Source organism: Planococcus citri, chromosome 4 (genome assembly GCF_950023065.1).
Source record: "Planococcus citri chromosome 4, ihPlaCitr1.1, whole genome shotgun sequence".
Lineage (NCBI taxonomy): Eukaryota > Metazoa > Arthropoda > Insecta > Hemiptera > Pseudococcidae > Planococcus > Planococcus citri.
In genome coordinates this window covers 21,281,860-21,345,194 of record NC_088680.1, presented here as the reverse complement: position 1 = coordinate 21,345,194, position 63,335 = coordinate 21,281,860, and the positions used below count along the sequence as shown (strand labels likewise).

General features: G+C 33.8%; 2 protein-coding genes and 2 long non-coding RNA genes across 8 annotated transcripts; 1 reads left to right on the top strand and 3 right to left on the bottom strand.

The window, feature by feature from the left end:
• Positions 1–5,718: 5,718 nt before the first annotated feature.
• On the top strand, positions 5,719–20,995 carry LOC135845553 (uncharacterized). The gene is made up of 2 exons (XR_010558774.1): positions 5,719–6,708; positions 16,903–20,995. It is a non-coding gene; the product is annotated as an uncharacterized LOC135845553 (long non-coding RNA).
• Positions 20,996–21,557: 562 nt separating this feature from the next.
• On the bottom strand, positions 21,558–46,308 carry LOC135845550 (probable phosphorylase b kinase regulatory subunit alpha). 4 transcript variants are annotated; one of them, XM_065364177.1, is made up of 25 exons: positions 46,225–46,308; positions 31,820–31,978; positions 31,522–31,738; positions 31,368–31,450; positions 31,111–31,302; positions 30,846–31,034; positions 30,625–30,777; positions 30,383–30,556; positions 30,101–30,314; positions 29,919–30,028; positions 29,122–29,269; positions 28,833–28,905; positions 28,650–28,741; positions 28,124–28,294; positions 27,961–28,054; positions 27,735–27,865; positions 27,486–27,658; positions 27,293–27,415; positions 27,120–27,209; positions 26,892–27,030; positions 26,587–26,639; positions 25,493–25,654; positions 25,344–25,397; positions 25,056–25,259; positions 21,558–22,069 (listed from the first exon to the last, which is right to left on the bottom strand). In XM_065364177.1, the coding sequence occupies exons 1-25, from the start codon at positions 46,291–46,293 to the stop codon at positions 21,839–21,841; spliced, it is 3,498 nt and encodes a 1,165-aa protein (XP_065220249.1). In that variant the 5' UTR covers positions 46,294–46,308; the 3' UTR covers positions 21,558–21,838. The 4 variants fall into 4 exon arrangements, 3 of the variants coding, with proteins under 3 accessions (XP_065220249.1, XP_065220248.1, XP_065220247.1); XM_065364176.1 differs by lacking the exons at positions 29,122–29,269; positions 46,225–46,308 and adding exons at positions 29,692–29,839; positions 32,043–32,358; XM_065364175.1 differs by lacking the exon at positions 46,225–46,308 and adding an exon at positions 32,043–32,356.
• On the bottom strand, positions 33,311–38,171 carry LOC135845552 (RNA-binding protein FUS-like). Of its 2 annotated transcripts, none has more exons than XM_065364178.1 (4): positions 38,111–38,171; positions 34,673–35,166; positions 34,408–34,597; positions 33,311–33,996 (listed from the first exon to the last, which is right to left on the bottom strand). In XM_065364178.1, the coding sequence occupies exons 2-4, from the start codon at positions 35,148–35,150 to the stop codon at positions 33,540–33,542; spliced, it is 1,125 nt and encodes a 374-aa protein (XP_065220250.1). In that variant the 5' UTR covers positions 35,151–35,166; positions 38,111–38,171; the 3' UTR covers positions 33,311–33,539. The 2 variants fall into 2 exon arrangements, with proteins under 2 accessions (XP_065220250.1, XP_065220252.1); XM_065364180.1 differs by lacking the exon at positions 38,111–38,171 and adding an exon at positions 37,825–38,078 and having other exon boundaries at positions 33,313–33,996.
• A 1,906-nt stretch (positions 46,309–48,214) lies between the features above and the next one.
• Positions 48,215–49,398, bottom strand: LOC135844294 (uncharacterized). The gene is made up of 2 exons (XR_010558490.1): positions 49,192–49,398; positions 48,215–48,749 (listed from the first exon to the last, which is right to left on the bottom strand). It is a non-coding gene; the product is annotated as an uncharacterized LOC135844294 (long non-coding RNA).
• Positions 49,399–63,335: the final 13,937 nt, after the last annotated feature.

Sequence of the window (63,335 nt, the reverse complement as noted above, 5' to 3'; positions counted from 1 at the left end):
TTTTCGATTTTTAGTGAATTTTGGAAAATGCAAATTTGGGTAAAAATTGAGAAAAAAATCAAAATTTCGTCAAATTGATCCAAAAACGTGAATTTTGATATGTGCTCTAATTTTAGCACCTGAATCGATTGGAAACGGATTCGAACCGTTTTGGGCAGATCTGGAGCCTCCAGTAGATTTCTGAAAGTCGAAATGAGTCCGTTGGAGGTTCTAGGCTTTTGAAAAATGCCACACTAAATATTGTGCAAATTATGGGGGTGAGGGGAGGGGGTTTGACTGAAAATTTACCGACTGATATGGGGGAGGGAAATGATATTACACGTCTTATTTGTACAACTTATAACAATTTTCATTTTCTGTTTTGGATTTTTGGAGGCTCAAATGTGATTTTTTAAATTTTAAAATAAGAAACAAATTGGCCCGAACGAAGCAAGGGCGACAGTGTATGAAAATTCTATATCTAGAGGCTTAAAAACAATGTTGTTTTTTTTAGTAAGTTGATTTTGAAAAAAAAATGTGGACAGACCCAAGCGAAACGAGGTCGAAAACTTTTGAAAACTTGTATTCTGGGAAAACTACATAAAAACAATGTTTTTTATGCAATGAGTTTTTGTTTTGGCTTTTAAAATTTTTCAAACATTTTTTTTAGAATGTTAATTTTGAAAAAGGAAAGAGAGCAGGCCCAAGTGAGGGCGAAAGCTCTTGAAAATGTTTAAACTTTTAAAAGTTAAATGATATTTTTTTAGAAATTTCAATTTTGAAAAAAAGAAAAGAAAAGAAGCCCATAAGCGAAGCAATAATAAGGCGAAAGCTTTCAAAAATTTGTTTTTTGAGAAGTAAAAAAACAGTTATTCCTTTCATCACAGGCTCTTGTTTTGCCGAGCTCGAGGCAAACTGCCCTTTTCACCCCCCCCCCCTCTCATCTCGACGGACCTGGAGTCAAAAATAAATAAATAGTTGCATGACAACGCACAGTGGTCCGAAATGAAGAAGTAGCGGCCAAAAATCAAATTTTAAAGCAAAATCCGTAAAATTTCGGATATGGGGGTTTTTTTGGTCGCTGAAGTCGATTTTGGCATTTATTTTACCCCTAATCTCAAAATGAGCCCTCAAAAGGGGGCCGGGGTGGTGCAAAATCGAATTTCAGAGCAAAATTCGTAAAATTTTGGATATGGGTTTTTTTTTAGGTCGCTGAAGTCGATTTTGGCATCTATTTTACCCCTTACCTCAAAATGAACCCTCAAAGGGGGGAGGGGGCAGTGCAAAACATGAAATTTCGATTAATTCGAGGTGGGCAATCGAAATAATGTATTTTTTTAGATCGTTGTAGGATATGGGGGTTTTTTAGGTCGCTGAAGTCAATTTTGGCATTTATTTTACCCCTAACCTCAAAACGAGCCCTCAAAGGAGGGAGGGGGTGGTCCAAAACATGCAATTTTGAAAAATTCGTGAGGGTATCGAAATATGTTTTTTTTGGGTCACTAAAGTCAATTTTAGTATTCATATTCGCGTAGTAATTTTTTACTTGAAAATGTTTTTAAAAAAATTAGAAAAACAGCATTTATGCAACTTTGCATAGCAATTTTTTCAAATGGGGCAGGTTGGGGCAGCAAATTTTTCAGGGATGTTTTTCTTTACATGCCATAGTACCCCAGGGATGTGATATTTCACCTTGAGCTAGCTTGAGTTGTTTTTTAAAAAAACTTTTACCTTGAAAATAGCAAAAAAAAAAGAGTTTTTTTGTGATGAGCATGCTAGAAACCAAAATATTTTTGAAAAAATGGAATCAACGATTTTTATACTCAAAACTGTCCATATTTTGATATAAACCCATAAAGTTTTGAAAAAAATTAAAATTGACATGTTTTACAGCATTTTGAAGTTAGCAGTTTTTTTTGACTATTTTGAGGTACCTCAATTCATTCATTTCTGTAGCAAGCAAAATAATGGAAAAGTGTTTGAAATCACAGGAGGGGACGTGGAATATAATGTAGAAAACTGCTACATATTCGTAATCAACTTTTGAGACTTCATCAATCTCAGGATTTTTTGAATTTTGGCCGCAACATCTTCATTTTGGACCACTGTGCAACGTGGGTAGTTTTCAATTTTTGAAAAAAAAATTGATGAAGCTCAGCAAAAAACGATGGTTTAATGACCGACGTAGTTTTAACCTCCTCAACGAGAGCTCAAAATTAAAAAAATTTTCATGTTTCAAAATTGAGATTTTTTGGTGCAAATGGTTTTAATAGTTTTTTCCTCCAATCAAAACTTATGAAACTTTTTCAAATTTTTCAAACTTTCAGCTCTCGAGGGGGGGGGGCTTACACATGAACCTAAAATTTTAAAATCTTTCCTACATATTTTTGCAGACGTCTGGCTATAATTTTTTGCCAAGCTTAATTTTTTAAAAAAATAAAAAACTATCCACCTTGACCTTATTATATCAGACTTCGAGTTTTACCTGATTTTTGAAATAAAATGTCTCTAACTCCGTGAAACTCCCAAAATTCTGACAAAAATTAAAAAAAAAAAGAAAACCCATTAACACGATTTTTATAATGTACCATAAAACAGAACATAACCAACGACAAACCACACAATTGTTTTGAATTATCACGATGTTCAAGGAGAGAAGTAGAGGAGGAAGGGTCGCCATAAAAGTACGAGAACGTTAACATAGATCATGTTACACGATCCACATTTTTTCAAAAAATGTTACCAAAATTGTGAGCCTTATAGGGTCGCAAAATCTTGGAACAAAAACTCTACTCGAAAGCCAAAACTTACTCTTTGTGAAAATATGAGAAATAGTATTTCAGAACTTTTGTTTTGACGCATAAAATCTGTAATCTTTCGCACAATACCATAAAAAAAATCAAAATTCAGGAAACACCGTTCTACTCTCATCTACTCCGTACACTCTTCGGTTTCACATACAAAATTCTCCTATTTTCTATATATTTTACTATTGTTAATACTCGTACCGCTTTAACGAGGATATACACTGTTGAGACACTGTTATTTTTTTCACGTTTTATACAATATAATTACTATAGCCATTGTTTTCACATATACACCGCCATCAGGCAAGGTTGTCCAATGATTATGAGGTGGCACTTTTCAGCCTTGGAGTCACATTTTGGTACGAAAGTGAAAAAAAAATACTAATTTGCCGATTATTCAATACCTACATATATGCTGCATGGAACAGTACCTTTTGATGGGTACTACATGGGTATATGGGTACAATATTGTAGCATTGGACTGAGAGCAGATACCACATTTGTATGAGTGACGAGAGTGTAAAAGACCACACGACGATGGCTGGAAAATTAACCCATTGTTAGAGAGCTGATGAAAGACCAGAATGCCGAAAGGTGTACCACAGGGAATGAGGAATGACACAGTTTGACTAATTGTTACCTATACGCACGAGTATACATATGCCTCTTCGTATAGACAGACAAGTAGACGTCGTCGATCGTTGTGTCATTTTTCTGGCCACACTTCTTCATATTAAATAGGCACCTAGTGAATAATCGCATAAGTATGAAATAAAAATGTCAAATTTTTAGAAAATTTAATAAAAAGAGCTCAAATGGAATTTTGGCACTTTGAATTGATCGACCAATTTAAACATGTACATATTACGCATTTCTCGAGAATTGAAGAATTCTGGTCTTCTGGAGGTTTCAAAACAGCTTGAATCAATCGATTCTGAGGGTTGAAATTTCAGCTTTGGGCCTCAACATGATCAAAGTGTTGGCTATTTCCATGAGAAATAGGAAAAGAGTAAAATAGGCGAAATGATCCCATTCCCAGATTTATAAAAATTATGATGGATTATTGTTGGGTACCTCCAAAAAAAATGCGAGCGGAATTTCCGCCCCTCAACCCCCCCCCACACAATATAGCCAAAAAATGCATTTTTTGCAGGAAAAAATCGATATCCACGAAAAGTGAGGAGAAAATTCTGATGCCACGTGGAATGTGTAGGGGAAGCATGGGCCTTTCAATACGAGTTTTTTCAACAATTTTTATCATAGTTTGGGGGGGGGGGGTAAAATTGACAAAAGAAAACTTTGAACCGCCACAGCTCCGGATTGAAGGGCTGGGCACAAAAACTGTTTTCGCCAAAATGATTCTTTCTACAAGTACTTTCTTCCTATCAATCCATAAAATTATTTTTTTTGCAACATTATGCAAAATATGCGAAATTTTACCTTGGCCGAAAACGTGTTCAAAAGGTTATCAAAACGCTCATAGTCATCTACTGAAGTTGGCAAGGATTGTAATCATCAAAAAAAATTCAATTTGAGGTCAGAAAAATTCGGTCACAATTCTCATATTCTTCTCAATTTAAACACGTTTCCACAATACTTGGTGAAAAAAATCCTTCAAAATGAAAATATCGCAAGTCAAACTTACAAAAAGTTAACAAGAATTAGGCAAATTACCTAAAAATTGTTCAGAAGTCTCAACTCAAAATCAGTAATTTATAGCAATAATTGCAGAAAATACCAATTTCAATTTTCGAAAATTTTAACAAAATCTTTTTCAAATCCAAAAAGTACCATACACACGTGTTCAACAAATCTCAAGTTATCAAAATTCAAAAACTTGAAAAAAAATCCCAAAAATTGTACATACTAAAAAGTCATCTGAAATTCGTTCTAGATCACGGATTGGTTCAAAATCAGATTATCGTCCCAAAATCAAGAGGTAACTTTACGCGAGTATAGAAAAATCAGGTCAACGACTCATGAAAGTGAATGAAAAAAAGTGATTCCAAAAATAGCCGAATGATAAATTATGCAATTCATATTTTTCAATGGAAATTGCAAACTATAAAAAAATTGACCAACTTGATCCAAATCTGGCTTGTTGACAGTGAGAGGAAAAAAATTTCCGACCAAAATTGACCCATCAGGGGGACAAATCGTTTGAAAAATCAATTTTTTAGCATTTTTGAAGGTCCTTATTTTCAGAAAATGTTTTGAATTTTCAAAAATTCTTCAAAAATTGGAAAATGAAATTTAGCATCTCCTTCCTTATTAAATGTATTTTTGAGGTTTCTTGGTTCTGTCTCAGTGACGCTTTGCACCTGAATCGTTTGATTTCATAGCAACTTTTTTTCGCCAAAAACTGTACTTTTTGTCATTTTTCAAGTTTAGTACATACCTTACACAATCGATAGATTTAATAAATATCTCCTAAGCTCTCCAATTTGAAAAAACAGGCAACTGGAAGACACTATAAATGATCGAATCCCAAAAATCAATCAATATCAAGAATCACTGGCCTCAAATCAGTAAGAATCGACATAACACGACACATTTTGTCAATTTTTCGAACATTTTCTCAAATTTTGCCCAAACATGCATAGAGAGGGTACGCCCAAAAACTGAAAAGATTTTCGGACTCATTCTTTCGAAAATAAAAATACCCAAGAACTGCTTCAAAATGCTCTAAAATGTGAACCAAAGTTGAAAACTATTTAGGACTTTTGTTTCAACGCGAAACTCAAACTTTTTAGCCCAAAAAATTCAAAAATCCTTTTGTACTCCATCTCAGTCATCGCCCTCAGAAAATTATTCATCAAAAGTTCGAACATGAAAAGCTTCTGGCTTCAGGTTAAGGAGGGTGGATCAGGACACTTTTGAGAGATAAAAAGACGCATGGGCAGAGACCCATGGAGGGGGGGGGGGTATTGAAGACTTACAGAATTGGCGAAACGAACGGATCGATGGTGATGAAATATTGAAAAATATAGCAGAAAAAATTACCGTTAATTATTCAAGGTTACGAGGTAATTTTTGCCATTAACGTCGAATGGTTCCTAAAATTTTCCAACCGTTTGGTACACCTCAGCCGTTTGATAAATTAACGAAGACTTACAAATACTAAAAACCAACAATGATGGATTTTTGTTGGGATGATTCGTCTCTCTTCATGTCGTTCGTCTAGATATAGGTACGTGCGTCGCGCAGCAGTCGTTCTTTATGGCAAGTTAGACTTGAAATTCGAGGGGGGCTCCAAACCTGTTGGTTCAAATCGGTCGCGAACGACTTGGCAGGTATACCGCGACAATACGAATACACCTAGAACTTAGAAGTGACGAAGAGAGGTGTATATTTTCTAAGGGTATGCCGGGTCTCCGCCGCTTGCCGGTATACCACCTGCCACGGTCTAACTCGACGATACTCCGACTCTCGGTTATACTATAAAGGCCTCACCTATTCCCATTTCGATTCTCTTCATGACATTATAGTTTGGCGGTGACAATTACATCAGCCGCCTTGTGCGTATACCGCGAGCGTACCTCTTCGCGTAGTACCCGGTGTTCATGACAGTTTTAATTTTCTAGCTTAACTCGATGGTGATGGTTCGGTCGTGGTCGTGGTCGTGTACCGTAACACGACCACGCTCAAATGATGTCTATTTGTAATCGTGTTCCGATGCATTGCGCAGTTTTTCCTCTTCCGTACGCCGATTTTTCACACGCGCCTAAATACAATGTCCCTGACTGCAGAGTGTGGAAATTTTCCATGATTTTGGAAACCGTTCGTTGCGTCGCGCCGTTGATCTGCGATTAACCCTTATACATACATATATGGCCAAGTTACCTACCTAGAGCCCGGATGCACGTAATTGGAGCTACAGCTGATGTCTGATGTCGTGGGTGGAAATCGATCGAATTAATGAGTAAGTGTTTTTAAAGAATTACTGAGTTGTTTATAGAATTTTTTTTGGTTCAATTTTATCATTTTTTTGGGGGGAGGGGGAGCCTTGAGCCTCGAAATTTTGGGAAAAATATGTTCATAGTGCGATCAATCGATCCTTATTAGTTTACATCATTTTTGACTGGTTAAAATTGATTTTAAAAAAATCAACGAAAATAGATTTTTATTCCTTTAGTGGTTTTTGTATGTAGAAGTACAAGAGTAATGTGCATTTTGAAAAATTCAAACGATTCGCGAAAGGTATCTCAATGTGGGAGGTAAACCTGATAATTTGGAGAACTTTCATCATGGGCAAAAAAATTTTGAAACCGGTTCAGCATCTCACAAAAAGTAAACCCCGGATAGAAATTGAAAATCACAGAAATCCTGAGTACATTTTTCATTTTACGACATTTTTAAACTTTATAATTTGGAGAACTTTCATCATGGGCCAAAAAAATTTGAAACCGGTTCAGCAGCTCACAAAAAATAAACCGAGAATAAACATTGAAAAGCACAGAAATCCTGCATTTTTCATCATGGGAAATTTTTTATCAATCTAATGAAGGAAAAGCATTCTGAATATTTTCTCATATTTTCATTTTTTTTGAATGGTCTATAATTTGTTGCAAACCACCGAACCGGTTTCAAAAATGACGTGAGGAAAATTCTAATTTGTATGTCATTTTTTGAAACACCCTATACCCACAATGCAAAAAATTTCAAGTTCACGAGAAGAGCTCGTGGTAAAAAAATCGAACACGTTGAATTCTCTTCACTATTTTTAACCGCACTCAAAAATGAAATGTGTCAACAGTCAACAAAAACCGATAAGTCAATACTTCATTTCATCAATTTTTTCTTATAGTAAAATGTATAAAATTCAAATTCTGATGTAAAATAAAAGCTAGATTAAGTGAGACTTTTCGGTACAAAAAATGAAAAGTTTCAGTTTTCTATAGAATAATGACATCTTATGATTTGATGTTCCCAGTGAAGAGGGGTAAAGAGGGCGATTTCCCTCAGTCCAGATTGTACGTATCAACAGGAGTGCAACTTTCAACATTTTTATTGAAAATTTTCAATGTTTAAAAATTTTTAAATAATGAGAAGACTTAATTTTCAAAGATTGTTCATAAATTGACGAATTACGAACTAATGGCTCACTACAACTGAGGGGTTCAATGAAAAAGGGGCCTTAGTCATTTTTTTTGTTTTTTTAATTTTTACAATTTTGAATAATTTATATTATTTATTTATTTTTTTTTTATTAATAATTTCATCATATTCAGTGATATTAAAGTGTTCTTCCATGAAAAAAAACGAATTGGAAAATATTTGCAGGTAGAAAAAAATTTCAAGTCTATTTGAACATGTAAAAATCAGTTTAAAAAATGACTAAGGCCCCTTTTCCATTCAACCCTTCCATTCAGGAATCCTTAAAGTTTATAATTCAATATTTTGTTTACGAGTAACATTTTTTAAGGGTGAGGGGGGGGGGTCACAACGACGACGTAGGTTCTTGGCTGTTTTCGGTCTTGACGGTTCTGCTGTCTATTAAAAAAAAAAAATTGTGAGCAGGTAAAATAATAATCATTCAAAGATTTCGAAATCAGCATAATTATTTTTTACATATTGATCATAGTTATTTCTGAAAATTTTTCAAACAGAACGTCGTGTTTCATTTCAACTTGAAATATAATTTTGGCAGATTTGAAGACTGAGGATCTCACACTTCCTCCTTCCCTATCTAATGTATCTCAGAGCTGAACAAAGAAATTTAGTTCAAAGGAAAAACACCAATTTTTTAATGATTTTTGAAAAAAAAAATCACGAATCGATTCGTTCAAAATTTGTAACTCCTTCAACAGAATATTTCTAAGCTCGCAAATTCAAAATTGAAAAAAATTGGTCCCATTTTCATTTTAAAATTCCACAAGTCAAAGTCTTGGAGAGAAAAAATTTGAAATTTTGATTCAAAGGTCACAAGGCATAGAGTGTGGTTTTTTTTGGGGGGGGGGGGGGTCTTATCATATCATTCATATGCCTCAAAAATATAAAAATATTCATTTTCTTCTTGAATTTTGGAATAAATCAGGATACCTACTCTTCAAGACATTTGATCAAATTCAGCATTCTCCGATGAAAATAAGATTTCTTGTTTATTTTTTCCATCATTTTGAAATGAATAAAAGTAGATATGTAGTTCGTACTACTAACGCGAGAGTTCTTTGCCATAAATCTCAATCTTTGTAATAAAAATGCACTTTTTTTTTCTAATTTTGGCTCCTAAAAAATCACACTTCAAATCAAAAATATCCCCTGGTTCGATAAAAGCTCTGAATACAGAGGTGGGTGGCTAAATTTTTTTCAGCTTTTCTAAACTTTCAGATTTTACTCGTATTTATTCGTAATGCCAAATTTTGGAAATTTTGAAATTTTAATAATGAAATAACTCGACGTTTTTTTATTCAGACAAAAAATTATGAATGACTGAAAATTGAGGAAAAAATGAATTACCAAACTAAAAACGTAGGTAGGCTATGTAAGCATTTTACTTCAATTTTTCGAATTTTATTCTCTTTTTCCCAAAACTTCAATTTCTGTTTGGGGATTTTATAATTTGTAATTTTCAATTAACGAAGACAAACGTAAAACTTCAGAAATGTTCAAAAAGGAAGATTAGCGGATCATTCTGAATCCGAGTGAGCTTGGAGGGGAGGGGAGGGGGGAAATCAAAAACTTGTAATAATAAAAATGAATAAATGGTTCGCTTAAATTTTTTCGTTAGGCTTTTTTGAAGAATTTGAATTATTTATTACATATATCTATTTTATCCATTGTAAAAAAAATTCTATAGGTAGGCTATGTAAGCATTTTACTTCAATTTTTCGAATTTTATTCTCTTTTTCCCAAAACTTCAATTTCTGTTTGGGGATTTTATAATTTGTAATTTTCAATTAACGAAGACAAACGTAAAACTTCAGAAATGTTCCAAAAGGAAGATTAGCGGATCATTCTGAATCCGAGTGAGCTTGGAGGGGAGGGGAGGGGGGGGGAATCAAAAACTTGTAATAATAAAAATGAATAAATGGTTCGCTTAAATTTTTTCGTTAGGCTTTTTTGAAGAATTTGAATTATTTATTATATCTATTTTATCCATTGTAAAAAAAAATTCTACCTCTGATAACTTCTGGCTTTGATTTAGATTTTTTAAATATATACTGTCGAATTCCATATCTTATTATGAGATTCCAATTTTCTCTAATACGAGTATTTCTATCAATGGAAAACCTCGTAATATCAATTCTGAATCGATTCAGTGTTATTTTTATCAATCGATCAATGATTATATAGAGGAATTCATCAATCCATCCATCGATACCAATTCTATGAATAGTCATTAATTTATTGTTATCAATTTTCGATTAAAAAAAAAATGTTTTATCATTTTTCATTCAACCTATACGATTCCATCATTAGATAATTATCTCATTGATAGAAACATCCACACGAATAATTATGTCAGTTTTCATTTTTCATCATGAGATCAAAATAATTATATAAAAATTGTCATTCTCAAAGGGCAAAAAAATTTGTTGAAAATTGTTCCCTAAAAGTATTCCAGATTGTGAAGGATGATTTTCAATACAGAAAACAACTCTGAAATAATACCCCCCCCCCCCCGCCCGCCATTTATGATATCAAATTCACTTTCAGCTGTTCTTCAACAGCATCATTTCCTCGTAATTCCACCAAAAAAAATGAACAATCTGGGAAAATCCTCAAAAATGACATTTTTGTTGAATAAAGTCAGCGAGAAAGTCAAACCAAAGCTACCTACATACATACTTTTAGCCACAGAAATACAAATCAGAATACTTGGAAAAATACACGACCTCAACTTCGCACTATCACTCATCCCGAGATCATTATTGTTTCGCACTCGTTCAATCATAAAATGACTCCCAACTCTAAAAGCACATTCCGATTTCTCCATCAAATATTTCCATACCATACATATAACTTGACCGAGATATGTAAGACTCAGTCAGCCATCACCTCATAGTCGTCCCATCTCTTCCTCATATGCAGAATCAATTAGCGAATGCCATTAAAAATTATGGGCGCGCCGTGGCTGTTGTCATGCAACCAATTAACACGAAGGCACGTTTTCATATGCAACTCGTCGTTTAATCAACGCAAAATCCCGCAATTACACAGTTTTTCCACGAACAGGGAAATTATACTTATATATTTTGCGAAGTCATACATAGAAGAATTAGTAACGATTTAAACCACACACTTCGATATGCGAATAAAAATCTAAAATTTCTCATAAATAATGCATGGTTGCCAAGTGGTGGGATCGGATTTTTTACGCAGAAAAACCATAAGAGAGTATTTTGATAAACCAGTAGCTATAATAATATACCTAAATACAAAATAAATTGAGAAAAAATTGGACGTATCAAACGAGTAATTTGATTTCGACTGTTGACGTTTCTGCGATGTTGCCAAATCTTCTGGTTAATCCTTTCATTATTATTTTTCAACAGGCTATAATCTCTTCTTATACTTTTCAATTTTTCGTGAATTGGAGAATTTTTTTGGAAGGAAATTTGACCAAATAATAAGTCATTTTTGCTGTTTTCAACATGAATGGATGAGGAACTCGATCACGTGGTTTTTAAAAAAAATTTTCACTCCTCGCACAAATTTTATAAAAAATTATTGACCCAATTTTTTCCAAATTTCGACGATTACATGGCAACCCTGCATCTAAAATACCATTAAGAAGCCACCATGACGTTGATCTGAAATTTATCAACGTTCGCTATGTAATTCACCCAAAACAGTGGATCATGAATCATGACGCAATCGTGATTCAATAATAAATCATAAGTCTCTCGCAATTTTTATCTTATCGTCCAATTTAATTATTCATAAAAGTGATATCTACGTGGTACGGTGACATAAAGATAAGACTGGTATTTGCAATTCAATGTGAAAATTTCGTCAATTTTCGCAAACATTACGATGATAAACCATATACGAAAGAAATTATGTACTTCAACTGTAAATGAAAAGGGGCTTCCGTTGGTAGATAATTTTCAAACAGGAGGTGGAACCTGGAAATGGAAAAAAAAGTTTTAAGAGGTCGAATTTTTTGCCCCAACTTTACGAGTATTTTTTTGGCTTTAGTGAACACGATAGTGAAAAAATTATTTTATCGAATGGATACACAGTTGAGATTTTATTCTATTATTCTGATGTATTCACGCGTGAACCGAACGCATTAATACTATAAAAATACCTCGAGAAATACGATTTAACGCTAAATTAATTTATTTGCGAAATACGAAACGTTATTTAATTTTTTTTTTCAATGGTAGAATTATTAATGCGTTTCTAAAATTGCGTATTATAGATGTGTTTTTCGCCAGGAGACTCTCACTTTATCTCTTTATTGTTTTTCTTTTCATGAATGATGAAATATGTTGGAAAAATATATTAATTTTTTACTATTTATTCGTGTTTTCCAATTGATTATTTCGTTTTATGATCTCGTTTGTTCATGAAATAGATATAGGTAGTTCGGTTACTCAATTCGGATAATTAATGTTTTTGAGGTTTTTTAAAATTCACTTTCTTTTTTTTCATTTTTCATCTTTATCGAATCATTCAATTAACAAAATCGAAAATATCTCGTATAAGCTTAATATTCTAATATGAATTTGTGTCAGGTGAGTAAAATGTCATTCACTTCGCCATTTCATTGTTTTTTTTTTTTTTTTTTTTGGTTGTGAAAACTTTGAACTCTTTAATTGTATTTAAAACCAACCCACAATCGTTTAAAATTAACATATTTAACAAGAAAAGTTCATTAGACCCGATAAATCCTCCGAAACGATAAGCTTTTAAAATCAAACACCAAACACCCCAGAGACCAAAGGATACGCACTCACAAATTATCCGAAACAACCACACAAATGGTCCCCCAAGAGTATTCGATGATTTCCCAACTCAAATCTCTACCCTCGTGAAACTCGCCTCGAAAAATGTACACTATATAAGGGGTGTCTGTCTATACTGTCTACGTCTACAGAAGTCTGGACAAGAGAACAGTTAAAACAATATAAATTGGGGTAAAATTCGAATAAAATATTTATAACAGTTTGGCTCATTTTAATCAAAATGACAGGATACGAAAGCATAAGATACTCGATTTGAGGAAATTTTTGCACATGTGATGCTCGTAAAAAGTCATTTCTCCAGATTATTATAATAGAATGACAACAGATTACCTAGCTTAAAAATAAAAAAAAATAAAAATATTGAATAAGTAGCTTTCTATGAAATTTGACACAGTTAATTTAAACATAAGTTACGATTCAAAAGTATAATCGTGCATTAGACGAAAATGGAAACCCTAAAAGTATACGTATTCTTGAGTGATATTCGTAAAATACTTTCTGTTTTACTGTGTCATTAATTCAGCATTTATGAGTAGGCCTGCAGTTAATATTTCATTGATTTTTGAAATGCTCGCGAACACGGTGAGGTACTTAAAGGTAAATTCTCCAAAACATGAAAAAGTACAATCACGATTTTTCAATCAAGAATCAATTTTTCAAAATTTTTCCATCTTGAATGGCAATTTTTATCAGCTTCTTTCAAAACATTCATCATTTTAGAAAATTTCAGAACTAGAACCCTTAATTCGAGATTCTTCTGTTTCAATCAGGCCAACCTCAATTTTTTCGGATTCTCGAAAAGAACATTGAAATATTAAGTATGCATTAAAAATTCATAATTGACGGGTAATAAGGTGAAGACGAAGAGGGTGAAGATAAAAGCATTTTTTTGTTTTCATTTTCGACGAATCTCTCAAGACAATTTGTGGGTGAAGGAAGAAGGGTCGGAAATGAGAAATCCAGAATATTTTCACCCAAAAACTGTGGATGAAATTCATGATTGAAGGGTAAGAGTGTGAGTTGGGTGAAAATAAAAAACTAGGTGGTGTCGTTATTTTTTTTCATTGTCAATTTTCTTTCCAAAAAATTATTTACACAATAGGAAGGGAGAGGGGAGTATGTGTGCCAGAAATCCTAAACATCTTAACTTCAAAATCAAAATCATGAATTTTTCAAATAAATTGACTGAAAAAATATTCTTTTTATAAAAAAAAATCACATAAATCGTACAAGAAATTAGATGACATTGCCTTCCTCTTTTACTCGCCCTCATTTCTCACTTCCAAAAATTACAAATTTCCAAGAATCGCGATAAGAATAAATTCAAACGAAAAAATTCTAAACCAATTAAAAATGAGATCAATGATTAGCAAATCAAGATGATTAGATTTTTTGTAAATTATCAACATTTTTCATTTTTATAATAAATGCTTTAATTTTACAAAATTTTGAGGAACAAAAAAAGTCAAAAATACGTTTTTTCTCCAAATTTAATTCTAAATGAGATTTTTTGAACCCCATGGCTTCAAATTATTCTCAAAAAAATTGAAACTAGGTTTTTGAAAGAGGCAAGCAGAGTCGTCGAAAGCTAAAGTAAGTCCAGAGCCAATAATTTCCCTCTCTCCCTTCTAAGAATGAATCAGTTTCTGTGGAAAATTATTGAATTTTATCCATTGTTTATTTAGAAAAAATCACTCGACTGAAATTATATTTGATGATTTGTCAATAATTCAACATCTGTATGATTGATAAAATAAAATAGATAAAATTCACCATTCATTTCAGGCCTTCTATTTTTTGGGCCGTCCAGAAAACCCCATCCCAAGGCAAATAGCCCCATTTTGTCCTCCTTTCCACAGCCTTGAGAACAAGTCAGTGGACAAATAAATGATCAAGTGGAGTTATTTTCTCGATTTTTGAAGAAATACTAAAAATTCAAAAAATTACTAATGCATGGGAAGTTTTCAAAATTTGAGATGGGGGGGGGGGGAGTTTTTCGAATGTACTTTAACCCCCTGCAGTAATATTTCAAAGTTCCAAGCTATTTTGGAACCTCCAACCAGATTATTCCTTCACTGTAATTTTTCGAATTTTTATGCAAATGTATAGAAATCAATTTTGACTGATAATTACCACATTTGGTCAGTGTTTGATTTGAAAAATCTGGCTTTTGTAGAAATTTCAACAGCCTCTCTGGTGGATACAGTAGATGAAAAAATAAAAACTAGTACGAATTTAGGAATATAAACTTGGTCACTGAGATCAGTTAGAGACAGCTCAAAATATCCTTTTGGCTGAAATTTCCGGAATACCACATTTTTTAGATTGATCAACATCAAATTTTCAATCATTCTGAAGAGATTGAGGATCAAAAAACTAAATGGAGAATGAAAATATCTTACAGCAGGCTTCAGAGTGGTTTGAAAGGTCAAATATCACAGCAGGAAATTGGAATTAGTCGTAAAGTATTTTTTGCATCAATTCCAGCAGAACAGTTATTTTAGAACCATCAAATTTCAGATATTTTTTTTTTTAGAAATCAGTAAATCACCTCGGACGGTCGAAAATTGGTTTCGAGAGTCACATAATTTTCTTTTAAATCTACGTTTTCTACATTTTAAAGCCAGAAAATTCAAAACATTCCCTTGAGAGCACTCAGTACCCATTCAAACTCCTCTCGAAAGTGTATTACCCCCCCCCCCGTCATTTTTTCAAAAAAGTTTCTCATCGGTGTTTTGGCATGATTTAAAAATAAACCCCAATCTTTCTGCAGAAAAAAAAATGAGATAACACGTAATGCTCACAAGTTACAAATCTTAAAAATTTCGCATTTTTAAAAATTTCGCATTTTTAAAAATTTCATTTAAATGATACATCTCAAAACGAGCAAACAAATTAGTCAGATTTCCTTCCAGCATGACTCAGATCGAAATCAACGAAGTCTGCATCCTCATATGTTAATCTTGGTTATCAGTATCTAATTTTACTCTTATTCTTTCATCGCAAAATTATCATAATTAAACATCTACTAATGGCATACCAAGTTCTGTTCGATAAGGAATCTTCAAATTATCTACATACCATATGATTTGGGAAAAATTAACGCAAAATCAGTCTAATTAAAATGGAAAGGCGATAAAGGGGAGAAAGCACCGCTCGAGTATACCCCTACATATATGTACCTACATATAACAGTTATTCCTGCAATCCTTTGATATCTGACGAGAGATTGAGTATCGTTAATAACAAATACTTGTACAGATGTACCTAAGTACCTAATTCGTGCACTCGAAATAATTTTGTATTTTTTTTCTTTTTGCTATTTATTTCTTATCGAATACGTATTACCCATGATACTCGTATGAGTCACCTTGAGGTATAGGTTAGGTACAGGTACCTCTCTATACTTCATCATTCCATTCAATACACATCAAACTAAGCACAATATTGTAACCATCGATTCAAATGCATAAAAAAATTCTACTTGAAAAAATTCCCCATAGACTAACAAGCGTTACTGACAAAACAGTAGGTATACAGGTAGAGGTACCTCTACAATATTTAACTGAACCGGAACTAAAATATAGAACATCAAAGCAGTGAACTTTAAAAAACACACAGGATCATTATATGACTGACGAAGTTAGCACACGTCCGTCGTTGGCGTCACAGACCGAATTTTCACCAATTTACATACACGTGCTAGTGTTACCTGTACCTACAACAGGTTTTCACAATTGGTCTTAACAACAAAGCTCTCAGATGGGGAACACTTTTCACTACATGGGTGAAGGTATAGGTTTTAGGTACCATACCATACCATAGGCATATACCTTTGCCATCCCATTAATTACCGAGTTAATACGTTCATTACGATGTATGTATTGCGTTTATTCGCCAAACCCATTAAAAATAGTTACAAGAGTAAATAAACCATCTACACCATATAGCAGCTCAGCGTTGTACGAGTATTATGAGTCGAGTTCACTTCATATTATACGTACTCTATACATTATACACGAATGTAATTTATATCGCGTTTCGTTATACCTAAATATGGCGGATTAAATGAACTGATAAACGTTTAAACGTTTAGTAATTATTAACGAGCGTATTTCGATAAACGTCGAACTCGAGCAGCGAAAACCGAACACACACACTGCGAGCTATTTCCTTATCTGCCTGTTTCTCTGTTTCAGGTGCCAGTGCCCCAAAACCTGGACGAAGCTGAACGTTTCAAGTTGCTTATGCAAATTTATCCTGTCGTATATAATGGTCGTTCGCGGTTGGTAACCTTTTGCTGTGCGTTTCGACTGATGCAGTTCGAGTTCGATATGGGGGCGATTTTGCCTTGTGCTCGGATATACCTATTATGGCGGATGTGACAGCAGCGACGAACCAGCTCAAAATTCAGCGTGGACGAATTTTAATTAGTGGTTTTGGTCGTTACACTGTAGAATAAATAATAAGAAGTACGTAGACTTGAAATATGTAACTTCGGTGATGGATTCCGGACTTCAGATGATTTTTTTGGTTGCTGAAACAGGGTGTGTTATTTATTCTATTTTGAATTATTTTACCAGCACAAGGTGAGTAACCTGATAGTGAGTATTTTGTGAGTTTTAAAGATGGACACTGAAATGACTCTAAATACTTGGACACATCTTCAAAAAATTGAAGCATATTGTTTCAGGCGATCAAAATTAAGAAAAGGAAAACTTGACGAAAGAGATGTGAGTCGATAAACTCCCAAAATAATTTTATTGAGAAGAAATCATCGAGAAAATTTTCGAAAAAAGAAAACCCCAACAAAGACAAATTTTTCCTCAAAACAATAAAACTTTATGATTTTGGATCTGAGACAAGAAAAATCATCAGTTTGCCAAAAAAAATATCAATTCAAACTGAATAATTCGAGGTGAATAACACATTCCGATAACTTCCTCGATGTTTCAATAGACATTTTACTGATCAAATTACAGATCAAAAGAATCTTTTTTATATGCAAACCTCAAAAAATCCAATACTCCAAGTATGTAAAACTGTAATCAAATTTTTCTCGATAAATGATACGAAATTCATTCTAATCATTTCCTTGATATTTTTTAACAAAATTCTTGAAATTAATTCTCTCCCTATCCCTTCTTCTAGCAACATTATAATTAGACTCTCAGGCTGACCAAATGTTTCAGAAATGCCTTTAAAATGAATATTTTTACTCATGAGAATCACTAGTAGCGATTTTTCATTCCAAAAAGTTTAGATGATTTTTTTCTCCAAAAATTACTTCTTTTTTAAAGCAATACTATACTTATTCCATGTAGTAGAGCTCCCTCGTTGTGCTTCGAACCCAAAAATACTCCATCCTGAAATTATTCCCAGATTCACAAACTAATCCTCCTCCCTCCCAAATGTCTAGATCATTTTGAGCAAAATGTGTTGACATTTTTTGGTGTCAAAAACATCAGTTGGTTCGACTTTTTTCCTCTCATTCACTTCCTCTTGGAATGGACATCCTTATCTCCTCTAAATTCCTCATCCAGGATGCTTAAAATAAAATTACAATAACAAAAATGTGACTTTCCAGATACTTTCGAAAAATGAGGGAGGGATGAAAATTTTTTTTGATAATTTTCATGGGTATAAGAACATCTACTCTGAGGACACCACAATAAAACAATATTATGCATCTCACGAGTAAAATTGTTGCCTCATTTTTCACGCTTTTTTTTCAACCTCCGAATAGAAAATCAACATTGTTGATACTTTCTGATTGCAAACAAAAAACATCGAGCCACCTGAAGGATTCGTATTTTAAAAATCCTGTTTTCTGAAATTCTAAATGATTGAAATTTTTTGAGAATTTTAAAGGTCAAGAACCTCATTTGGATAATGCAAAGTTTCAAGCTCTTAAATTATTATTTTTTTTTACAACAATCTTTCGATGTTATTTTTGCTTTTCGCAATTGTTCGTTACTTCTCACTTTCAACTCCCCTTCCCCTCCCTCTCGTAACAATAAAAACGGAATATCATGGTTATACATTCGAATTCTCGAAACGTTTAAAATGAATTTTCATCCCTAAATTAAAAACTGGAGTAAATGCATCAATTTCTTTAAATTTTTTCGGAAAAATGGGAAGAGAAAGACATCAATTTTGGTTCGTTACTAATTCTAAAAGAAGTTGAAAGAACAGAATTGCAACATTTTTTCAACAAATATTTTCCTATTGAAAAAGTTTGGATTTTTTTAGCTCTAAAATTTGTATGGAAACCTCTTTCATCTACCTCGATACTCACACTCTAAAATTACTCCACTCCTTATGTGTACAATAATTAACCAATTTTGCTCATTTCTTTTCTAGCAGAGCACAAGGAGGACCCATGGGGGTGCTTCCATTGGACGATCATTATTTCGAAAAATTTCTAATTTAGTCATATTGTATTTTGAATTAGAAATTTATAACCACGTTCAGAGGCTGAATATTTGCCATAAGTTGAGAAAATAGTATTTTTTTTAGAGCCCAACATTTTTCAAAAAAATTCTCCAAATTCAATTTCAACTCAGAGAATCTTTCAGGCCACATTTCGACTGCTAACGCATTTTGAGGACCACTTTTGATAAAAGAGAAAAAATGTGATGGTATTTTTTGGAGCCTACATTTGTCAAAATTGAGTAAAATCTCGAAATTTTTGATTGAACAGATACAAATCAAGGAATCTTCTTTCTAGAGCTATTTCTGAACCATCGCAACACGTTTTAAAAGCCATTTTAGAGATGGCAGAGAAAAAGTAAAATTTTAATTTCAAATTTTTTCAAAAAAAAAAAATGTCCTAAAATTTCAAAATACGCGACAATTGGACCGCTACAACACTAGAAACTTTCCACTATAAGGTCATATTTTGGCTATCATTGTTTTTTGAAAACTACTCTCGGAAAGAGTGAAAAAAGTGTATTTTTCGGCAGGTTACACTGTTTTTTGAAAATTTTCCAACACTCAAAAAATGATATTTTTCCGACTTACGCCATAACTGGGTCTTCAAACAACATTACCATTTAAATGTGATTATGAATAGGTAAGGTTTTCCACGATAAAAATTGTCCATTTGATTTTTTCATCACTTCATACGATTTCTGAGCAATTTTGGGTAATTCAGAACTCCTTAAAACCCTCAATTTTGCGTTCTGGCAGCTCAATAATATAAAATACGATAGGTACGTCGAGGTGTCTAATAAACAGGACAGTATTAAGTTAATACAAAATCCAGAACTTTGGATAAAACTTTTTCTCAGATATTTCGATTTTTCGAAGAAGGGAGGAGAAAAGAACCAAAATTTATCCAAGTCCACATTTCTTTTAAATCTATTTTTTTCAAATTTTTTCTCTCAACCCCAGAAAAAATAAAAATGAATAATTTAAAAATTCTGAAAAGAAGACGTTAAATAGAAATATGTAATATCAAATCCGCCTTCCCCCTCCCCCTCTAAAAAAAACTTTAAAAAACGAACCTTGAACCTCGAATTTCCTAATTTGCTTTGAACCAGATGATCACACCGCAACAATCCCAAATTTCAACTAATTCCATTTCCATTCACAGCAGACAATCCCCAATTAGCCACAGGTATATTTCATGATCAGCTTTGGAATATTTTAAAACCCGAGAATAAATTTCCAAAACGAATTCCTCGTCGTCGTATTCTGCGACTCACACGCGCATACGTTCGTTGAAAATATGTTCGTCCAATAGACCAATACCCGAATACGAGTAGGTATACTTTCCTCTATATTGTACTCGTATCTGCGTTTCCATATAGCATTCGTGTACGGTGCAGTGCAGAGAACAGAACACAGTATAGCACAGCACAGCACATTCGACGAATAATGTCAACGCGTCTCTCTAATTACATTCTTTTGTTTATAGCACACAGCAACCTGCAGTCGTTCAACGAAACAATACAGCTGTTCAAATTCAAAACGAGTATGGTGCTATGAAGAGAGCTATCCGTCGACAGTATAACTGATCATTACACTGTCATGGAGTTGCTCTCTTTACAGATCAGCTCATTATCAACGTAGAATCGATTACTCATCTTCCATAGAATAGAATAATATGTACTATAATGGAGCGCCTGCGTTATTTTTAATTATTACGAAATCTTTGTATAATAATAATTCTGTATATGTACATTATAAATTATAACGTGTATGATCTATTTAGAGGTTAACAAGTGTTAAGATGTAAACTATATAACCGATGATGAGTAGAATTTTTAAATAAAGTGTGGAACGAGAGAGGCTTATTTCAAAAGATCTGTGCTTAAAATAAAATTAAGAAAGGGGTCGATTCAAATCAAATAGGCCAACAAATGCCTGGCTGTAGATCGACTTTGAAAAAAAAATTAGTAGGCAAGATTATCTTTATTCGTATTACTGAATTTGAGGGGGAGGGGGTCGTCGACCTTCGTTCAATTTTTGGCCAATTTGACAAAAAAGGGACCCAATTGAATCACACTAAAATTAAATCAACTATCACAACCTACTTGAAAGTTTATCTGTTACATCTTATTCGTCCTTTAAAGTATCTCTAATTACAGAATTCTGATTTTTATCTCAATAGAATTTTTATACGATTTTTAAAAGGGCGAAGCAGGAATTATCGATTGGGAAAATTCATCAATAAAATTCTTTATCAATACACCGTCAAAATTGAAAATAAACACAAAAATTATATTTTCTTCCTTCAAGATCCATTCTTTTGATAATGATGAAAGAAACTTTCAAACCCCACATCCAGAATACCAAAAAATGGACGAACTCGAACAATTATCACTAAAAAGGCCACTCAAATCACGCATTAAAATTCAAAAAAATGTAATATTATTCCTCAACACAAACACACTTATGGGTAAAAGCCAACACAAAATAGCTAATCATACGCGATATCACAAAATGTAACATTTCGAACACATGATACTTGATACACCTTCCCAAAGGGAGGTAAAGGTAATCACTGAAAAAAATGGCACCGTCAATACTACACAAGAAGTAGGTACAATACTTAAAACTATAGATGAAAACACTACGGTATTATATTGATAAATACACAGAAACACACGCTTAAGTGATCTACGAGTATTACGAGACATTGCAAGCGATCTCCTCACTATCCGGTAAACAATTCAGAATCGAAGCTGTTCCTTTAATTAGGTAAGTCATCGTGCCATAACTGCCACTTGGCGCACTGTCGTAGAATAGTTGACAAATGTACGCAGCCCCACCGCAAATTAATCCACCTTCGGGGGAGGACAGGTCCCGTTCGTGGTCAGGTTTGGCACAACATAAGGTGGCATCCCCATTGATCTCCATCTGTAAAAAGGTGCCCTTGAATTAGAGATGAGTGGATAGTGGATTTGATATGAATAAGGGGGGAGCCGGGGGGATGAGAGATCTTATGGGAGACTAAAAACCAACGACAACGATTGATACCATTACCGAATTCGATAGGTAATTTTTCCAGAGGTCAGTTGAACGGTGGAGAGGGGGGGGGAGGTCTCAGCTTCGATAGTTGTGGTCAATGGGAGTTTTTTGACTCGAATTTTCGATTCAGAAATGTGGAGCAACGACGAAACACAACGTCAATATCGACGAAACTTTTCAGTACCGCACGACACATGTCACGTTCCGGACTTCGTGATCATTGACGAATGGCAATGAAACAATATCGAAAAATTCAAAAATATACGACGAAAACGAAACCGTCAAAAATGGCGACGACGATGTTTCGAAACGAGATCGAAATTTAAATTTCAAACACGGCCATAGTGATTAAAAGTATCAATCGAATCAAATAGGAAACCGATGAAAATGAACCACGATGAAAGAAAATAGAAAATTATTCAAAAATTTTCACTTTTTATATTAGAAGAGAAAATATTTTGAGATCTTATACCCAATTACTAACATTGAAAAAAATGATTGTCATAAGTTTGCTAAATTGTTTCCAATTTCAACTCTAATCAGACCGCAATATTTTACCTTTTCAACCTTCAAAGCCCCCCCCCCACCCCTTTAAAAATGATAAACTGTCGCCTAAAAATACAATGAGACAACTTATCGACAATGTAGTTGAGCTTTGAATGAACTGGGCAGATATTATCTCTAAAAGAAATGAAATATGTCACAATATAGCCCATAAATACATGTCTATTTAACGGAAATCGATTTTTTTCTGCTCGTAAAATCAAAACAGACATTGATAAGCATGAAGAAGAGATATCTGATTATTATAGTTCACGATAATGGTCTAAAAATCAACTAAATCGTCATTTTTTGGCCCCAAAGAATTACATTAAAGGCTCAAAATTAATCATTCAACCAAGAAACTACTACGATAACCCCCCGGCATTCAATCACAACTAATTTCTTGACTTACAAGATAATAAATGGTGAACTGACGCCCTGTGATTTCAATCTAGATCGAAAGAGCACAATCTGAAATCTCCAAAACCAAAATTTTAGACACCGAACTTCACTTTCGGTTTTTTGAAAAATTTTCGAAAATTTGACAAAAAAATTCATTATTCTAACCTCCCTCTCAAAGTTTGGAAACTACTAGTTTCATGGAAGCCTCCAGCAAGTTTTCAATTTTCTCCAAAAATTTCAAATTGCCAAAGTAGGGCCAAAAATGAACTTTCAGTTCGGTATCATAACAATAAATAAAAAAAAACTGCTTAAAATTTATACTGTTTTTGAATCACAAATTATTTTCGGACAGGAGGAGTTGCGATAAGGCCATTTTTTGGCCCCCAGACAGTTATCGACTCGACCACTCTTAAAATGTTGTAATGAATGTCCCAAAATACAATTCCGTGGTTAGTTAACACAAACTGACCATTTTTTGGGCTTGAGAGGTTCCCAAAGTTGTGAATAAAAAAATAATTTTGGGAACCACTGAACGTGAGAATTATTTACAAAAACTTTTTTAGCGCAAAATATCCGTTTGAACCCGATAAACGTTATTCGAGGTGATTTTTATATTTTCGACCCTCTGTGCAGAAATTGGGGAGGTTTTAATTTTTGGGCAATTTTGGAATCACCATTTTGAACAACATACCTCTTTGAACCCCTCTAAAAAGTTTTTTACAGTTTATTAGTACCTAAAAGACCTCCAGCCTACCAAATTTTGATCTTAATAAAATTTTGCACCGGTACTCAAAAATCTAATTTTACAATTTTTCGTAATTTCGATATTTTTGGAACCCCTGGAAAACTAGAAACCTGCAATTTGCGTCAAACGTAACGTTTTGAGGTATATATTCCATTATCTGGATGAAAATGTTTAATTAAGCTCCCTGTATATTCGTAATTTTGAACCATTTTTTTAGAGCCCCCCCCCCACTTTAGGCACCCCTAAAAAAGGCGTTTATGCATATTTTTTCAAATAAATTGAAGAATTTACATTTGAAACACACTAGCAAGTGCTCGATAATTTTTCATGTTATTTTTCCTGTAACTTTCAAAATCGAGTAATTTTGGGTCAAATCTGAGATTTTACTCTTCGGAAAAGCGATAAAGTCACGTTTTCACTATTTCAACGAAGCAAAATCTCAGAATTTGACCCGATGACCTTATCGCAACTTCTCCTTTACTCTAAAACGACCGAGAGACTGTTCAATGAGCACCAACCAAACTTATACTAGTAGGTGCTCGTAAGTTCATTTTTTGCCCTTCCAGAACAATTCGAAATTTCTAGAGAAAATTGAAAACTCGCTTTTGGCTCCTAGATGACCTAAAGCTGGAAATTTTATTTAAAAAAAAGGGACTTGGAAGGTAGAAATGAAATAATTAGTTTAAAAAAAAATTAAAAAGCTGAAAAATTGTCATTAAAAGGGTTGTCAACTACAACAACTTAACCGAGCACTCATAAATTCACTACTTCTCCGAAAACAATAAACTTGCAACATAATCGTCAATAAATCAAAGGTATTTTATGAAAATGCAACAAAAATAATCTTAGATACGAAACCTTTCACGTAAGTAATGTTTATTACTCGTAAATGGTATAAAACGACCGAGGGTTGAAACTTTACTCGATCATTGCTGTTTCTGAAACGCGTTCGTTTGGGAACTCCCAAGTACACATAAATCAACCAATAAATTTAACGTAGGCTCGACAGGTATGTCATTTCTGTTTCATTTCAATTCGAACGATCAAACTTATCAATCTCGATTTCAATCGCGACGATTCTTCTCCACGATTCGAGTATACACCGATTCGAAAACCTTAATTTTTACGTAACGTAACGTAACCTAACCTAACCTTATAAGTACTTATGTAGACGTGTTCATTTACCTGATCTTGAAGAAAAATCTTATTCGCATTATGGACAAGGTGTTCGACGGTGATCACGTCTCCAATATAGGAAATATTCGAATGCTCTGTGACGAGAGTAAGTACCATCAAAGCTTCCACAATCAACTGTCTGTATTCAGGTTGTGGTATGCAATTCAACACACTTTCTAAAGCCAGGGCGAATTTTAATTCGTTCGAGGTCATCTGAAACGCATTAAACGATTACTTTCTACATCGAATAATCCAAAGAGATGAAAGAACAATTTAGGTAAAAAAAAATCAGCTTACTTCTTGAGTAAGATTGTGGGACAGTAAACGACCTTCGATGGCTAATCCTCCACACTGAAAAAAAAAGTAAAAATTAGATATTTCAAATCGAAGTTTATTTTAACGAAGTAGGCTATCGAATTTTTAGTGATTTTTGATCGAACTCTTACTTTTTCTAATACGCCCCAAACTTGAGCATAAAAATCTCTCGGTACACGATTTAAGGCTCCGTCTAGTCTACGACGTCTCAACCATTGGCCTTGTTTATCGGAGTCTAGTTCGTTGGCACATTCTGCTGGAGTAGCAGCGAGCAGAGAACCGATTTGACTTTTCTGCAATTGAAAAAAAAATAAAAAAAATATTAATTAGGAATATTTCGAAGAAAAGTGCACAAAAACATTCATGAGGTTAGAAATGATAAGGGGTTGCCACAGATGACCATTTTTGCATCAAATTGCTATTCGTAAAAAAAATTCAAAAATATATCATACTTATTAAAAAAAAAAAATCGAAGATCGAAATTTTTAATTTAAAAACAGTTAATCTTGCAATCGTAATCTCAATTGTAATCAGTCAATATGGCAACCCTGCATGAAACAAGACAATAAAACATAACAATGTTAGTAATAAGTACACACAAATCGAAGGTGAAAAGGCAACAATGCAAATACAGAGCTTCACCATGCACCATTTCCATTCCCTTCTTCTCCTCAACCAACACATACCCTTCCCCATAAACAAAAACATTCTCCAATCCACCCAAATAATTCTTAATACCTCAATAGGTTAATACACACACACGACTGACCATCCATTACCAATACCACAAATCGAAATTATCCTCGCGACCGAATCGCACGCTTAATTAGCCAACTTTATGATCAACGAAAGATCCCAATAGGAAAAAAAAAAAATTCGCCACGACTGAATAAACCACCATCATCGTGAGAACTCATCGAGCATACGTAAACAAACCTTACAATCACCATTTGACCTAATGAGAAAAAAATTAACAAAAAACTGTTAACGAATGTGTTAAGCATTAATTAACCGCATAATGACACAGTAAATGAGAAAACACCAAGAGTTGATTTTTGTCAAACGTTTTCTTCTTGAATGTATAGAAACGTAACTACGCCGACAAAAAAAAAATCCGTAAAAAGCGAGCTTTTTAGTCAGGTTAAAGAAAAAAGATACACATATTCCATTCCGTTTCGCAGTTAGAACAATTATCGTCAATTAGCGCATTATGAATACAACAAACCTTACTGACGTGACTCGATTTGCAACTTATCACAGAGAAATTCCCTCGACCAACTAAAAAAAAAAATATCAAAAAAAATCATTCCAACGTCTTCACCATGTTTTCAATATTATACTCATAGGGAAGATATTCAATATTTCAATGAGCACGTTGCAGCTTCAAAAGCAAAGAAAATGCATTATAGGAGTATTTTACCTTCACCTCGTTTTATTTTGAAATTTTCCACAGTAAAATCTGCGCAGTATTTTCTAAAGCGTAGAGCGTAGAGAATTTTCTTAATATGGGTAACCAGTTGCTTAACTTACCACTACTGATGGCGAATTCTTTGCCGCTCATTATATGGTACAGAAGGTTTTTCATTTCGAATGGCGACAGGTTGAGAAGATGTTCGGATGCTTCGTCCGGAGAACAGACCAATGTTCGAGATAGTTCCGTTGCCATAACCTTTTTTTAAAAAATGGTAATTAAAATCCAAGGTGAAATAAAACTCATTTCAAAAGAACTACTTCGTTAACAAAGTAGTGAGTTCTCACTTGAATAATTAATCCTATTCTTAAACGTAACATTTCAAGAAACAGTTGAGGCTCGGTTCGAATAAACATCGCTAAATAAACCAGTAATTCCTGGCAAAGAAAAAAAAACACAAAATTAATAAAAATATCAATATTAATTATTTTTTTGAAATAAATAAGGAAATATTATTTACTTGAGTCAACATAGCGGTACTTTCATCATCACCATATGCTTCGTGTATCACTTGACGTAGCTCATTCTCAGGCAGAGGAGCTGTAATGGTATGTTCATTATTGGGAGGCATACCAACGGTAACCTGAAATAATCAAAATATTAATTAAATTTCAGAAATCATTTTTAAAAACACAAAACCGATGAAATCATACTTGTTTCTGTCGAACTAATAAATCAGTAACAGCTTTGGCAAGATCTTCGACGCGTTTACCAAGAATACCAGCAGTATGTCTCACCAAACCCCATAATTTCTGCTGACAGGCTTTTTCGTATAAAACTTTGAGTAAATCTTTAACGGTAACGGATTTGCCTTGCTCGACCATTCCTACGAGAAAAAAAGGAATACTCAATACAATAATTTGAAGATCAAAATTAATAAAAAAATTTCCAGTATAAGTTACCAGTATCGTAGTTTTGTCCTTTGGTGTCGATCAAATACTGAAGGATGTCGCCCTGCTCCTCGATATGTTCGGATTCTCGTAACATCGTTAGAAGTTCTTCAACTTCGGTTTTAGCGTAAGTCGAATCGATCCTAAAATATCAGAAATTGATATTCAAATAAAATATTCACTATTCAGTATGCATTTTCATTTACAGGTTGGAAGAAGAGATCGTGTTCAGATTTACTTTATTTTGGGCGGATTTTTATTCACCACTGGCCAATCTTCCGGTGAAGGACTACGATTTGGTTTTTGATCAGAACCTGGAGGTTGAGGTGGTCCTGAAAATAGCCACAGTTGTTAATAATTGCGATACACAGACTATCGAATTCATCTCAATATATTTTTACCATCGGCTGAAATAATTGATCGTGTTTTCTTAATGGCTCCTTTCACAGACATTCTTCTTTGCAAAGGTCGAATGCTCTTTGTACCACCAGATGGAGCTAAAAGGCTGGATGGCGGATGTAATGGTTTGGTAACATATTCATCGAGGTATTGCTCAACTTGGGCGTTCAATTCTGAAGAAATAAAAATTAATTGGAGAATTAGAGAATTATAACGATTTTCCTCAAAAAATATAATTTTTATAATAAAATTGATCAATCGATTGATTCCTTCAAAAAATTAAGCAATGAATTGCAATTTTTTTTAAATCGATTGATCCGTTTTTTTTTCAATTTTCTAAAAACGTAAATCTTTATTACAAGCCTCGTACTCAATTTTTTCGAAAAAAAAACAACCTTGAGTACCCAAAAAAGCTTAAAAAAAGTAACCCAGAAAGTGATGAAATTTTTTAAAAATTTTTTAGCGAAAAGGCGAAAATTTTCAGCAATAAATAAGGCTTAATCACAATTATGACAAAAGAAAGCTTACTATCAGGAACTCCTTCTTCTTGACTTCCAAGGAAACTCAGGTTCGTGATGCAGGATGTGCTCAAAAAATCGGTCAAATTACCCAAAGTTACTCTAAAACCATCAAATAAAATACAAAATTAAAATCAAAGTAAAAAAAAATGATCAAAAACGAAAAATTATGAAATTATTTTCAATTTCTCACCTCGTTCCATTGATATAACCGCTCTTCAACTTTTTAATAGTTGTAATCATCGACAATGGAATTTTTCCTTGATCTAAAAAAATGTTTCAAAAATTAAAAAAACATTCAATTTTTCTCTTAATGTTCAGAATAAAAATAAAAATAATTAAATTAGTTCGTTAATTGTCAAAAATCCACAAAAAAACACAATCACACAAAAGCCCGAAGACTTCACATCAACACACTTACCATATCACACGACTATATTTTCATTTTCACTTAAAGTAAATATCCAAATTAAAGCTAATACCTATCATTCGAGACGATGCGATAATTGTATAGGTAGGTCGACCCAGCATATGTTTCCAATTCATTGTTAAAAATGATAAATCCATCATGATGTTATTTGCTAGCAACGCTACATCATTACCCGAATAATATTGTTCCAAATCCAAAGTCTGTGGCAAATAACACAATTGTTTTGGATTTTAGGTAACATAAATGTTAGTACGAAATTGATAGCGTTATTAAAAATACGCCTCGAAAGCAATTAAAATTTGAAAAAAAATTCACTACGAGCATTTAAAATCTACATTGAACTGGCCTTACTCCAAAAACGGTTCCGGTTGGTTCGTACTCGTCATTAAAACAACTACGTATTCTACAACTCCGAGTAAATTATAGTAATAAGGATATGGGGAAAAAACTAAGTCACACGTTCTTATTAACTACAAAAAAAAAGGTGCTCTACGTATGAGTTTTTGGGCACTCGAATAACCAACATAAGTGTATTTACAAGACGATGGAAAAAAAAAGAAGCACTTCAATTATTTGCTGCATAAAAAGGCAAAGGACATCACGAATGTAAATGATAAAATACCTAAATGATAATTTCGTATTACGACTACGATGACCGGACGTCCTAGCATATGCTGCCAGCTCGACTTCAAAAAATTTATTTCACTCCTGAATATATCTAATAATAGGTCGTTATCAGATGCTATGTAGTATTGATTTCGATCCATCGACTAGGCATTGAAATTGAATTGAAATATATATTATAAAATGACGCAGTGAAAATTGTACAGTTATCGAAGTACAACTAACCTGAGGAGTAAATGCGAAGATTTTATCTTGAAGCGAGTATAATTTACTGGTGCTCAGGATACCGACGTGTCTCGATTTACGACCAGACAACCCGAGCTTTTCATTACGTCCTGAAATAGAATAATTCAATATTAATTTTCAAACACACCTCTCAGTTACCAAAGATCCACCGAGGTATTTACCCAAATACGTGTAAAGATGACTCAAGACTCTGGCAGATTGTACTTCAATCGGTGCTGCATCAGCGATTGTCTGAATATGGATATCGTACTGTTGCATTTTCTCTCTGATTTCATTATTTTCGGCGATAATCACCACTTGGACGACTACATCGGGTTTCTTTTCCGAACAAAGTCGACGATTCAACGGATCTAATTCTCCGGCAGCTACAAATCCCTGGACATAAGATGATTAATTATTAATCAAACGACAGTTTAACGATCAAACAACTGAGATTTCCTTACATCTTGTAATAATTTCCCCAAAATATACAGCGACTGAGCCCACATAAACGGACATCTCCCAACAATCATTCTTTCTTGGCTACCGGGATTTTCAAATTCGGCCTCAACCTTATCTGCAGGAACAGCGTATAATTCAGGGACTAATTTGATACCTTCTTCGCCTTCGACGGTAACCTAATAAATTAAATACACGATTAGATGAAAAATTTGTAAAGAAAAATAGAATTAAGAAATGGATTTACTTCTTCGAGTTTCTCAGCGTAATATTCAACTTCTCCGGTGTTGCCTTGAAAGAAATAATCGATGATAAGGTAACAAAAAAATAACGGCCATTCGCATTCGATACGTTCAAACATTCGTAGCTCGAATGGATCATAATGAAGTCGATTAGGATCCTGAAATATAATTGGATGTAGTATTACGAAAAAATCTAACGCATCGTTCGATCAAAACTCGTACGTACTTCTTTGGGTGTTTTGTATCCATCTCTCAAGAAACGTTTGCATCCGTACTTTCCCTCCAGTTTCGATAATATAGCGTTTCTAGTCAACTCGATCAAATTAGGATCATCGACCGAAAAAGCTGGAAAGCTAATGACCGAAAGTAATCCGCTGTCGAGTTCTTTCGAACTGGATTCTCGAGGAAGCATCGACTATAACCGAAAAAAACACGTATTACATTTTGAAAAACACACCGGTAATATAATATTAATCGAAAATGTTTCGTACTTGTAGCACAGCTTGACATTTCTGAGCTTCGTCTGATAATACATGGATAACCGAAGATGGTCCTCCACGAGCACCAAATAAATCTAATTCGTTGATCGCTTCTAAAGCTGCTTTAGCCATACCGATTGAGCTAGCGTTCAATTCAGGAAGTCCGTGATTCGATTTATCACCTCTTTCCCATACACCGTAATCCTTTACGGAAAAAAAATGATAATAAAATACTTTCAACTTAATCTACACATAAAAACACAACGTACCGGAATACAATACGCTGATTCGATATAAAACACTAGATTCTGAATAAACGCAACTTCATCCAAGCTAAAAATAATCTGCAAGCCTGTAAAAAAAAAGATATATCAGATGTCATTTCTACAAACGATATTACATTCAGTATTTTTCAAACTCTACCTGAAGCAGTCATCTGAGCTAAAATGAGCAAATATAAAGATATGGCGTCAATTTGTAAATGACCCCAGTCATGATCACCGACCACAGCTTGACCGGTAAGAGCACTATATTTAGCATGAAGTGCATCTAGAGGATTCTGCGTGACTTTAAACTTCTCAACTTTTTCTTTTTGATGCATCATCGACATCAATAATCCTCTCATTAGTTTCACACAAGTCTACAGAACAAAATCAAAGATTCAAAATTAAGTCTTCGAAGTAACGCTGACTACGATCAACGAGTAAACCAAATTGATTACCTGTTCAAGTTCGTATGTTTTGGCACGATCATCGTCGATATCGGCGACTTTCTTATAAGCCAAAGATAATCCCCAGACTGCCAAAACACTGTAAACATTGTCTCGAATCCAAGCATGATGATTTTCTTGACTAGCAGGAAACAAGCCGGTAACCGGATCCTGTGGAATACTCTGATTAGAATTCTGCGTACAAATCATTCATTATTATAATACAAGAATATACCTGATACTTGAGTATTATTTTATGGACAAATTTATGATAGAAGTCCAATTGAGGACTGGCATCTTTCAAAAGAGTAATGGGTTCCATGATTCTATCATAATATTATTAATCTATTCTATACATATTAACTGTATGACTAATTATTACTCTACAGAATACCAGCATTGATTCACTTTCACTAATAACCGAACAAAACAAACAATATTATTATTTTTCAACAGTGAACAGCGAAGTTAATTCTTTTATCAGTTTTCAGTCACACACACTTCTCAAATTGATACAATGTAGTTAAAATGGCGGTTCCAAAGTATCACTAAAACCATTCAATGTTATATTTTCTTTTTAAATTAGATAAAAGAGGCTGTTACGAAATTGATTGATTAGAATAAAATTTGATTACATGATTATAATAATAATAAAATGCAATTAATTCATTCTAAGACGAAAAATGTGTTCAAAAATCCCACTGTTGAACATTTTTGTTCAAATATTGATGGCAACATTGAACGTATCATTTACATGATTTTTGAAATCAGCTGATAGGTAAATGATTGTTACTGCAACTTCTAATTAATCTATTTATAAAATAAAATTGAACGTAAAAAGAACGAAAATTTTACGATTAATTGACACGGTTTGCTCTTTAAATAAACAACAAGATAAATGATACAATGAAACAGCTACGATTATCTGAACAGTGAAAAATATTGAGGCCATAACTAAACAAGGGGAACAGTAGATATTAGATAAGTATTCCAAAATTTATCTAATGGGTACTTAAATGGGATGAAAAATATCAGTGTTTTAAATAGTACGTACAATGAAAATTATTCAACTTCTACGTTTAATGATGATTTCAGAAGATGTGAAAAGATTCCATTTACTTCGGCTGAATTCGAGCTGAAATAGGCTTCAACAACTACAATTTGTTAACATAGAACCACCTTCAAGACACATGCAAAACACAACTCTAACATTGTTTTACACAGAGTTCGGATGTTTTAAACAACACGATGTTTAAAACGGTTTAAAATTACTTTTGAAACAACATCAAAAATTTGATCCAAGTTTTTAAAAAATCCTAAGTATAATACAAAACACCCTAGCCTATTTAAAAATTAAAACAGGTTTTTTCAGTTTTTGTATTAATGGAAAAAAAGTATAAAAATTGGGAAATTTTCAGCATTTTCATTTTAAACCAAAAAAAAAATGTTTTCAACAAAAAAATGTTTTTGTATTCTACTAAAAAAAAGTTATTTTTCCAAACTCTGGTTTCAGCAAACAGGTACCTGACACAGCTAACAGAACAAAGTCACTCAATTCAAGTCAAGATGATCAGTTGATCACTCTAGAAAAATACATATAAAACATTTTTCAAAAAATATACACTCCTGTTTTATACAAAATATTTAATCAATTTAATAAGCCAAAACTCAACAAAATTTACTATTCGAATTTTCTAAAACAGATAATTAAAAAGCTACCAATTCAATATTTCTAACCAGCAACTGCAACATTAGATCTATGTCTATCAACATACAATTTATTAGGTGTAGGTATCACATATGGAGCTGAAGACCCTTTGGCAGCTGATGGAGCTGCTGCTGGCAGTGCAATAGCCTGTGAGTGTGAAGCTAAAGGAATAGGTTGACCAACCGAGTATGGATGAGCTACAGGGATTGGTTGAGCAACAGGTATTGGTTGAGCTACAGGGACTGGTTGAGAAATATATACAGGTCTTGAGAGCACAGGTTGATAAACTCCACCACTGACTCCAGCTCCAGCTCGGGCTCCACCACCATAGACATCAGTACCTCCAGCAGTTCCACCTCGATTATCTGTAGTTCTGTACCCTCCAGCACCGCCATATTGGCCTTGGTTTCCTAAGGCGTTCAATTTCAGCGAAGAATCGTGAACTCCTCCGCCATAAGCGTTTCCAGCACCATCACGAATCCTATACAAAATACCCAGAGGTTTATATAAAGGTTTTTGATGTGTGTTATTGCAGTTTTGGTGGATCTCAAGTCTTAGGATTAATTTACTGATAGGAGGATTTTTTTTAAAATTTGAAATGGTTGCATTATCATTTTTATGACTGAAATGGAATTCCAAAAACATAAACTGAAGAAACTCCATATAAGCAAGGATTAATTTTTTCAATTTTTAATCCTTAGCAGCCAAGTAATTTTACAGTTGATAATACCACAAGTTTTTACTATTAGTTATAAGCAAAAATGGTAATTTTTAAATTCATTCTCAGAACTGTCATTCATATAATGTTGCTGCAAATACAAGACATTAGATACATGCTTTGTCAACTTGCAAAGTTAGTAAGTTACCAATTTTTTACATAATGTTTTATTACCTCTGATCACGAAGACCATATTGTGTAGCTCCACCATGGCCAAGACCATCATCATAATATGTTGATTTATTGCCATTTTCATTTTTAGAATACGATGTACTGAAGCCAGCCACCTGATGTCCTTTATTTCTACCATTCACATCACCATATGCATTACCCTGGACACTGGTGACACCATAGTCACGGCCACCTACACCATCATAATTTTTTAGCACAAATATCCTTCCTTATTTTTCATACAATGTCATACATGTTGCATACATACCACCGTAAGTTTTTCCAACATCGTATCCATTTTGCAAACCAGAATTATCATGGTAATACCCATTTGCATCCCGGTATGCATTTGCATCATAATTATTCCCTCCTATTGCCCCTCCTGTCCCAAGACGCCGGACATCTCTTCCATATCCTCCCTGATTATATCCTCCTTGAGCATATCCTCCGTATCCTGGTTGTACATATGGTTGTACATATGCTGGTTGTGCATATGCTGGTTGTGCATATCCTGGGTGTGCATATCCTGGTTGTCCATATCCCAATCTAGCCGGGGCACCATTTATATTCCAGATACTGCCAGGGTTGATCAGTGGAGGTCCTGCTGGTTGCAAGTTTACATATTCACCTCCCAGAGCTGAATCTAATGTTAGATTTATATAGAAAGCTTGCACAGCTAGACCAATACCAGTTAGATGTAATGTTTTATTGAGAGCATTCAAAATTTTTGATGTTCCCATTCTCATAGGTCTCGGTTTAAATCTGCAATATTTAATGAGAATAGATTTTTAGATCAGAGTAGTCAGGTTGATTTGACACACCTACACCTCCTACTTATAATCTTCAGGGAGCCTTTTTAGACACATTTGGCAATTTTTTCAACATTCGGGAGAAATTGAAATGGATGGTGAATTTCTTCAAAGATGAAAAATAGACATTTCTGAGAGCAAGCTGGTTGAGAACCAAACAAACTTGTTCTCTCAAGGAAAAAATAGTAAGAAGAATTCTTGAAAATAAAAATGTCGAACACCCAAATTATGATAATTAATGATCATAAATTTTAAAATTGAACAAGTAGGTAAGTTTCAAGACTGAAAAAGTCCACCTTAAACCTCTCCCATTCAAAAATTAAATGTGATTTTTAATGATTTACCCAAATCCAAATTTTACCATTTCCAGCCATTCTGGAGCTTCCAGCGCGATTTTTCAATTTCTCCAGAATTTTGAATTTGCTCCAGAAGGCGTGAATATGAAGTTGGGCAGCTAAAAATCGAGTTGTATAATACACTCGGCCTGTTTAAGGAGTTTATCTACATTTGAGCCGATTTTGAAAGTGACACCTCAAAAGTGGCTTTTTGACCAGCTTTTTCCAAAATTAAAAAATCAAAAAAATCAAAAATTTCCCGTTTGTATGAAAATTTTTGAAATTCGCGCGAATCGCTGTATTTTGTCCGTAACTAACTCCCCAAATCAAAATTTTACATTTTACAGCCATTCTGGAGCCTCCAGCGCAATTTTTAATTTCTCCAGAATTTTGAATTTGCTCCAGAAGGCGTGAATATGAAGTTGGGCAGCTAAGAATCGAGTTGTATAATACACTCGACCTGTTTAAGGAGTTTATCCACATTTGAGCCGATTTTTAGAGTGAGATCTCAAAAGTGGCTTTTTGACCAGCTTTTTCCAAAATTAAAAAATCAAAAAAATCAAAAGTTTCCCGTTTGTGTGGAAATTATTAAAATTCGCACGAATCGCTGTATTTTGTCCAAAACTAACCCACCAAATCCAAATTTCACAATTTCCCGCCATTTTGGAGCCTCCAGCGTGATTTTTCAATTTCTCCAGAATTTTGAATTTGCTCCAGAAGGCGTGAATATGCAGTTGGGCAGCTAAAAATCGAGTTGTGTATTATACTCGACCTGTTTTAACGAGTTCATCCACATTTGAGCTGATTTTGGGAATGACACCTCAAGAGTGGTTTTTTGAGGTGTCACTCTCGCAAAGCTTGTCAAAAAACCACTTTAAAGGTGTTACACTCAAAAGTGGCTCAAATGTGGATAAACTCGTTAAACCGGTAGAGTGTAATATACAACTCGATTTTTAGCTGCCCAACTTCATATTCACGCTTTCTGGAGCAAATTCAAAATTCTGGAGAAATTGAAAAATCGCGCTGGAAGCTCCAGAATGGCTGGAAATGGTAAAATTTGGATTTGGGTAATTAATATTAGTTTTGGGACTGATTTTGACTATTTTTACTGATCAAGTAAGTACTTTAAAAAAAAAGCATAATTCGCCAAAAACAGTCAATTTTGAATTTTTAAAAATTCGCCAAAAATCGAAAAATGAACTTGGGCAGCTGAAAATTTGGTTTTGGGGGTTTTAGACTATGCTCTTTCCAAAAATCGCGGTCCCGTTCAAATCGGAGTGTGACACCTCAAGAGGTTCCCTTGTTAGGTATAGGTATAACATGCATTGCATACTGAGTGAGTGTTTCAATTTTTTGAAGGGGTGGGGAATAGATCAATTAAATAGGTAGACGTTTTAGACGTTTTGAAAAACATTTTTCCCAAATTCCAACTCACAAATGTAGGTACTTGAAGTGACCTCCTCTAATTCAAGAATTCCATCAACCTTTTCGCCACTCATAATGTCAAAAAAACAACCAAATGCATCTATATAGAAGGCACGAACAAGTTCCATATCTTTAGTAAAAATAAGAAAACAAAAGTGCATAATCATTATTACTACTTTTTCTGCGTGAATATACAAGGCACAAGGTTCCAATTAAAAATGTAGATTACCAGCAGCGTGTTTGATTTATAATGACAATAATGTGCAGTGCTGTAGATCAGTTCAATGAACAATAAGCTTCACTATGTTTAGGTACAGTCAATCGAGTGTAAAATATTTTCAACGCCGAATTAATTACCCTTCCTGTTTTCAATTGAACTAGGACTCATGCATTTTTTTGAAACTATCCTTTTCCCCCCGATAAATTCTCTAGGTTAAATAACAGTTTATTGTTAACGGTATGTGACATTGTCGCGTGTAAAGAGCTAGTCGCATACGTAAATACACTACACAAACCACATACTACTCGTACTACAGGTATACAATATAATAGGCTATAATAAAATAAACTGTATAATTTACTCGTTCAATATTTCAATCAGTTTACGAGATAGGTTATGGTTAGGCAGATCATTAGCAGAGGTGCCAATAACGTGTAATAATTTTTACATATTAAACGAACCCACCTACGCGATTCTTATCACGTGTAATTCTACGAAGAAGTGGATCCTCGAGCACGTCTACGTGCAGTTTCATGCTACATATCAGGTGTTTAATAAAGGCATGTGCGATCTTATATTCTCATTAAAGAAGCAACCGGAGCATCTTATGAAAAAATTACCATACAGTTACCATACAAGCGCCAGCTCTTGGAAAGCCATAGACCTCGCAGTTCCACCGATCCATATACGAAATACACTCAACACAACACGAATAAATTTACTATACGAAAAGATTCTTCAGCACGTGAAGAAAAGTGCATTTCATCAGTTTAGCTGCGAGATCGACAGACACCATCGCATCGTGACACCAGAACCGAATTAAAAATGAAGTGCAAACGATAAAAATCGGTGACTAAATGATCGATCAAGTAGGTATAATTATAATAGTGCTGAATACGAAAAATTGGATCACTCACACTAGCGACGTTTGTCGCAGCAGCCGATACCACGTGAGTAAGTATATAATATTATACGACAATTTACAACTAACTGAAAAGATAAATCTGAACAAAAATTAAATAAATCGTTCGCATCTAGTCGATGGAGTAGTGTAAAATAGCATGAAATTAGCCTTCAATTAATAGGTACGTATTTATGTCATGGAACGCGTTTTAATTTATCATAAATGTCAGCAGCTCCTGTACCTGTAGAAGCAGGCGAAAGCGATATACTATAGTAAATACCTCTCTCTCTGTACCTTTTGTACAATATTATGAACTATGATTTTAAGGGCATTCGATGTCCTTTGAGGTACCAGCGGAAGCGATAGGTATTAAAATTCGGTACCAAATGTAGCGAAAAAATAATCCGAGTTATTTTAATCGACGACGCCGTATACAGAAGAGAATGTTGTACCGAGTCAACGATATCTCTATCGGTCTATGCACCTACCTGGTACGAATTGTAGGTAGAGAGGTACAGAGCCTAAGATCTTAAGATTTTCACACCAATTAAGTTAAATCGAATTATTAGTTTGGTTGCGTTCGATGGTCAGTGAAAATCCACTTCGTTCTAGTCGTTGAATTGATGGAATTCTCAGGCAGTGAGATTTATTGTATTTATTACAGGTAGTTACGCAGAATTTAAAAATTATCATTTGAAAAGTGTTCTCGAAGAAGATATCGATTATAGGCAGTGATTAGGGGATTTTGAAATCGAGAAATTCGATAATATGATTCAAATTAAAATGGAACACGAAAAGGGAAACAGGACAAAAACTGAAGCGAAATTTTAATATCATCGTAATCATTTTTTTATTAAAGAATATTTCATTTGTTTCAACATTTATTGATCCATTTAAAAATTGCCTCTATAAACTATTGGTAGGTAGGCTAAGCATAATTTATTACACGAGAAAACCGTTGGCAATAATTTTCTTAGATAATTTTCAAGATTTATTAGCCATGGAAGAATTACGTAAATCTATTCAAATTGAATAAATCCGAAGTTGATATTTTTTCTTCATTTTATGCACTTACTACATACATCTTGTCGCACTATTTTATGGAAATTTGAAAATTTGTTCTTTAAAAAAAAAGATTATCCATATCCATCTTCTGCTTCATTGTTTTTTTAAAAAAAGTGGAATTATTTTAAAAGTTTTTCGATGAGCACAAGACTAAAACTGATCCGAAATTGATAGAATGAAATCATAATCATAAATACTCGTAGCAAATTCGACGAAAGATGAAAAAATGGGGGGGGGACTAAGTAAAATATTCCAAGCAATTGAAATTTGATGACATAGGTATTTTTTGGAAATAAGGCTTTAATGTTGAGTTACTTCTGCGTTTTTGAACCATAAACTAATTTTTAATGTTTAAAATAAAAATTACTAAACCATGCTTGTTTTTCAATTTTTTGTAAAAAAAAAAAAAACAGTAGAATTATTTTTATAAAAAATTGAAATTTTATAGTCCTTCCTGTTTTTATTTCTCTCAAAATAAGCAGAAACTCATCATTATTAATTAATTTCTTCCTATTCTTAAGTAAAACCCACAAATGAAAATTTTTTTTTCTCTCACTGCCTCTCTCTCCCCTCTCTTCTCCTCCCCTCCCCAAAAAGTCATAAGTCATTAATTAATAATTATATTCAAAAAAAAAAAAAATCAGTCTAAGAGACTGAAAAAGGTACATTTAAAATCGACAATCTAGAATAGAATAAAATCAATTCATCTTTATAAAAAAAATCATCACTGTATTTTCAACGGAAAAAAATAAGCAACCGGAGGAGACGATACTGAAGGGTGGAATATTAAAATGAAAAAATGAATAGATATTCGAAATCAGTAACCTCAAATTAGCAGGAACTGGGAATGAACCACACACAACATTTTCAGAACTTTTTGATTTTTTTTTTTCAAAATTGGCTGGCAGTGTGAAGGAATATTTGAGGATTGAAGATCTTATTCAAAATAGTACAGTGAATATTTTAACTCAAAAACCTAACCAGCGTTGCATCATACGCCAATACGCCATCTTCTATTTTAATTTTGAGGCCATCGGTTGGAGGAGGGAGAGCATTTTGGAGATATGCCAATACTTGAACAACTCCTTTAAATTGTGTAATTTCAATCAATACGCCGCTTCACTTTTCAATTTTTTGAAATTTTGATCAGAATTTTGGAAGCAATGGGCTTTGTAGCCCTTTTTGTACATTCATCATGTTTATGAAAAATTGAGTTTTTACTCGGAAATTGAATTTTAAGCTGCTCAAATTTCAGTTGCTTGCCAACTTCGAATATTAATTCAGAATTGCTCCAAAATCAGCCAGTGTTGAGAAATATGAGCTTTCAGAACCTGATAATTTTGCAAAATATTGAAAATGTAGATATAAAAAGCAAAATATTGAAAATGTAGATACAAAAATTACAAAGTCGATTCAATTTTGTAGAAATTTTAAGTTTCAAAAATCTCCCGGAGGCTCCAGTACTTTCTAAAAAGTCGCTGGAAGTTCCAAAACGACTTAAAATCCATGTGCAGTCGACTTCATAGCGTATGAAATTAGTTTCCAGAATAAAGTTCGACCTTTTAACGACATTTGATAAAATTTCGTGGAAATTCAAGTTTTAAAAATCTGCTGGAGGCTCCAAAATGACTTGAACCCGCCTGAAGTCGTCTTCTGAGGATGTTAAAATTGGAGTTTAGAGTAAATTCAAGCTTTCCATCTCCATTTGATGAAATTTTGAGGAAATTTCAAGTTTCAAAAATTTACTGGAGGCTCCAGTAATTTTCAAAAAATTTCTGGAGGCTCCAAAACGACTTGAAATTCACCTGCAGTTGACTTCATAGCGTATTGAAATTAGTTTGCAGAATTAATCTCGACTTTCCAACTTCATTTGGTGCAATTTTGTGGGAATTTCGAGTTTCAAAAATCTGCTGGAGGCTCCAGAACTGCTCAAAACGGTTTGAAACAGTTTCCAATCGATTTGGCAGATCGAAAATAGGGTATATCCAAAATTTCAGCTTTCTAGGTCAATTTGGTAAAATTTTGATTTTTTTCTCACATTTTGGCCAAAATGTGATTTTTGAAAATTCACCAGAAATCGAAAAGGCATTTTACCACTTGAAATTTTGACAGGTGATAAATTTTTGCCTGCTCTTTCGACCTACCTTTGTACGGTTTAAAAAATTTCGTGCAAGTCCTATGTTGGAACGCAAAATCTGTGATTTCGGCTGACCTGTCAATCGAAATGACCGCGATTTTGTGAGTAGGGCCACTTTTTTTTGACGAAAAGAGCTAGAAATGTTCCTTAGGACTATCCCTTTAAGAAAAAAGTTGCCCCAGAGTATCGGTGGGGGGAGGTGCAATAGTTCCTTATGCCCCCCCCCGACTAATAGGTCGTCAAAAATGATTAGTCAAAACGTCAGAAAAAATCAATGAAGGAAACCAACAATTTCCTATAAAAAATGCACGAGACTCTGTTGGAATACTGGAGAGATAAAATTTAAAAAATGGGTAAAAAAAATTGAGGCTTGAGATCATTGAGATTAGGTCGAATTAAATATAATACTAAATTAATAAAAAAATTCATAACCCTGTACTCATACACGTCTTTACTTTCCCCTCCCCTCTCTCGGTCGAAAACCCGTATTCGCGATGTGTTGAAAAAAAGAAGGAAAAATTCGACGACAAAATCACCAAATCAAAACCTTTTTCTTTCAGTTAGGTACTTTGATTAAAACATAATAACACGTTTTACACCAATTTGAAATCACAATATCAATATACATAAGTATACCTTTCGTGTAAGTATAAAAATACAACCGATAAAAATAAAATTATTATTTTAAAAAAAAGGAACTCTACGCTTCAGGTCGTTTTCTCAACTTCGTGCTAAATTAAAATCGACAAAACCGTTCACTCCTTGGAACACATGCTAGGCAAGTAGTATTACACCGACGTTATTATAGTCGCGTTTATAAACAAAAAAAGGAACTTATCACCGGGACAATCAATTTCTCGACAATATTCTGAATAAAAACGTAAATTACTGATGGTTGATACGACCGCTAAATATTCAATTACTATTCGTCGTCGTACTTTTTACTCGAAATAACACGAAAAACGAAAAAAAAAAAAAAAGTACGAAGTACGTGTTTCCAAAGTTATGACGACAAACAGACAGAGTGAAAAAAAAATTCATCGTATTGAAATTTCTGCCCGTTCACGTGGAAAATACTTCTACTCGGATACATTTATAAATAAAAAATTAACAGCTTAATATCAGTTTTGTACCGAATGTCGATGTCGATGTCGGTTTCTGTTGCTGCAAGTTTTTAAAAATTTATGAATTTTTGAAGAAAAAAAAGTCAAAGAAAACGATGAACTGGTCAGTGGTCTCTTAGTCAGTAGCTGGGTTCTGGCTGGCCTAGTCCATGGATACTTGGAAAGTCTTCGAGTATTATAGGTACTGTCAATTAACACGGATTATTAGAAAAGTAAGACGACTAGTTTTGTCACAGAGGTAGAGGTCATGCCGATGGTTGTTCGTAGTAGTAGTAGTATAGTCAGTCGATCGTTTGTGCATGAAAACAGTGAACCGTAAAGGTATATACGAGAAAAGAACTGAATTCTTGCGTAAACTTCTTTCGGGTTGCGTGCGTAACGAATGAGAAAGATATTTTGAAATTGTACAGAAAAACAACGATGAAAAGGAAGGCTTGAAAATGGACGAACAAGTGCAAAAAGGAAAAAAACACCGACTCAGGGAGCCTCCGCCTTTTACCAGTTTTATCATATTTCGTGCCGATGTCGACGACGTCTGTCGTTTACGTTTACGTTTTTTTTTTCTCTTCTTCTATTTCTTTCTTTTTTTAATTCATTTCTACTTATTCAACTTATGGGTAATTCTACCTACGCATTTCAGTGACAATCTCCGCAATTGTAGTTCTATAAGTAGTAGTAGTCGGTTATTCGACCGATTTTCAATTCTGAAAGCTTAACGGACGTTTCAATCTTTTTTGATGGATTTAGGTACCGGAACGGACCGAAGAAATACATAATATGTGTTTCTGTTTCGTATTCATTTCGTATTCCTACTCGAATGCTTTTGTAAATTACACCAGTGATAGGTTTTTCCCATACCTATATGTATATAGGTTTTTTTCATTTGGCATTATTCACATCGGTGTTATTTGGATATTTTATGGTAAGTAGGTATAGATGAGTAAGAGTGAGGGAAGAGGGAAGGAGCAAAACGTTGATAGTTTGAGCAAAAATTAGAAAGGTGTTAATTCTCTGAAGATAGCACAAAGGCTCGAGTAATATTTATTATAAAATTGATCAAACACATCAATTCCACAGCTTAAAAGAATTAATGATAGACTGAACTCGTAGACGAATTTGTATTTTTATTTATTATATTTTTACTTTACATTCAATTCATCTTCATGTTCCAACATCTGATTAATTGGTAAAATATTTATTTTTTTCCAAAATGAAAGAAAATTCTGTGCTACTCGTACATCTTCCGCTTCGAAGCACAAATGTTTTTATAATTAATTACCCCCACTACAAAGCTTGCAATTTCACCAAATTTTGTGTCATCTTTTGGCTCAATTTCTGACAAGATTTTATGACTTGATAAAAAAAACCTCTCATTAGCAGCCCAGATTTTGTTTTTTGTTTTTATTATTTTTTGGTCAAAGACATTCCTTTTACCAAGTTTTTATTTTTGTTCAAATTGTGAACTGCCAGATGACCTTATTTTTCACAGCGGTGATTACAATTTTTTTATTATTAATTTTTGTGCTTTTGAGTAATGTTTTTTACTCATGTTGTTGAATAATTTTATTAAAAAGATTCTAATTTATATTCATTTGTTTTGTTGGAAATTGAGGATTTGAGATTTTTCAAAACTTTCATTTTCCAAAATGATTTTTTTTTCGAAAGCTCGACTTTTTTGTGATTTATTCAATTGGGCAGGAGCAATTTTTTCTCCCAACATGGGAACCTAGAGAACCTGCAAAGGGTTTATCAATACTTATTGCATCATCTGCATCATCACATTATCAAATTTTTCAGCTTCCTTCCTCTTACTGCAACTCTATACTTCTATGCTGCGTTATCATCTTTTGAGGTTTACCTTATGATTTACCTATTTGTCATACTTAATTGGTTTGAAAGTAGAAGTAAGGAAATACCTAAAATCTTCGACGTTTCACTCCTCAAGCAGTGTGAAACTCTGCAGATCTTGTCTCAATTTCCAGGGGCGGATTCAGCATTTTCCAATAAAAATTTCCCTCCACCCTCCTTCCTCTTTCAAAAATTACGAGTACTTATAATTTTTTTTTTTTCAGAATGCACTTCAAGAACTTTTTTAAATACCTACTGATGCAAATTTTTTAAACTTTTCAAATTATTTTGCATTTTTAAAGTAGAAAAAAGAAATAAAAATTGGTCAAAATAAAGTTTAATGGAAGGTAGGGCAGTGGAGAGGAAATCTGGGATCCGAAGAAGAAATTCGAAAAGCAAAAAAAGGGTCGTTTCGAAGCAGATTATGGCTTTAAAAATTTGAAAATACAACTTGATTCGAGCTCATTTTCAGGAACCTTTCGATGAAAATTTTTTTTTTAAATCACTGGCGAGTCCTTAGCTGAACTTTTACAAAAGCTCGGGCTTGGTGGAAATCCCCTTTCCCCCTCTGCATAGACCCGGAAAGAGGGGTATGCTGAAGTCATTGCACCACATCGAGACCGATTTTTTCATATTTTAGCTCAGAGAAAATTTCTTAGCTCCTGAAAAAAGAAAACATTTTCTTTTGATTCTTGTTCAGTTACAATGACTGTAGTACATACTTATACCTATGTATCCTTTTCAATATTTGGAATTTTCATTTCTTGAAACTTCCAAAAATGTTTGGAGCTGTGATTAAAAAATCAACTTTCAGTGAATTTCTGAATTTATAGTTAGCTTTGGAAAATTCACTCTGAAACGGCCCAAATAGAATTTGATCAGCACTAAAAACTCACAATAACTGTCCCTTCTAGTGACCCCCTTCCATCCATGAGATGGAAACAATTTTTCAAAATTTGTTCCTATCGATCAATTCAAATTAGGGTTGGGAATTGATTCGAATCACGATTTGGTTCAAAAATTCAGTGCTGAATTGATCCGTGATTCGAATCATTTTTTTTTTGGCTGTGATTCGTGACGTACTTATGATTTGTTATAAATGTACCTTAGATAAGCCAGAAATCACGTTCAGGAATATTTTTTTTTGCTTCAGTTCTCTTCATTGGACAACGTCAAGTACCGTTGATATTTTGCTACATTTTTCAGTTAATTTTGAGATGGATAATACGTACTTAATCTTTTCTAAATCATATTTTTCAACAGGGTGTCTACGTAACAAAACTCCCTGAAAAAAAGTCAAGACATTTTTATAGCCTATTTTTTCACATTTTTACCGCATGAAAATACCTCCTCCCTCCCTCCCTCCTTCCTTCCTTTTACCCAAAAAAATTAAAATAATTTGAAACTGCGAGATTTTTTTTAATTTGTAGGCAAGTAGGTAGGTATTTCAATTTTTTCATTATTCTGATTTTTTGAACGAATTTTTTATTTTATTTTCTTCATTTTATGGGCCTTTTAACAATTTTTTCAAGTGTGTTTACAGCAAAATTTATGACTTTTTCATGACTTTTCATAACTTTCATGACTGTTAGACACCCTGTTTAAGCAATTGTTTCCAGTTTTACCTAAATTTTTGACAATTTTCAGTCACTTTCATGCAATTTTTGACCAAATTTCATTTCATTTTGGTGATATTTCATATTTGATCAACTTTATTGACTATTTTTAAAAATCTAAAAAATTTTCACGAACTTTTTCTCATTTTAACTTTTCATCATTTTTATGTAAGTATTCTGTAGAGTAATAATTAGGTGTACGATGTATCTATTTACTTAAGTACCTACTGAATTGCTTACTCAAAAAAAAAAAAAATGCTAAAAATAGGTAGATAAGATACTAGGTAGTAGGTACCTATTGAATAGTCAAGCTAATTAAATATGATATTCTCAATACCTGAATAAAAATCGGCTGCACTGGAACTAAAGCTGCAAAATTCTGAGCTGAATCGATCCATTTCTGCATTGAACATAGTGTGCAAACGTAATTTGCCTGTAACACAAAAATACCGTAATGATATCAAAAACTAATAAAAAGATGTTGGATACATCAGCGGAAGGAATGAAATGGCATCACAACCTAATTGTTCCCTTAAAATGAGAAATCATTCCAAGCTATATAAAATATCACGAATGACATGTTATGTACCAAAACCGAAAATAAAATCAATTTGGTGATAATCATCAGAATTTTTTTTACTAATGAGGTATTTCGTTTTCTCAATATCCTTTAAAAAATATTCGAGATTTTAATTCAAGATAAAATTGATGAAATTTTAACGAAAACAAAGTAAGAATTTACGAGAGCTGCAAAAAAATGTGGAGATTTTACGATTTTTTTAGATTCGTATTAACAAGAAGTCGTAAAAATATGAAATCCCCGAAAAAATACTTTTAAAAAGCAAAAAACCCGCCAAGTAAGAAAAAAAACTGCAAAAGTTGGTCATTGAAAAAAAAAACTAATAAGTTGGTAAAAATGTACCTCAAAAAAAAAAAAAAAAAAAAAAAAACAGAAACCTTCTGCTGAAAAAATAATGTGATATCAAACTACCGCCAAGCAATCATTTGTTTTAAAAAATCAATTTTTTCTGTCTAGGCTTTGAAAAATTTTAGGCGCATCAGTTTCAAAGATGTACTTTACAAAATCATATCAAAGTAAAAAGTGCTTTTAAATCATTGTAGGATAGAAACACTCAAATCCATCAGGTATTGAAAATGAATTTGAAAACCGGGCCGAAAAGTACCCGCCAAGCTTGGCCCGGTTTTCAGATTCATTTTCAATACCTGATGGATTTGAGTGTTTCTATCCTACAATGATTTAAAAGCACTTTTTACTTTGATATGATTTTGTAAAGTACATCTTTGAAACTGATGCGCCTAAAATTTTTCAAAGCCTAGACAGAAAAAATTGATTTTTTAAAACAAATGATTGCTTGGCGGTAGTTTGATATCACATTATTTTTTCAGCAGAAGGTTTCTGTTTTTTTTTTTTTTTTTTTTTTGAGGTACATTTTTACCAACTTATTAGTTTTTTTTTTCAATGACCAACTTTTGCAGTTTTTTTTCTTACTTGGCGGGTTTTTTGCTTTTTAAAAGTATTTTTTCGGGGATATCAGTCGTTTTTTTTTAAAAATTATATTTGCCTACCGATTTTTATTCAAAGATAGCAACTTTTGCAGTAATTTTTTTAGCTCGGTAGGTTTTTCGATTCTTAGAAGTATTATTTCTGAAGGATAAGTTATCAGTTGTTTTTTTTCCAAATGAATAAAAATATATTTTAAAAAAGCAAGAATAATTTCTGCATGATAGAGTATCTGTCATCTGTACACTGGTGAGTGGTGAATGGTACTTGTACAAGTAATCAGTGATGAAAAACTGAAACTGAAATGAAGAAATTGAAACAAAAACTGAAAACTGAAGTTGAAAGATGCAAAACTAAAATGGTTCTGCATAAATTGAACCCTTAAAACTATAATGATCATAAATTAAGAGGTAGGCCTATCATTCGTTATATTTACCTTTTGCGTGCCTTAATCAAAAATAAAATGGAGAATATCAAATTATTAAAAATGTTGACCTCTGCAAAGAAAAATTTATTCTCTCGCCAAATAGTTATAATGAAATAGTTATCAAAGTTGCAGAAGTAATCAATTTTAAAGTACCTAAGTTAGGAAGAGTTAACTTGAAGAATAAAAACAATTCATATTAACTAGATGATTAATCCCTTCAAAATTTACGAAATTTCAAAGAATTTATTTCCTAAACTTCGGCCACATCAAAGAGAGGAGTAACACTTCTGTGAAGTATAGTGATTATAGATATTACTATAGGCTCTATTGAAAACTACTCGTAGTTCGGTAAATTATTGGAAGAAATCAATAAGTGACTAGAAACGCACAAGATCATGTATTACAGTAACTGTACATAGAATAACGGAATGAGTCTGAAAATGAACAACTCAACTTTTACTTGTAATTTTTAAAAAAAGTTGACAAAAAATTAAAATCGCGGAAAAGCACAACATAAAAATGGGAAATAACAATGCGGGTACAACGATTACTCGTATCTACATAATATTATGACTCGATCAACGATGAGACAACTCAATAAGCACATCAGAAATCTAGCTATTCTAACACGATGCTAATTTGATTCGTAATAAAGGATTAATAGATTAACACAGTTGAATATACCAAGTGATGAATTATTTTCTTCTTTGTCATCGACTACGTTAGAACGTTACGTTTTATGCTACTGCCTCTACTGAGGGCATTTTCTTTCAGTTTACTTTGCTCTTCAGCTTTTTGTAACATGAGCTGAGTCAATTCTAACTTCTAAGATAAGAATAATTCTTCTATACTATAGTTCACTTTTGCTGACATGAGTGATGATGTTTTGAGCCAACTTGTTTGGCGTAGGTATCTAGAACAATACAAATAGAATTGAACATAGTCGAATAAGAACACAGGTAAATGTGAAGCTGAGGTCTGAAGTTTACTTACTACTACTGTTCAGCTAATTCTAAAGGTACGGTTCTATCATTATTGAGATCAGTTCTATTGCCAACGATAACTATTAGGGCGTTTAGACCAAAGTAACCCTTAGATTACTCACCGAATCAAGGCTATTTTGTTGTTAGTTAGATTTAACAAAATGACATGTTTCATACCAGCCAGAAAATAGAAGAAATAACGAAGGGTTAGAATGTGTTAGGGATTGGGACACTTCAAAACACAGTTACATAACAGATTTCAAGTTTCAGTGATCTTTACAATCCAGACTTGAAGAACTGATATATAGGAGTATTCCATAAGGTGGAATACAAGAATTTGACAAAATGATCGATAAAATAATTAACACTTACGGTTTCTTTTAGAGCTATTTCTTTCAATCCGCACGAACTGAGGTTGAGCTCTCTGTTCTTCAGTCTGTCCTTCAAATTATCAGCAACCATTTTTAATACTTTTAAGTATGATTATTAAACTGAAATCACGATTCACCAGATTCACAAAGGAATACTTCTTATCACTGTTTACTATTTCTGTTTGTTGGGGGGGGGGGACTTCGTCCCCCCCACACCCCCCCTTGGGCTTCGCCCAAACCGCTTTCTCCTCCTTATCATTTCTCTCTACGGTACTGCCGTAAAATAACCACCGGAACTTTCCGTTGACAAGGCTACAGCCTCTTCAAATGAACGGATTTACCTGAAATTTTGTATAGTGGTAGTGTAAGTCATGTAGATGACCCTTTTTTATACTTCAACTAAAAATTTTTATTTTGTTTCTCGTTTTCCACTACTTTCTCATTTCTGTCACTGAAAAATCATGAAGGTAATTTCCGTTGTCAGGGCTACAGCCTCTCCTAATGAACCGATTTGCTTGAAATTTTGCACATTGATAGTGAATATGATGTAGATGATGCTTTTCTACGGTTTCACGAAAAATTTTCATTTTGGGGGTGTTTTTGGGGGGAGAGAAATTTTCAAATTGAGAAAAAGTGGGTCAAAAATAATTTTTTTAAAAATTTAACGTTGTATTTAGAAATAACTCGTTAATTTACACCAGTGTACAAAATTTGACTTGAATTGGTTCAGTAGTTTTTTGTTGACACGAAGATTTGTGATTTCAAAAATTACCCCAAAATGCTAACTTTGGGTACTCCAATCTACATATATTTTTACCGTAGAAAGTTTGTCAATATACCAAATTAAAGCTCTCGTTGATGTCAACAACATATCAAAAAATCAGAATCGTACGTTTTTTTATTCGCGAGAAATTGAACATCGAAAATACGCTTAGTTGTTCAGAGAATATAAGCAGTAAGTGGCCGGACTGTCATCACGTTTGGTATTATCGTTTTTTGTTTTTTTTTTTTGTGTTCGTTTTTTTTTCTTGCTTGGCGGGGCAGTCCGACCGGACTGCTTGATAGGTAAGTAGTAAGTACCAAGAAACATCCATTCCGAGGATTGAGAAAAGTACCAACTCATAAATTTTATTTCACTTTTATCGTCCAACCAACAATTTTTCGATTGAATCACTAAAGCCGTACGACTACGAGAGAAGATTTTTCATTGCATCGATTTTATCTTCGAAAAAAAATTACACTGTTACGTATTAAATTTTTCACTTCACAGACTTGCAATTGCTTACTCATTTAAAAAAAAAAAAAAAAATACATAATAATAAAAAATGTGCAATTCACAATTTGCAAAATACCTCTATAAAATTCTGAGATTAAAAATTTTCCTACACCATCTGAAACTTCAAAGGAGACATTCACCACAAGAAAATTACAGTGTTTCATAAAATGTACTCGTACATCCTACGTACAACCACCACAGGGACTAAATCTAATTGCTAATTCACAAGCTTGTCCTCGTCGATATAGGCTACATTATTATAAATTCCTTTCGGTTTTCCAATTTTTTGGCATATATCTACCATGCTTTTGAACTCTCACGTCAATACAGTTGTCGTCGTCGTCGTCGCCATCGTATTGGTAAACTTAAAACCATCGCGAAACAAAATCCGGTCAAGGCAGGCCCAAGGATGGCATTATCAATCACACGAACTCCATATTGGTTGAAAATACCGCAAAGTTAAACCAACTGTAAAATATACTGACCATCGGAAATTTAAAATTTAAAAGTAAGCATATTGGCATTAATAATTATAGGATAAACCATAGAGTGTATGAGAATTACGCCCAAGAAGGTATTATAACCATATCTATACGCATTAATTTCAATGTCGATTTCATTGGTATAGAAATGTCAAAAGGTGATATTTTTTTACTCTCGTGTGCACGCAATAGGCATCTATACCTATACGTAGGTATATCGAGGAGGACGTGATTTATGCGATATGCGTATAGACTGACTTTGTGACTTATGTTGTTATGTTAGCTTTTCCTTATAGACATCAATAATACCAACACCTAAATACATGAATTTGTCTGATTCAAATCATCTGTATATTTTGTTTTTTGATTTGGTGAATTTTTAAACTATTTCCTTGATGTTGTTTCATTTTCTCTATCAAAATTTTTAGACTTGAACGCTAAAGGTCCAAATTTTTTTGGCACACTAACGTAAGCAACTAAGCATAATAGTCCGGCATATGCCAATCGGAATAATCGCACCCCTTCCCCCAGCCAATCCTGAGGGACAATTTTTTTTATTAAAGAAAGCATCCTAAGGAACAGTTGTCGAAAAAAAGTTGGCCTTACTAACAAAATGGCCGCTATTTTGATTGACAGGTCAGCTGAAATTGCAGATTTTGCTTTCCAATATAGGATTCGCACAAAATTTTTTGAACTGGAAAAAGCTAGATCGAAAGAGCGAGCAAAAATATATGTATCACCATGCCAAAATTTCAAGTGCCAAAGTATATTTTTCGATTTTTGGGGAATTTTCAAAAATCAAAATAAGCCAAAAATGAGAAAAAAAATCAAAATTTTATCAAAATGATCAAGAAAACTGAAATTCGGGATATATGTATCTTATTTTCCACCTGCCAAATCGATTAAAAACGGTTTAATCCGTTTTGAGCAGTTCTGGAGCCTACAGAAAAATTTTGAAACTTTGAAACATCGAGACCCCATGAGATCTAAAACTCTGGGACATTTTACGGCGCTGTGTCCACGAATTTGGCCCCTCCAGGCCACAAACTTACGCTCTCGGATTTAAACGAAACCAAGCTAGATTGAATCGAGGAAGCATTTCTAAAAAACCCCTTAGTATCAAAATTTCAAGCTCTAAAGTTCATTTTTGGGTTCTTGGTGAATTTTTGAAAATTTGAATAAACTTATAACAGCTGTTTTAAAAACGATTTTCAAACTTTTTCATGAAATATAAACTGTCGTAAGCAAAGTAAACGACAATTCCTTCAATTCAACTCTTCATTCTTAATATGTAACCTGTAGAGCGATACAAAATTTCTGGAAAAAATTGAATAATTGTTGGAGGTTCCGAATTTACCTCAAACTAGTAGTTGTTGATGTGATGAGAGTTGAGTTAAATCAAATCAAATCAAATCAAATCGTTTATTGCAGTGGACAGCTTTTGCTGTATTTACAATGTCAATAGTATTAATTACAATATTAACACAGTAGGTACTGCTGGGGGGGGGGGGATCGAAAATACAGATAAGTAATTAAATTATACAAGATATTAAGAAATACTCTTTTGTGAGAAAATAAGTTTGAAATGAGAAAAAAAAAGGGGAAAATTAACACAAAACCAAAAAAAAACATATTATGAGATACAGCTCATGAAAAAACAATAAAATACTCTTTTGTGAGAACAATAGAAAGTTTAAAATAAAATAGCACACACACAAAAAAAAAAAAAAAAGTTTAAATAACAAGAGATTATAAAAATTACAGTAGGAAAACAACTTAATAATCTAGCTGCAACATTTCTTCAACACTGTAGAACGCATATCTATTACTCACATGGGTTTCGGTTTAATGTGCTTTAAAATGTCTATAGATAGCCTATTTCATGGAGTTTTTTTAAATTTTCAAAAATTTACCAAAACTCAAAAATAAACTTTGGAACTTGAAACTTTGGTGGAGGGAAAACGCATCTATAATGTAAAGTTTTTTCTCTTCAAAAAAAAATTGTCCCACTGAATTTTTCAAAAATTTTCTTTGTTATCAAAATTGTCTCACTATAACTGGGGTAAATGACACTTCAAAATTTCCCCAAAAAATGTATACCTACATGCATCAACTTATTCTTTCCACAAATTGAAAAAAATAACAAAGCCTAAAAATGATATTTTTATACTTACATCATTTGACGCGGTCTCAATAAAGTCGATAGATATTAAAAAGGATTCAATTTTCATTTGAAAACTCGCTGGAAGCTCCAAAAAGGTCGAATTGGAATTTTTTTCGAGTTAAGAGATCGTGTAGACACACCAGACGATATTATCTTGCCAAAAGCTGCTCGTTTTAATATGTACTTTCTTCAATTTTTATTCTATTTTTTTCAAGAAAAATAACTCATTTCTCAGAATACTAGATAATTGGGCAAAAATTCACTTTTGATCTCGTACCCCTGGAATTTTGCGGTAACCTAAAACGGTCTTGAGAGTGCATATAATAAGCACTGACCAAAGTTATAGGAGCTGAAATTCATTTTGGGTCCCTTCTCAAGTGATTTGAAATTTCTTGAAGAAAATTAAAAAAATCACCGGAAGCTCCGGAATGACCCAGAATTTGTAGATGTTGATGAGTAGGAATTGAATTGAAAAAATTAATCACAGTGATTCAATTTGCTCAAAAAATTAATATTTCATGAAAAAGTTTAAAAATTGCTCTTAAAACAGCTTTTTTGAATTTTTTTAATTTTCAAAAACGTGCCAAAGATCGAAAATTAACTCAATGAATGAAGCTGAAATTTGGGTTAAAGGGTTTTAGGATATTATTCCTCTCTGATCTAACTTTGTTTTGTTCAAATTGGAGAGTGTGAATTCAAAAGGTTCCCCTGTACCAAAAAAATATATATGTATACATATTGAGGATACAATACAAATTTGGGAATGAAAGGGGGAAGGGCGGAGAGTCAGATGTGCTTATTTAGTCGTGAATCCAGAACTAGTCCAATAATTTAAGAAAATGACAAGATTAGGAGGGGGGTTAAACCAGATTTCCTTGTGGAAAAAATAAGACCCAATTTTTTTTAAAAATGTACCCAGAGCGATTTTTGAGAAAGATTACTGAAAATCGACTTGTAAAATTGAATTTTATTGCTCACGTTTCCCCTCTTCAATAGTTATTTTGGTTCGTGTTCGGCCCATCCAATTATGCGAAGATCTTCATCGTTACCAACCTCAAAAGCTTCACATGCATTTTTGGAATCAAATTGTGTGGGATTCAAATAGCCAAAGTTTGGATGTTTTTCAATGGGCAAACGAAGTGGAGAGAGTTACAAATTAATGGATATTTTAAAAATGAAAAACATCTTAATTTTCATTCCTCAATCAGCAAATTTGGAATTATTGAACAAATCGAAAGAACGACAAATCGCAACAAAGTCATCAAGACGCTCACTATAAGTTATTCCGGTAGCTGTAATTATCCATTTCAATTGCACCGTAAATATAAATATTACAATCGAAGCGAATAAAACGCACGTTCATTACATATAAATATAGGCATCATACTATCTAATGATCTAGTTACCTAAATTTACTAGGTAAACTTATCAGATAAGAACGATAAATAATATAATCGCGCCAACATCTTTATAAACACTTAGACACGTCGAAATGAGGCAAAAAATGAATTCACATTTATCACGCGGTCTTACCAAGACCATCAAGAAGACCATAAAAAAGACAGCACCAGAACTCATCGTCAGCGTCATCATCAGCAGCAACAGATCGAATTTAGGAACTGTGCGTGATTTCTCTTCCGTAAAATTCGTGCGTTTATACAATTTCCCATTCATTACGTTGTCGAACCATCGCGTCGTCTTGTAATTAAGCCGACGATTAATATTAATTATGAAATTTACTCTCGGTAAAGCTTTACTTGAATAGAACCAGGCACTAGGCAGGGTACTCGATACGTATTGCGAACCACTGAAAAGCGGCTTTGCCCATCGAAGCAGGGTCATTATAGCCGTTGTACTTAGTTGAATTCGGTTCAGTTCAGAGAACTACCAAACGAGCCGCCCACTTCCCCGTTCCATTCGGTTTTACTTTTTCTCACGCTAATTTTTTTTCTCTCTTATATTTTTTTCGTAATTCTTCGTGCGCGAATTCGAGAATACGACGCACATATCTATCCGAGCCCGTTACTAATTCGTCTTCTGTAGTTATATTTGCATTCTTATAAGGCATAAGTAAGCATAGGCATCGATATGAAAAAAATCCAACGCTTTGACAATCTCTCCAATTGAGTGGTGAAAAAAAAGGTCACAATTTTGGTCTTCGCGGTGAAAAAATTCACCTTCCTGTTACTGGTGCAGAATCTGCCAGTGTGATGAATTTTTCTAATCGAATGAGCATCGAAAATTTTCACTTGATCGAATCCACATCCCCTCTGAATATTTCACGATTCTCATTTGCTTAATTCAGCGTCGACAACGCGGCCGCCGCCGACGACGTAGTTGCTGCGTAATGCTCATTGACAGCATCTCTTCTTTGTAGTGTATCTTTCTCCCTGCCATGCCCATCTCCGTCGCTCTCTTTTGCGTCATTCTTGCAGACGCCGCATTAACTCCATTAATGTCATTTCGTCGTCGTATTAATAACTAAATTGTGTAATTGTTCAAAACGTGTGTTGTAACCAATGTACTAGTACTACTCGTGTACTATACACAGTTAGCAGCGTTCATTTACAGAATGAAGTCCCTCGCTACGTCTCTCTTTCGACAGCAGAGACCGCCGCGGCCGTATAGATGCAGTAGGAGCAGGCAACCGGGCAAAGCATGGACAAGTGGGTAGGAGGGTCAGTTGTGTGGCGCCACTGGGCGTGTGCGTGTATAACAAACGCAACGACCGAATGTGTAGAATATTCTATAAGGCTTATATGTATGTAGTAGGAATTGTAGCGAATACGCTGAAGGAGTGCGGAAAGATCGTATCTGGATGAATTTTTTTCCACTAATATGCTGACCATCGAATAACTCCTATTGAGGTATGGGATTGACTCACTCGAAACGAAGACTACCAGACAACAAATAGCCATTGATTTTAGTCAGATGTTCATAGAGTGAGAGATGGAGATGAATTGTGTGAAATTTGGTATGCCAAAGGCCACTCAAAAGTTCAGAAATTGACGAAAAATTCACTCAGTTGCAAGAGAGGAATTCCAATTCTGAACTCTTACAATAAAAGAACACCCAAAAATATACATCAACGAGGGAAATGTCGCGAAACGAGAAAAATGTCGCGAAAACGATCAGGCCTAAATCCAGTTTGAAGGCGCTGTCGAGAAATGAGAAATTATAGGAGTTGTTCGTGAATATTTTTTGGGACTGAACGAGTAAAACGATTCATTTTTTTTGCCTAATTCTTGAGATAAAAGAAAAAAGACATCTTCTTTAAAATTAAGAAGAATGATTTATTCCATTAAGAAAATTTAATTCCGGTTGAAAAAATTATTCAAGAAAAGAAGTGGATGGCGGACTGACCTAAGGATGTTTTTTTTTTGTTTTTTTTTTCAAACACCTCGGACGCACTAGGCGCCGAGGGTTTGTATTTATTTAAAAGAAAAAACAATCTTAATTTTAGGGTTACTAATATTAGCTATTCTATAATACAAACTATACCTTCACCCCAAAATTAAGATAAGGGACGGGCAGGGGGATGGGGGGGGGGAGGTGAGACGGATCGTCCACCCTGACCCAAACCTCTAGGCGGTTGCCTAAGGCTCGATCCCTGCCAAGCTCCAGGAGTCGTTATTCACGCATGCCTGTCTGACAGCAAACTGGGCCCCCAACCCATCTCTGGGGGAAGTTTGAAGAGGGAGAGATTTTGCCTAGGGGTGGTCCCAACAAGTTGGGGCCCCTAGTTAAAAGGCCGACAGTACATTGGGATATTTGTGGGGCAGTCAGTGCACTTGCTCAATACCACCTATAGTAAAAGGCCTGAGCGCTGAATCGTTATCACCTTCTGACGTCACACCTAAAGAGGACTCGATTGTGTTTACCATTTGAATTTTAACGTATGATTAAATGGCGAATTCGTGAAATTGAGTAAAACTTTCGTTGAATAAGTTATTAAAATGATGACTAATTAATTAAATTCGTTCTAAAATGTGGTCGTTGTCGTGGTTCCTTGTCCTTTACAGGACATTGGAAATCGCATTTTGTGGTACCCTAACAGGATGAGGCGAATGCCTATTGCCACTGCGATTATTCTGGGGAATCGACGTTGTTTCGAGCTTCCACTAGTAGTTTCCCGTTGCTTTCTAGTGACACCTACACAAGCACCTTGGAGCTAGCCGGGTAGTTTAGAGACCCTGAGCTCCTCAGTGTTGACCTCTATAGACGCTCGAACCAGTTTCAGCTTTTTGATTCTGCTAACAGATGGCGTGCATTATCTGTTAGCTCAGCTAAACTGGTGGTCCCCCAGTACTTGGCGTGTAATGTTGATAATTGCACGAAAGATTTTTTTTTTAATTACACGCACAAGCTTGCCTCTGTTACAGTGATGAAATATTGTTGTTTTCAACTACTGGTGGTGTTGGATTACTTTATTTTTGTACAAAAGTGAATTTTTCGTGATCTGTTTGTGTTGTGACTGTTGTGTGATTTGGATGTGTAGATATCTTGTGAAGTGAATAAAAATGAAAACTGATGTGTACTAGTGCCTGTGTTTTACTTGAATAACGTTGCAGTGAAATGAATAGTGCACCATAAAATCTACGATGAGTTTTAAACCTGCATAGTGAATACAACCATCCAACTACAATGGATATCTGATCAAGAAACCATCAAAATCTCAAACCAATTTGCTGAAAGTGTTCGAATTGTCAATTTTATCACTCAAGTTGGTCAGCAAAATCAGAGTAAACAGTTATACCTGTCCTGTGGTTTTTTACCTGTAGTTGAAAATGGAAATGGAATACACACATTGGAATTAGAGTTGATATAATTTTAATCTAGTGGGATTTGGACAAATTCGACAATTATTCATTATATTTCACCAGTGAGTTTTGTCATATCTTCCAAAAGGTATAATTTTGTCATGTGTATGCATAACTTTCATCTTTAATGTTGAAAAACAGTGTTGTTTATCACCTCATTTTTTCATTTTGTTCATTTAAATCATTCCTTAGTGATCTTAAATTCATTATTCATGTGAATAAAATATGAAAAATGAACATTTTCACAGGAATTAATTCGTTCGAGTGTATTTTTCATTCATATCATAGTGTATTTAGATACAATAGATACGTAAGTAAACCCTCATAGCGATGACGTCACAAAACAGCGCTCAGGCCTTTTACTATAGGTGGTATTGACTTGCTACTTGCTTCTCACCGACCACCCACAATGAAGATTGTTACGTTTTTCTACACTAAAGCTAGGCTATTATATACAGTATTAAATATCTTGATCCAGGTTGCGTCTTGGAAAACTTTGACATCTGGATGTTTTCTGGCTTCTTTTTCTTCTATTTCTTTTGGATATGATATAATTATGGGGGATAAAAAATAAAAGAAATAAAAAATATTTACAAAAAAGGGAATTACCTATTTACATTAATAGATTTAAGGGTCATACTTAAACTAGCTTAAACCTGAAACCCTAATTACAATTTTACAGGCAAAAATATGAGGTGGAGGGTGTCTATTTATAATTCTTCAGCACCAACCACCTTTTACAAACTAGGATAATAATAAAAAATTTGTATACATCTTAAAATATAGACAAAATCAGGATTCGGGTCACTATTTGGGTCACTATCTGGTGCTGGCTACACTATCTTCTCAATTGGCTGCAGACTCTGACTGTAATCTGAGAGTTCTTGAAGAACTCAAACTCGATTAATGCGTGTCTTACAAGTCCCCAATCTAGTTCGTCCAGTCCGCAACCCAACCTGGGTATAGCCAGCATCTCGATTTCCAGTTCCGAGCATTTTTGGACGAGGTTTTTCAACGTTATAAGGAAGTCCCTCTTTGTAGGTGTATCGTTGTATTTCTCTTTTGTTACCATATATAGCACGAAATTTGATGTTTTGCAGCCATTGAGCTTACCTTCCTTTCTGGTTTCCACTACCTCCCATACCGAAGCCCCCCGCTTCCTCAGGGTGTCCCTATCGCCAAATTTGCTGGAAATTTTGTTGACTGGGGATCATCATGGACCCCAAGACACCAAGAGACGCCTGGAACCCTATGTTGAACCAAAAATACACTATTTTCACTTTCTCTGGACATGAATTTTCGCAAGCTTTTGTCCTCGCATTGCTCGAGCCTGTTTGTTTTTCTTTCATTTCAAAATTTAAATTTTCAAATTCCAAAATTGTGGAGTCAACAACATAGACTCATCATAAAAGAACAACGTTGTTCTTTTATGATGAGTCTAAATTCGTATTTTGAGAAATAAAAAAATGTTTAAACATTTTTTTATTTCTCAAAATACGAATTTTGCCCACACTTCGTTTGGCTCCTGTTTTTTTTTTTCAAATTGAACTTTAAAAAATATATCATTCAGATTTTAAGAAACGTTTAGCCAAAAAACACCATTGTTTTCCCTTGGAAAAACATCATTTTTTTACTTCTTGAGACAAGCTTTTACCCTCAGGTCTGTTTATTGCTTTTCATTTTCAAATTTAAAATTTTCAAAAACTTATCATTCAAATTCTAAAATTTTGGACCAAAAGAAATAAACGAATTTTTGAAACATTGTTTCTTAAATACCTCTCGAAACCCGGATTTTTGAAAGCTTTTGTCCTTTCTTCCTTCACTCGGACCAATTCTCATCTCTAAACTAAAACAATCCCTGTTTGAAACTTCCAAAAATTCAAACAGAAAAATAAGTACCTAACAACTTTTTAATGAACCTCACGTCATTTCATTTGGCATAAACCCGAGGAGCAGAAATATTCTAGGGAGACGGAGGGTAAAATTTTTAGGGCCCCATTCGATGCATCCACTAGGGGCCCCTTAGTAAGGGATTGTGTCCTCGTGATTCCTGTTTTCATTCAGGTCTCTTTCGATCTCGTGACACTATCCCATCTTTAAACCGTTTCGAGCAGTTCAGGAGCCTCCCAGCAGTAGATTTTTCAAATTTGAGATTTCTACAAAATGTTATCAAATGGAGTTGGAAAGCCAAAATTCATTCTGCACAGTACGAGTACGTGCTAAAGTTAATTCGGGCAGATTTTGAGGCATTTTTTGAAAAACAGAAGTTTCTAAAAATCCGCTGGAGGCTCCAAAATGGATTGAAATTTCCTGCAGTTCACTTCGGAATAATGTCAATTATTGTGTGTCAACTAAATTTTATCCATTCTATACCTCAAACAGAGATGAAGGGTAATTTTTCATATTGGAATTGACGGGCAAAAATAAGTCGTAAGTATGTTTCAGACTGGAACACCCGATGTTGAGAAAAATAACGGGCACCTTATATAAGGGCCATGAAGTTCTAAAAAGTGACTGGAAGCTTCAAAACGACTTGAAATGCACTTGAAGTCGACTTCACATTCGGTTTATATAACTCCATTTGATGAAATATTGTGGAAATTTCAACTTTCAAAAATCTACTGGAGGGTCCAAGAATTTTCAAAAGTGGCTGGAGGCTCCAAAATGAATTAAGTTAAACCTATCAGCAGTCTATTAAATAACGTGTTTAAGTTGGAGTATAGCGTACATTTCGGATTTCCAACTTATAATTTGATGAAATTTTGTGAACATTTCAAGTTTCAAAAATTTGCTGGAGGCTCCGCGTTGAAAAAGTTGAAAACCCCCTTCACTCGCTGAAATGAACTCATCACAAAAAAATCAAAATTCGAAAAAATTCAATTTTCAATGCCAAACATCAAAAAAAGTTTAAATTTATTCAGTTGTCTTATTTTGATCTCTTTATGGCGTATTTCATGAAAAAATTGATTTCAGAATTTGGCATTTGGGAAAATTGAAAATACCATTTTTTAAAATGTTGCTAATTTAATGAGTTTTATATTTAAATTTTCATTCTGACGAAATCTTATGAAAAAAATAGATTTTTGGCTCAAACAAATCAATTTTTCAAGAATTTTACCATAAATGAGTAACGGTAGGAAATATTTGAAAGTAATTCTGGTATATTGATCAGCAAGTTCACGATAACTACCCCCTTTCCCGCTCAAACAATCACCTCGACAAATTCACAGTAACCATGAGGGTCTCTGTTGAAGTATTTTCCATGCCTAGGTCCACGATTTGCTGAAACAGTAGATATTCAAGTTGAACACTTTAAAGTGATCAGAAACAAAATTTTTCAGCAGTTCTCATTCAGTTTTAATCAAAATTTCACGGCCTCAGTTTTATAGATCGGTTACATTGAGAATGAAAATATTTTCAATTTATAGACCTTGATACATTTTTTTTAATCACAAAATTGATAATTTAGGTACAGAAAAAAAATGAGTAAATTTATTTATTAAAACTAAGAAGTTCAGACCATTGAAGCAGTTATCCTTGCAGAATCACCACTCATAATATCTTTGTAAGGAAAAACAAATGTTTTTTTGCATTAAATTGTTTTTTCATCGATTGAAACCTAACCTATTCTTATTGTGAATTCAATTTATTAACCACGCCATGATTACCTATTTCAATTCTTTTTTTTTTTTTTTTTTTTTGAAAACTCCAAAAAATAAAAGCAGGTTTCCTCTCCGAAAACGCGAATAAAAAACACGTATTAACCTTCAAAAATTCGATTGTTTGTAAAACAAATTTATTCATATCGACTTCCAGTTCCAAATCATCGATTCTACACATACATCAACTTTTTAGACAAGAGGAGGTAAAAACCGAAAACCATCAAAAATATTCATCCTTCTGTCCATAGAACAAAATTTATGTACTATCGCCACATATCGACATTTAACCCAAAGCTAAATCCAACCTCTCAATCCACAACATATACGAGTACAATATCAAAGCTTCTCGCCGAATAAATAACCAACGTCCAACACAGCCTAATACATATCCATATGCCATCCATCACTTTAACGCTCATTTCCATCGCCATCGAACCAGTCAAACGACCACGAAAATATACCGATTTTAAGGTAAAAATCGCCAACGTGTTATCGGACCAGAGGAAAAAGAAAGACGAAGAGGAACGTTTGAAAGAAGACAGCAAACGTGTACGCGACCGGCGCCACGTGAAAAGAGAGAGATACAAATAATTCTCACAGTTACCCTTGTGTGGTGATCACCGACAATGTAGGCTTACTTAAGACACTGTAACGCCTACCGTAGACCTCTGCTTTGATAAAAACTTGATGTAGAACAAAAAAAAAATAATGAAAAAGAAGATTTAAGCATGCAATACTACATTCACACGAACCTTGGAAGCACGATTCGTTTCTTTTTTTCAACTTTTTACTAAAAATTAGTTAACTCCGGAGCGGCGTGGATATAAAATTTAAAAACTTTACACGGAAACTACCAAGTTGGCTAAGGTAGTATTTTTTTTAAATGGCAGCGTATGACTTTGAGTTCTTTATAAACTGTAGGTACGTCGTACGTGGATATGAGAAGTGTTCGTTTCGTGGTTTTTACACACATGGGTAGACATAGAGTTAATACCAGCTAAAATTATAATATCTTGATTAGGGTGCAAAAACATCAGCTTTGATAACGAAAGTCAAAAAGACTGATAAGACATGATTATGACGTTTTGGGCTCAGAGTTGGATCCAAAATTAGTTCTATAAAGGAGCTCCCTATTGAGAAAAAATTCCTCAAAGACGAAGACTCAAGATTAAGCTGATTTTTATAATATGACCAATAAAGGTACTCGTATACCTGTTCCATTGCCGAGGTCATCCAATTTAAAAATATTAATATTGAATTCTAATGAGACATTTTCAAATTTGACAGCAAATATCATAAATTTCGTGTGACTAAATGATCTCCAGTCCTTTGTCATAAACTTCATCTCCTTCATTGAACATAAATACTCGTATCAAGTAAGTATAGGTACCTAGACTACAACATGCAAATTTTAAACACCCAAAATAACAACACACTTGTCTCATGTAGCGTAACACCAGTAGTGGACACTCGTATAACTATGTATTTAACACCGCAGACACCTTCATAAAAAGATGATTCACGTTTACATAGAACAAGACTCGGTAAAATGACGATAGGTAAAGGTAAAGGTAAAGGGATACTCGTATCTGTGAACGATGCCGGCACAGTGAGCGAGTAATTTCAATTTTATGAACATGTTTCGCTTCATTTATGATTCACTTTATCGCATATTATTTAAAAGAGCTGCTTACTACATTGAAGCATTGTGCATTTACATCGGTACCTATGTACCATAAAA

What these genes read in the sequence shown, in the direction of transcription:
- LOC135845550 (XM_065364176.1), bottom strand. Translation starts at nt 32,129, where the DNA reads ATGGAACCCATTACTCTTTTGAAAGATGCCAGTCCTCAATTGGACTTC. An exon ending in AAATAATACTCAAGTATCAG is followed by an intron (nt 31,979 to 32,042) that starts GTATATTCTTGT and finishes AGTATTCCACAG; the next exon opens with GATCCGGTTACCGGCTTGTT. An exon ending in TCTTCGCATTTACTCCTCAG is followed by an intron (nt 29,840 to 29,918) that starts GTTAGTTGTACT and finishes TTCAATGCCTAG; the next exon opens with TCGATGGATCGAAATCAATA.
- LOC135845552 (XM_065364178.1), bottom strand. Translation starts at nt 35,150, where the DNA reads ATGAGAATGGGAACATCAAAAATTTTGAATGCTCTCAATAAAACATTA. An exon ending in TGTTGGAAAAACTTACGGTG is followed by an intron (nt 34,598 to 34,672) that starts GTATGTATGCAA and finishes ATGATGGTGTAG; the next exon opens with GTGGCCGTGACTATGGTGTC. An exon ending in TATGGTCTTCGTGATCAGAG is followed by an intron (nt 33,997 to 34,407) that starts GTAATAAAACAT and finishes TATTTTGTATAG; the next exon opens with GATTCGTGATGGTGCTGGAA.